At 44.1% G+C, this 72,089-nt stretch overlaps 1 protein-coding gene and 1 long non-coding RNA gene across 4 annotated transcripts in view; both read left to right on the top strand.

The window, feature by feature from the left end:
• PLXNB2 (plexin B2) overlaps positions 1–17,605 on the top strand; it is a 347,353-nt gene extending 329,748 nt beyond the window's left edge. For all 3 annotated transcript variants that reach the window (XM_082242442.1, XM_082242444.1, XM_082242443.1), the window contains exons 32-38: positions 2,028–2,182; positions 4,000–4,160; positions 5,443–5,590; positions 6,941–7,005; positions 9,637–9,712; positions 11,330–11,404; positions 15,119–17,605. In XM_082242442.1, the coding sequence (XP_082098568.1) occupies positions 2,028–2,182; positions 4,000–4,160; positions 5,443–5,590; positions 6,941–7,005; positions 9,637–9,712; positions 11,330–11,404; positions 15,119–15,223 (785 nt within the window). In that variant the 3' untranslated portion in view covers positions 15,224–17,605. The remainder of the gene's footprint in view (positions 1–2,027; positions 2,183–3,999; positions 4,161–5,442; positions 5,591–6,940; positions 7,006–9,636; positions 9,713–11,329; positions 11,405–15,118) is intronic.
• A 41,424-nt stretch (positions 17,606–59,029) lies between these two features.
• LOC309542590 lies at positions 59,030–62,375 on the top strand. The gene is made up of 2 exons (XR_014224304.1): positions 59,030–59,248; positions 61,886–62,375. It is a non-coding gene; the product is annotated as an uncharacterized lncRNA (long non-coding RNA).
• The last annotated feature ends 9,714 nt before the right edge of the window (positions 62,376–72,089 follow it).

Genomic DNA, 72,089 nt, shown 5'->3' with positions numbered 1-72,089 from the left:
ACTTTTTAAAGTTGGTTTCCACTAATAATATACAAAGAGAATGGGTTTACATTTATTTCCAAAAAATGTGGAACGATGTCCAAATCCTTTAGAAATAGTTTGTTTTCTTTCTTTCTTTCTTTCTTTCTTTCTTTCTTTCTTTCTTTCTTTCTTTCTTTTCTAGACAGTGATGTGTTAATTGATTATAAAGTCTAGAGAATTAAGTGCAGTAAAATTTCACATTGCCAAATGACATGATGGAATGAATGGGAGTTTCACAAATGTGCAACTCCTGTAGCATTCCTGTTCTTTTCAGTGGGACTTGGAAAGAAATTAGTTTGATTTATCCCTATTTTTTATTTTTATTTTTCATCTCAGTTCACAAATAAAGATTGGTTAGTCTGGACTTTCATCGAATTCCTTCTCCTGCCAATGCTCTTTATTACATTGGCAGTAATAAGCAAGTATTTTGTGTAGCACTTTAGGGTGCTCAGAATGTACATTATGTTGATAGCCTATATCTTTGTAAGGAAGATTGGTATTATCACCATGTGAGAGAAAGCAGCTTTTCTAATGCCGTCTGATACGAGATTTGAAGAGGAAACTTAGCTGGCATCTCCATCACACCAGCTCCCCGTAATCCAGTAGCAGTCAGTGAGGTGGCCCAGATGGGTCATTGGTGTTTACCGTTGGAGTGTTGTGGGTACAGGGCCATCTTACCCATAGGCGCTAGGGGTGTGGGGCACCCGGGCGCTGGGGCTCTCAGGGGCACCAGGCCAAGAGTCCAAGGCCTGAGAGTTGAGTCTGCGGAAGAGCCGCTGGCGGAGGAAGAGGAGTGCGGGAGGAGCCCCTGGCAGTGTGATCCTGGTGGGGCACCATCACGGCTGCCCCCCTGCCTGCGCTGGGCGCCATGCCCCCAGGACATGTGCCACGGCCCTACGTGATGAGTCAGCGTCATGAAATTTGGGGAACTGCCTCGTTGGTCTATAGCCAGCTCGTATAAAGAGGTACAGTTGACTTAAGAAGACTGCTTTATGATGTTGCAAGACTGCAACTGGAATAAAGCCCTACTTAAAATACAGCTTGACTCCCGAGTGCTTCATGTGGGGCTTCTGTACATCACTACAATGAGCCGCTCAGTGTGGTGTGTCACTGCAGGAATGTTGGACTGCCTCTACCACCACATACCGCACAGCGCTGCCCTCCCCATGCTTCTCCGCAACAGGCCAACATCTCAACCTCCCTGGAAATGGTTAAAATTTGAAAGCATGCCTCGTAGGGAAAAGAGAGTGAGGGAAAACACACCCAAGAAGGGAAAGTTCTGACACGCTAAAATAGAATTTAGAGTTATGTAGCATTCTGATGCACACATGGGACAAGCAAGTAGAGACACTTTTTACATCATATACAGTGGTACATCGGGTTAAGAACTTAATTCGTTCTGGAGGTCTGTTCTTAACTTGAAACTGTTCTTAACCTGAAGCACCACTTTAGCTAATGGGGCCTCCCGCTGCTGCTGCCACGCCGCTGCTGTGTGATTTATGTTCTCATCCTGAAGCAAAGTTCTTAATCCAAGGTACTATTTCTGGGTTAGCGGAGTCTGTAACCTGAAGCGTCTGTAACCCGAGGTACCACTGTACATAGATATTGCTGAATGTGCCACACTCCAAATCCCATTAGATAAATGGACAATTCCTTATTGTTGCTGGGAATAGGAAGCTCCCGCTCATTTAGAAGCCTGTACAGGAGTTGCAATTCTGCCCCGAAGCTCTAGTAGACTGCACTTGTGTTTTAAAGCATTGTTTTTTATAAGACCTGTTTTTTTCAAATAAGACCTGAGCAAGTGCGTTGAAGAAAAGCATCAGCACTTTTGTTAGTTTGGCCCCTTCATGTTTATGAAATGCAAATAATATTAATTACAGGCAACTAAATATGCAGATTAGTCACAGTCCTCTGGCACATGATTCATGGCACGGCAATCGGCGCACGGCCAGTGGATTTAATTTTAATGTGATTGTTTTGAAATGTGTCACTTTTGCTATTTTCAGGGCGTGCGTTGTTGGAAGAGGAGAATAAGATCTGGCATCTAGTTCGGCCGGCAGATGAAGTTGATGAAGGCAAATCAAAAAGAGGAAGCATGAAAGAGAAGGAGAGAACCAAAGCTATTACAGAAATCTACCTGACAAGACTCCTCTCTGTGAAGGTAAGATTGAGACATCAAGTTAAAATTGCCATCCTCTCTAGAAGGTACTCGTAATTCGGGGTGTTAAGTGTGTAAATAGTAACTTACTGTGTGGAATCCTTCTTTAGGGCTCAGATTTAATTTAAAAACAATAGCTTTCTCTTGTGTTTATGAGTCTGTATTTTTAGTTACGTAAATAATACATTTTGTGTTTATTGTCAAGGACATTAGAGGTGGAAACCCAGGATTGACTTCACAAATTGGCCAGCACATACAACGGTTGAAACGTGACAATTCCTGAGGCACCTCAGAGCTAGATAGCTTATTGTGCTTTGATTTTTCACAGAATGAGGAAGTCACAATATTTCCCAAATAGTTTCTGTGATGTATAAATATTTGCATAACATGTATCAGCCACTGTTCTGTTTGCCTGCACTGACACTACGCCTCTCCCCTTTCATGCCCCTGTCAGTGGCTGTGCTTCTCCTTCTAACACTAAGTGGCCTGCTAGCTTGTGAGCTTAGAGAAGTTAAACGCAATAAAGTGTGTGGTGAGCTCAGTGCTGTTCTGTGTTAAACTCAAAGCATAACAAAACCAACTTGACATTTAATTTGCATTTCTGCCTCTAGTAGCCTTAAATGTGAGCTGTCCATATTGACTTCCACTGTTGCCACCATCCGAAAACATCTGGCTGGTGGGGAAATGTATTCTGCAGATTGTGTGAACTTCCTTAAAGCAAAGTTGTGTGGAATTAATGAAACCTAAAAACACAAGAGCCCTGATCGATTAGAGCAGACTCTTCTCTAGTCCAGCAACCTGTTCTTATGGGGGCCAGCCAGATTCCTATTATTATTATTATTATTATTATTATTATTATTATTATTATTACAGTTGTACCTCAGGTTAAGAACTTAATTCGTTCTGGAGGTCTGTTCTTAACCTGAAACTGTTCTTAACCTGAAGTACCACTTTAGGTAATGTGGCCTCCTGCTGCACCTGCGCCGCTGCCATGCAATTTCTGTTCTCATCCTGAAGCGAAGTTCTTAACTTGAGGTACTGTTTCTGGGTTAGTGGAGTCTGTAACCTGAAGCATATGTAACCTGAGGTACCATTGTATTTTAATTTGCATATTGTCTTCGTTTGAAGACCTCAGGGCGGTTCACAGCATAAAGATACAAAATAAAAAACAAAATGCATAATTAAAAACAAGAACAAAACAAACCCATAACCCACCCTTCCCATAAACACATTTATATCCTGTGGCAAGCAGGTTGGAATCTTGCATGCTCTGCATAAGGTTAAAATCCAAAAGTAGTTTCCTCATGTTAAGCCACGAACGAGAGACTATAAATGCAAGGCTTTATTATAATTAGGCTACTAAATCACAAAAGTCCATGCCAGTAATTACCAGAATGTATCTGGGAAGCATAATTATAAGTGCATTACTCCGCCATCAGTTCCCTCCTATACTTGTCTATCTATTTCAGAGTTGGGCTTTTTGCATTCCCTGAGCAACAATACTGAAATCCCCACCTCTTTAAAACAGAGTAGAGAATTGTGTTTCCGGAGCTCCCTGGACCATTTCTTATGGCTGTTCATTTCATGATGTTCATAAGAGCATTTACTACCCATTTAGAGATGAAAAATGCTGCACTTCAAGCTATTGTGATTCCTTGGTCACTTGGGACAGGGGCCTCTACAGTTGACTATAAATCAGTTTAGAAAGCATTCTTGTAAATTTGAAATAATATCCTTGAAAATGCTACACTTGCACTATAACCTGAATTTTTAATGCATGTCTGTATGTTTTCTTCCACCCACCCTTAATTCTTCTTCAGGGTACACTTCAGCAGTTTGTAGATAACTTTTTTCACAGCGTACTTGACTCAAAGCATGTTGTGCCGCCAGCTGTGAAATATTTCTTTGATTTTCTTGATGAGCAAGCGGAAAAGCATGATATCAAAGATGACGATACTATCCACATCTGGAAAACGAACAGGTATGAACTTTCAGGGTTCATGGGGAGAAGTGGCTGAAGAAGGCGATACATTCGTTCACTAGCAACATTGCTTTTTATTGCTGTAAGCCAGGGCTCTCTCTTTACCAGATGTGGAAGGGAAAGTGTGGCATTTCACTCAGAGCTCTCAGCAGAAGCTGTGTGTGTGTGTGCATACCTGCCAACATTTCTCTGGTGAAAATAGGAATGTCCTATTCTATTATTTTTTAATAATAATAATAATACCCTGTACATCTTACTGTGTTGCCCCAGCCACTCTGTGTGGTTTCCAACATATATAAAGGTAAAAGGACCCCTGACCATTAGGTCCAGTCGTGGCCAACTCTGGGGTTGCGGCGCTCATCTCCCTCTATAGGCCGAGGGAGCCGGCGTACAGCTTCCGGTTCATGTGGCGAACCAGAGCAGCATACGGAAACACCGTTTACCTTCCTGCTGGAGCAGTACCTATTTATCTACTTGTACTTTGACATGCTTTAGAACTGCTAGGTTGGCAGGAGCAGGGACCGAGCAACAGGAGCACACCCCATCGCTGGGATTCCAACCGCCGGCCTTCTGATCGGCAAGTCCTAGGCTCTGTGGTTTAACCCACAGCACCATCCACGTCCCTAACCAACATATAGAGAAACATAATAAAACAGTAAACAGTAAAAAAAAAAACCTTCCCTATACAAGGCTGCCTGGGTGTCTTCTAAAGGCTGTATAGTTACTTATCACATAACTCCATACCCTCCAACATTTCTCTGATGAAAATAGGAACATCCTAAGGAAAAGTGGGACATTCCAGGATCAAATCAGAAACCAGGACAGCTTCTGTAAATATGAGACTGTCCCTGGAAAATGAGACACTCTGTCTGTCTGTATCTATCTGTCTATAATAGATGGTTCCTGGATCATAACCACTGTTTCAAGCAGAACTAAGTAGTGCCAACCTTATTGTTGCATAGGAATTGCCACAAAGGAATACAGCTTTGCTAAATACTCATTCTTGGGGTTCTGGGGCACGTAGCAGTGGGACTGCTGTCTGTGTCTTTTAGACTAAACCTCTCAAATTGTTTTTGGGTAGCTTTTTTGTTTTCTAATATAGCATGCAGAAGCACACTGTGGATACTGATTCACTTAGCGGCTTAAGCATATAATCAAACTGAAAATAATGTTGCAGCAATTTTAAGCAGAGCAATCTATTTTGCTTGCCAGGGCCTCATTTTCTACACTTTAACTTCACTCCTTAATAAGGGCCTGCATTATTTCTTTGCTTGCTTCACAGCTTGCCGCTTAGGTTCTGGGTAAACATACTGAAAAACCCCCACTTCATCTTCGATGTTCATGTTCACGAAGTAGTGGATGCTTCCTTGTCAGTCATTGCACAGACTTTCATGGATGCTTGCACAAGAACAGAGCACAAATTAAGCAGGGTAAGTGTTTTACATTCTGCTCTGTGTCTGCGCGCGAGAGAGAACGTTTTAAGTACATTATGATAGACAAAGCAGTAATCATAGAAGATAGCGCATAGATCAGTTCATTTTGCCTTTGCTTGTAAGGATGATTATATTGTTTTGAAGCTTCAGCGAAAGTTCAATGTTTAATCTCTAGTGACACATTCAAAAGAGTTGTTTTCTATTGCTTTTAGAATAACAGCTGATTACTGTTTGCAACTTATTTTTTATCTATTAAAGGTGCAAGTTGGTTTTTGAAACTTAATGGATGTATCTCCTATCATCCTGTTCACAGCACTATATCCACAAGGCTGGCCCGCCATGGTACCAGCCAGAGGGGCACATTGTGGCCTGTTTGGCCAATGAGGCAGACCCTTGAGGTGCTTTGCATCCGGGGCATGGGGACAAGGCAATGTCAGAGCCCTATTTCAAGGCTAGTTGGCCTTCTCCCCACACCCTCTTATTCTCTTTGCAGTCCCTGCCCTCCCAATCTATGGTAAAGGTAAAGGGACCCCTGACCATTTGATTCAGTCATGACCGACTCTGGGGTTGGGGCGCTCATCTCACTTTATTGGCTGAGGGAGCCGGTGTACAGCTTCCGGGTCATGTGACCAGCATGACTAAGCCGCTTCTGGCAAACCAGAGCAGCACTGGAAATGCCGTTTACCTTCCCACCAGAGCAATACCTATTTATCTACTTGTACTTTGATGTGCTTTCAAACTGCTAGGTTGGCAGGAGCAGGAACTGAGCAACGGGAGCTCACCCCGTCGCGGGGATTTGAAACGCCGACCTTCTGATTGGCAAGCCCTAGGCTCTGTGGCTTAACCCACAGTGCCACCCGCTACTTAGAACTAAAATGTTAGTTAGTAAACTTGAGCTCTAATTGTTTCCAGTTAAGTTGGTGATCTGACTGCTCATCAAAAACGTGCTGTATTTCAGCCTGGAGACCTACCCCCCTTTAGGCATGTTTCAGGGTCCTGGACTGACCCGAAGGCTTATTCTCTGGGCTCTAGGGATAGAAGCTGCCCTTGAAGCTAAACAGCTTCATTGGCCTGGAGCTATGAGATCTCAGGGGGAGAGGCATAGGCCTTCCTACCAACTTTCATGCTGTGGCCTGAGATTGGGATGCCATCTGGACATCCATGACTCTGGTTCCTTTAGTCTTTTAGCTTCGCATATAACAAAACCGACATATACCCACAGTCTGCTTTCCAAATGTTTACGGTAGCACACACACTTTATTTACATGAGTGCATTTTCTACAAATTAATCTCTAACACACCAACTGCACTTGAACACTCAGCTCTGTGTATATCATCTTTTCCCAGGATTCTCCGAGTAATAAGTTACTCTATGCAAAAGAGATCTCGACGTATAAGAAGATGGTGGAAGAGTAAGTAAAGAATTATTGTACCAGGGCTTTTGTCACCGGGAAAACAATTCCATTTCATCATCATTTCAGAATATGTTCATTAAAAAATATTTCATGTATTAAACCGACAGGGTGGAAAATGAAGTGGTAAACATAGTGGTAACATCTCATTGGACAAAGGAGGAATGTAGGTTCTGTCAATAACCTTCACAATGGCCTTTTCCAGCCTGGTTTCTATGAACGATTGCAGGTTCGATCCCTATACGGGACCAGCTACATATTCCTGCAATGCAGGGAGTTGGACTAGATGATCCTTAGGGTCCCTTCCAACCTGATCCTATGTGACTACAACTCTCATCATCCATGCTGGTTGGGACAGATGGGACTTGCAGTCCAAAACATCTGGAGGGAAGATTGCTATATAGTGAGAGTTCCAAGAGGAGTAAGTCTAAGGGCAAAGACAGGCATAGAATTCACACATTCCCTGCATTTCCCCCCAGCAAAGTTAAGAATGTACGTAGAAAATGGTACACTGGAAATAAAAATCTGCTTGAATTTTTCAAGACACATCTGTGAAATGATGCACAAAATCCAGTTCACCCTAGATTAATCAAATGGCTCCACACACTCTTATTGGGCTTGATAACCACCCATTATTGCCTGCTATCCAGATGTGAAATCAAATATTGCAACAGCTTTATATGTAGTTTCAAAACAGGTATCTGTTTAATCAGACTGAACGAAATTAGGCATAAATGTGTCAGGCTTTCTCCAAGTTAATGAACATGTTAAATGATTTTTAAACCTTTGAATCTGGGGTTAATTTCGTGGCTTTTGATCTTTAATTTTTCAGACTAGTCTCCCCCCCCCTCCCTTTCCAAATGTGGTTTTTATAATGTCCTATCCAGTGAACTGCATTACAGAAGTTGAAGAAAGAATGTTGAGAAGTATTTCACAAGTGCCAAATGTCCTGTAGCACCTTAAAGGATTAACAACTTTTTTGTGGCATGACTTTTCAAAGGCTAGAGTATAGGTCTCTGGTGACATTTTTCAAGCTTGATTATTGGAGCTGTCTGTTATACTTCAGCTTGCAAAAGCTATATACTTTGGTGTATTTTAAAATTCAGTATTAATGATGAAAGCAGATTTGGGGGATGGGTGTTTGCAAGATCCTTCATTTAGAAGTCTGTTAAAAAGGGAGATGAAAATATACACTCGATTCCAGTTGTAACACTTCCTAAATTCCAACTATTTCTGACTATAAAGTTTAATTCCTCGCCCAATACGTCTAACACTGCAATGTTATGCACAGCTACATGGGACTAAATTCCATTTAATTCAGTAGAAGCATTTGTGGGATCAGACTGTAAGAAACACTGAACATTTGCTTGGCTATGCTTCTTTTGCCAGCCTTGGCAGTTCTCAAAAATGAGGCGGGTAATCCCCATAGTTCAGTATACTTGTCGAACATGACAGAATTTGGGCAGCAGTGCAGAAGCAACCATGTTTATTGAGGCGCTACCTAATCTGTTCAAATGCCCACAGAAAGTTTTGCTGGTTTGTGCTAAGTTATGCAGTGTGTTCTTCCTTTCGCTCATGGGTTGTTGAAATCAATGGTAGCAGCGCTTTGATGGATTAAGCCAATTGTGTGTATAAGCAAAGAAGAAACAAGAGATGCAGATCAGATCATTTCATAAGGAAATTTGCAATTTCTTGAGCACCTCTGTTGTAGTTGTAGATGTTGTAGTTACCGTATTTTTCGCCCTATAAGACGCACTTTTTCCCCTCCAAAAATGAAGGGGAAATGTGTGTGCGTCTTATGGGGCGGATGCAGACTCCTTGGCTTCAGCGATAGCAACGCAAAGCCTCCGAAGCCTGCGCTCCGGAGGCTTCGTGTTGCTTCCGCTGAAGCCAGGAGAGTCTGCTCTTTGAGGCTGGCGGTGGGTGAAAGCAGCGCTTCCCCCATCACATGGGGGGCAGCGGGAAGGCGTGCGACGCCTTGCCGCTATTCTCCAACCCGGCTTCGAGGCTGGCAGTGGGGAAAGCAGCGCTTCCCTCATCGGCAGCCCCAGAGGATGGGGGGGCAGCAGGAAGGTGCGTGACACCTTCCCGCTACTCTCCAACCCTCCTTTGGGCTTTTGGGGGAGATGGGGGAATTCCCTCACCTCCCGCAAAAGCAGGCAAAAGCCGTGCGCTCTTTAAAGGGGCTCCGCGGCTTTTCTAGGAGGTGGGGGAATTCCCCCAGCTCCTAGAAAAGCCCACAGGAGCCGCGCACCCTTTAAAGAGCGCACCGCTCTTGGGGGCTTTTCCCCGAGGAGGGAGAAGGGACTGGCCGCTTCAGTCCCTTCTCCCTCCTGGTCGAAAAGCCCGCAGGAGTCACGTGGGGCTCCTGTGGGCTTTTGCGGGAGGTGGGGGAATTCCGCCACCTCCCGCAAAAGCAGGGAGAAGGTCTTGGAGTAGCGCACAGGCTGCGTATTTTTTTCCCTGATTCCCCCCCCCCCTGAAAACTAGGTGCGTCCTATGGGCCGGTGCGTCCTATAGGGCGAAAAATACGGTATTAGAAAAATAAAATTACTACGAAGCATAAATGCATTTTTAAAATGATGAACTGCATCAACTAAAAATTGTTGTTTTGGTTGATTTTTTTTCTAGTTATTACAAAGGTATTCGCCAAATGGTACAAGTGAGTGACCAGGACATGAATACACATTTAGCAGAGATTTCCAGGGTAAGTATCAAATTGGAATTCTTACTTTGGGAATACAGTGGAACCTCGTGTTATGGATGGGATCCGTTCCGGAGGCCCATCCGTAACATGGAACTGACGCAAGCTGAAGCGCTGCGTCTGCGCACATGCGCGGCTTGATTTAGCGCTTCTGCGTGAGCGGGGAGACCCGGAAGTAACCCATTCTGCTACTTCCGGGTTGCTGCAGGATGCAGCTCGAAAACACCTAACCTGAAGCAGACGCAACATGAGGTATGACTGTAGAGGCATGAAGCTCTGGCATTTGTCATTTTGTGCTCACGTCCAATTAGAACTTCTGCCTGTCCAGTGGAATCTTTTGAATTATTTTCCCCCATACAATTATGATATATTGCGTTGCTTGTGAATTATTGATTTTAAAGGATGCTCAAGCATTCTTTTAAGGTGATTCCCTCCCCCCCCCCCATGTCAACAAAAGCGATAGGATTTCTAATAGCTTAGTTGAATAAAACGGCACAGAGGAAAAAAGGCTCATGGGGAAAGAAGCCACAGCCATAGTTTCAAATTGGCTTCATTCAGGGAATTTACATGTGGCACGTCCTCAAGATTAATTTAAAATTTAGTTTGTGTGGATGAAACTCACAAGGGACTTGTCTAAATGTCTTCTCATGTTTTTTATTGGTTTGGATGGCCTTAACAGGGCATCAGCCATATTTACAGGGGGATAGGGCTATTCATCATGATGGCACTATGCCTCTAAATTCCAGCTGCTGGTGACTATCAGCAGGGAGAAGGCTATTGTCCTCACCACTTGCTTGTGGGCTTTCCAAATGTTGGCCACTAGATGTTGGTGGACTTGATTCTACAGTACAGTGGTGCCCCGCAAGACGAATGCCTCGCGAGACGAAAAACTCGCAAAACGAAAGGTTTTTTCGTTTTTGAGTTGCCTCGCAAGACGAATTTCCCTATGGGCTTGCTTCGCAAAATGAAGCTTGCCCCGCAAGCTCCGGGGACAGCGCTTCTTCCCGTTGTCCCCAGACCTCTTTTGAAGCAAGGGGCGGCAGGGAGAAGCGATCTTCTCCCCGCAGCCCCTTGCTTCAAAAGAGGGGACAGAGCGGCACGTCCCCTCTGTCCCCAGACGGTCTCCATAGGAACGCATTGATTGATTTTCAATGCATTCCTATGGGAAACCGTGCTTCGCAAGACGAAAAACTCGCAAGAAGAAAAAACTTGCGGAACGAATTAAATTCGTCTTGCGAGGCACCACTGTACTTAACCAGATGAAGTTGGTGTTCTTTGGATCATTTGCACGCATGACCTCTGTAAGCATCTGGAGTCAACCTGTTCCAGACTAAGGCTACTGCTTACCCCTTTCTATGATGAGGAAAGCAGCATGGTTGGCTGTAACAAATCCAGCAGGAGACCTTAACGGGGGTGGGGGTGGGGGGGTTGTTCCTGAAAATTGTCAGTTTCACTTCCTCACCGAGCCAGACAGCTATTAAAAGATTTGCGTACCAGTGCTGGGATATGGAAAAGGGATTTACATCGTGTCTGGTGCTCCTATATATATTTCATTGGAGTTCTTATGCAGCCAGGACGGTGCCCTGACGCATTCCTTTTTCTTCTTGTTTTGTTTAATAGGCACACACAGACTCATTAAATACCCTTGTGGCTTTACACCAGCTCTACCAGTATACTAACAAATACTATGATGAGGTAAGTTTCCACTGTCAGAATGGCTTTATTATGATGTAAAAGGGCCACCGCAGCAAGGAAAAAGAGCCAACAGGCTAATAGACTTTGGGCTCATGATTTCCTAGCTTACCTGGTGCTTGGCTTTTACAGGCGCTGTATTTCTGATACGTGGGGGTTGGAGGGGCAGGTTGGTGCTGACATCTTTGGAGTTTGCTTAGAAGAATCCAAAATACTGGTGGTGCTGATAACAAATGTTAGCCAAATTAGTGAGGTAGGAGAGCTGGATGGGAAATCACATCTGGCAACCAATAGTACTTGGGTAAAGGTACTCCTGACCGTTAGGTCCAGTCACGGACGACTCTGGGGTTGCATGCTCATCTTGCTCTATAGGCCGAGGCAGCCGGCGTTTGTCCACAGACAGCTTCTGGGTCTTGACTAAGCCACTTCTGGCGAACCAGAGCAGCACACGGAAACACTGTTTACCTTGCCACCGGAGCGGTACCTATTTATCTACTTGCATTTTGATGTGCTTTCGAACTGCTAGGTTGGCAGGAGCTGGGACCGAGCAACGGGAGCTCACCGCCAACCTTCCAATCGGCAAGCTCTAGGTTCTGTGGTTTAGACCACAGTGCCACCCGCGTCCCTTTCAGTACTTGGGTAGATGAGTCTAAAAAGCCCGGGGCACAATTTTTCACAGCCCTCTGGTGGCTCATTTACCAGAAGTAATGTACTTGGCATTATCTCTGGAAGTCTGTACCCAATTCTAACCCAACTAGGCCTCCTCCTAGAGCAAAATATACATAGGAGGCTTAGTTTGGTCAGAATTGAGTATACACTTCCAGAGATAATACTAAATGCATTACTTCTGGAAATGAGCCACCATAGTTGTTAGAGGTCCATGAAACTTAGTGTCCCAGGCTTTTTAGACTCTTCTACCCATCTGAAACCAGAGGGGTCCATTGGTTGCCAGATGTGAAATATATTGCCATTATTTTCACGTCTCCCACCCCACTACTAAGGCTCGGCGATGTTGAAAACTCAACATCACCGAGCTTTACCACCAGCCAAACATCGTGGTTTGGTGATAAACTGTGATGTTGAAAGAAGCTGCATCGGCCCCAGCCTGCGGCTGAGCTGGGGAGGGCCGGAAAGGCTCGTGCCCCCCAACTTAGCAAGCCGGTGTCCGTGCAGCTCGTGCGTGAGCAACAGAGACCTGGGGCTCCTTGTGAGGGGAGGGCGAGAGGGCTGCTCTGCCTCAGCTGAGCCAGCCCCGAGGTCCCTGCTGGTTGCGCACAAGCGACAGGGTCCTTTGCGAGGCTCCCTCCACCACTGTTGGCATGGGGAGTGAGCGAGCTTATTCTCCTCCCCGCCCCCTTGAAGACAGACCACACTGCGCTAGCCAAATGCATGGAGCCTGTCGGGTTCCATGCATTTGACTGTCTTTGCCCGTGCAGGCCCGTCGCCTCTTTCCTCCTGGAGTGAACGACCCCAGGAGGAAAGAGGCATCCTTCTGCCGGCTTGTGTGAACCAGAGGCAAGGTGGGGGTTCCTTTAAACTTCTCCATTGAGGGGCATGCAGCCACACCCACCTCAATGGAAAAGTGTGATGGAGCGGGGCTGGGGAGTGGGAGCCCTTTAACAGAAGCACCACCCTGCCGCTAGCTCGTGGGGTCTGGGGCTTTGCAAAACTGCTTGGCTGAGGCAAGGGCCATGGCACACTCCTCAGCCAAGCAGTTTAAAGAAGCGGGAGGGAGGAACAAGCTGTATCACGCCTTGTCTATGCAATTTCCTTCTCCCTCCGCTCTGGTAAGAGAGCAGAGCGTGGGTTTACCAGTGGCATATCGCTGGTGAAACCGCGGCCACTCCCTCTGCCTCCAGCTCCCGGCTGCAGTTTGTTTCTCCCTCAGCGTGCTGGGCACTGGAGGCAGAGGGACTCAGGAGTGGCTGCGGTTTCACCAGCGATATACCACTGAGTGAAGCTGTCATCGCTGCCTGGCCCGCATACCGGTCCCTGGACAATATATTGATAAATCACCCAGGCCTACCCACAACTACTGTATTTTTCGCTCTATAAGACGCTCTTTTTCCCTCCTAAAAAGTAAGGGGGGATGTGTGTGCGTCTTAGGGAGCGAATGCAGGCTGTGCAGCGATCCCTCTTGCTGTTCTGACTTTGCTTCATTGGAGAGGCGCTGCGCAGCTTTCCCTCTCTGCGCAGTGCCCCTTCAGTGAAGCGGTAGGAGAAACTGAGTCCCTTCCATTTCTCCTCCTGCTTTGCTGAAGAGGCGCTGTGCAGAGAGGGAGAGAATTTTTTTTCTTGTTCTCCTCTAAAACTAGGTGCGTCTTATGGTCAAGTGCATCTTATAGAGCGAAAAATACGGTATTTATCTCTTGAAAGATCTTGGGCAGGGGTCAGCAACCTTTTTCAGCTGTGGGCCACTCCACCGTCCCTCAGACCATGTGGTGGGCCGGACTATATTTTGAAGGAGGGGAAATGAATGAATTCCTATGCCCCACAAATAACCCAGAGATGCATTTTAAATAAAAGGACACATTCTACTCATGTAAAAATACATTGATTCCTTGACCGTCTGTGGGCAGGATTGAGAAGGCGAATGGGCCGCTTCCGGGCCTTAGGTTACCCACCCCTGATCTCGGGACTATTAGTCAAAGGGAGAGAAGCTGGCTTACTGTGCTGAGCTTCATACTGGGCGCCATGATGTTGCAACCGTTGGCTACACCTGTAGCAGCCTTCAGAGCCTCTTTAAAGAGCTTGTCCACTTTCACGATAGTTGTCGCTTCCTCTTCTGCCAAGAAAATATAGGCAGGGGCACACCTGTCAGTGAAACAACAAAATCAATTGTCAGTAGGACAAACTAGCTACCATCAGACAACAAAAGTTCAGTATCCACAAGTTATGGAGCATTCCTTATTTCTGCCACGCTTTTTAAAAATTTATTGGCTAGTAATGGTGCTCATCTTTGAATACAGTGGCACCTCTGGTTGCAAACGGGATCCGTTCCAGAGCCCCGTTCGCAACATGAGCAGAACGCAACCTACGTCTGCGTGTTCGCAGGTCGAAATTTGCTGCTTCTGCGCATGATGTCATTTTGAGTGTCTGCGCATGCGCGAGCGGCGAAACCTAGAAGTAACCGTTTCCAGTACTTCCAGTACTTGCGGGACGCAACCTGAAAAGATTTAACCTGAAGCAAAAGTAACAAGAGGTATGACTATAGGTAATTAGAGACAGACAAGGGTTTGCATTACACAAGGCATTCTTAAAAAAAAAAAAAGGGGAAATGGCTTGGTTCACTTCCCAACCAATCTGAATGAACCCCCCCCCCATCACACACACACAATCTGCCCTTGTGTCAACAATCAAGAGTTGCTTGCATTTAGATGGTAGCTTCAGGCAGCCAGGACAGAGCTCTCCTGGCAGTGGGAAGCATTTGAGGGTTATGCAGGCTGCCAGGCAAAGTACCCACCACCCACAGAGGAGATGACTCTGCAATGGCAGGCCTTCCCCCTCTCTAGTCATTTTTGCCTCTTTAATCTCTCCGCTATTCTGTCTTAGTAAAGCAACGTGGCTTCTGATCTACACTTTGAAATAATACCCTTCAAAATCCATGAGATTTTCTTCCGCGTAATATATAGCTGAACAGGCCTATGGCTGTGAAAACTAAAACTGAAGCTGTGTGTCTTGCCTGAATCCTGATTTTTCTTCTTCTTCTTCTTCTAGATCATAAATGCACTGGAAGAGGACCCAGCTGCTCAAAAAATGCAGCTTGCTTTTCGATTACAACAGATAGCAGCTGCTTTAGAGAATAAAGTAACTGACCTTTAATTTGAAAGCTGCAATAAAGAAGACTGATCTGGATGTGTAAATTCATTCTTCCTAATAAGGAAATAGTGTTCTATTTTTTAATGTGTAATTACAACTTTAAATGAAAAACAAAAGATTTTGGTTTTTTTATAGCAAAGCTGTAATGTAAAGAGTTTTTACTGTAAATTATGCTTCTAATTAAAATCCTGTGTTGTGTGTAAATGAATTTTCAGTGGGAAATGAGGGAAGTCCTCTGGGGTGGGGGAGGGTAAAGTTATAGCTCATTTAATCAAATAGTACAATCTTGAAGCATCAGCATTTTTAGAATTCATTACGCTAGTTAAATTCACTACCTATAGCATTCTTTATACTTTTTAAGCAATATGTGTACTAGAAAAGTAATAGCATATTGGAAAAATAAATGCAATATCCCTCTTTTAATTTCAGTAATTGGAAATAGATTTTCTTCTTATTCTTTTTTTAAAAAAAATAAATAAATCCAGTTGTCCTGTGTTCTGCTCATAATGAGTAGAACGAAAGCCACATTTGCTATGACTTTTTTCTGTTTAAGACATTGCAGTGGGTTTGGTACTATACATCTTTACATATCTGAAAACCAAGTGCTAAAAACAGTGGTTGTGACTGTTTCCCTCCTACTCACTTTGCCAGGGTCAAAGTGGACAATACTGTAGATTATTTGGGATGGACTGATCCTTTAACTAGGAAGGTGCATGTATGTCCCCCTAAGAGCATAAATCTTAACCATGATGTATGAGTACTTTTGCATGGTATTCAGTGTGCAGAGCATGCAAGGTACCCAATGTCCTCAGAGCGCCAAGATTACCAGGTACTTCCAAATAACTAGTGCACCGCTGGCAAAGCAACAGCTGGGAATGAACAGTGGTTTTGTCTAGGTTTCAGCAAAGTGATTGTTCGCACTTGCTGACACTGTTGCTGCCACATGAATTCTGAATCACACACTGAGGGAAAATACCCTGGGAAGAGCGTGTGTTCAGCCAAAGCAAAGCCGGTTTTTGGCTGCATAGAAGTGCAATTTTATGCTTTTGTTGTGGGGGAAGCAAGAGAATGGTAACATATCATGATTATCCAAGACCCAGAAACATCTGGATCTGGCAAGTTTGTAGACTTCCCTACAGAGTTGCAAGACTATCTCTTCTCATCCCTGATGGAAAGTACCGGTGGCAAATTATAATTTGATTCAGAAATCGTGGCAAATAAAATTGGCCTTTTCTTTTCTTTTTTAAATGATAGTTTTATTACATATGCTAATGTGCCTTACTTGTACTAATTATATGGATCTGAATGGTTTTGTAAAGAGAATCGTATCAAAAATATTTATGTGTGGTTTGATGACATTTTTGTGAGAAAATTGACCAGCAGAATGCCTGTAATTAGCTTATTGCCAATAGTGTGCTGTTTGACATGATTCAAATATGTATATCTTTTGTTGGAATGGTTCATAGGATTTTTTAAAAACAAATCTTCACACTATCCAAGGGAGATTGTTATTTGGTTTTTGTCTGTGTGTGTTTTTAAAAGGGGGGGGGTTGGAATCTGTGTTGTTAATGTAAAATACTCATTGTAAGGAAATCCTGTGCCCCGTCTAATCTAAACACCACTTGAGCCTTGGAATGCTGCAATGGATGGAATAATCATCATTAACTTAGCTATGGAAATTAAAGTAACTCGTCAAAGATGTATTGTGTGTTTACAATATTAGTCAGCTTCCAGGCCATTTGATAAAGCTTGGTACGTTATCTTAAATTGCTATGTTGCACAAAAAAAAGCAAAGCAATCTTTGTTAGATTCATTTTTCACCATACTTCTGGGGCAGTTCATGTAGCACTGCCATCAAAACGCTCATTATCTTTTTGGTGTTGCTCTGGTGTTTTCTGTCCTGTGACACCTTAAACCTGCTTGGCTCCTAACACAGTAACAGACTTTCAGTTTGCTACCTCTCTCCCTGTACTGGAGTTATCCAAATTTGTTGCCTTCATGTTCATCGTCAGATGTATCGGTAAGTCTCTTCCTGATTTCTTTGGAGCAAGCCACTAGCAATGTGATTCTCATGGCTACTGTGGAAGTCAGCCGTGAATTCCGATAGAAGTTAAAAAAAGGGAGGCAGTAACAGGGTGTCACTTTTCATATCTTTCCTTTTATGTTAAACATTTGCTTTCATCTATATGCGCTTCCTCAGCACACCTGGAATGTAAGGAACTCTGAATAGTTTTACCTAAGAATTCTGTGTCAAATTATGCCTCTATACTTGCCTTCTGTCTGATCAGCAAAGGTATCCAAACTTGCTAATCTGTTTTATCTTGTCATTATTTGTAAATCCTGTGAATTGTAAATCAAATACAATCTTTTTTCCACAAAGTGTAATATCTGAATTGTCTAAGTATGTTCTTCAGACATTTTAAGACTGAACTGAGTGGACCTGGGAGTACAGTGTATCGTGGGTTTGTTTTTTTCCAGAAGTCTTCCCCTTTTGTTTAAAAGTTAAAGGGTAGCTATATGTTTATTCTACTTGGTTCCAGTTATATTGCTGTGCACTGTTACCTGCTTTGAGGACATTAGTTGCTTTTAAAAAGTAGAATAAAATTGTAAAGAAATAAGTAAATTTAGGGGACTGCCCAAGACAGGTAACATCTGGCCAACTCTTTGGGAAATCACTCTTATTCATTTGTAAAGCAAACAGTCACCACCATCATTTTGTCTATTTGCCACTACTCCACAATGGTGCACAAAGCGGTTCACAGCATATCAAATGAATAATAATAAATGCAAAAATTAAAAAAGTAGTAAGGACAGATAATCAGAATGTCAATAAATAAATAAACCCATATAAAAACAATGCAAACACAGTGGTACCTCGGGTTAAGTACTTAATTCGTTCCGGGGGTTCGGTCTTAACCTGAAACTGTTTTTAAGCTGAAGCACCACTTTAGCTAGTGGGGCCTCCTGCTGCTGCCGCACCACCGGAGCACGATTTCTGTTCTCATCCTGAAGCAAAGTTATTAACCCGAGGTACTATTTCTGGGTTAGTGGAGTCTGTAACCCGAAGTGTATGTAACCTGAAGCATATGTAACCTGAGGTACCACTGTAAGCTAACCTGCCTTAACAGCTTAAAAATCAACAGAAGAGAGAAGAATATCCAAACGAGGAAATAAAATGGCAACATAAAACATTTGGGGATTGTCACTACAGTTGTACCTTGGAAGTCGAACGGAATCTGTTCCGGAAGTCTGTTTGACTTTCAAAACATTCAGAAACCAAGGTGCGGCTTCTGGTTGGCTGCAGGAAGCTCCTGCAGCCAATCAGAAACTGCGGAAGGCCCGTCGGATGTTCGGGTTCTAAAGAACATTCGCAAACCCCAACACTCACTTCTGGGTTTGCAGCACTCGGGAGCCAAAACGTCCGAGTACCAAGGCATTTGGGATCCAAGATACGACTGTATTCCCAAAGGAAGCTCATCACAATTAACTTTCCTACATTGTATGGTGGCCTGATCTCCCAGCTTACACCAGGGTCTCCTATCTCAATCACTTCCCAATCTCTCGCCTGGGGAGGTCAAAATAGCTAGTCCTCCTTCAAGCTCCACATACCTTCACAGTTCAGAAGCTACAGAAGATCTGAATAGATTAGAATGGGACCCCTTTATTATACATAAATCATTGCTGCTCCACAGAGAAAAACAGTGTATTTATTGACTGCAAGCCCCCTTTGCAATAATAGCAGGAGACCAGTGAAGGACAAACAGCCTGACAAAAGCAAGCAACGGACTGATCATGCTCAAGCACATTCCAGAAGTAACATGAATCTTATAATCCTGATGCTCCTTAGGTGTACATTAGATTAGGGTTACCAGATGTCCCTGTTTCCCGGGGACAGTCCCAGGATTTGCGAATAAGTCCCCGGACAAATTCCATCCCTGGAATGTCCCTGGATTTCATCTAATGTCCCCGGGAAACACAGCGGCAGCAGTCTCAGCAGCCCGGAGCAGTTGGCTCTGGCTGGCTTCAGGAGCTGCTCAGACGTCCCCATATGATGGTTGTGCAGGGGCTCTAAGACCTGCCTCCACCTTCCCTAACCCCACAGCAAAGCTGTAAAGGGAAGCTTCATGCTGCCTATCAGAGCTTGTGTGCAAGCAGGAGGGGCAGGGATCTCTGAGATAGGCAACGGGAAGCCTCCCTTCCCAGCTGAGGGATCCCTGACCCCTCCTGCTTGCACGCAAGTAGGAATGGAATTGGGGCTGCTCTGATGGGAAGGGAGGCACCGCACTGCCCAAGCCTCACCGCTGCCTCTGCTCTTGGCCCTCCTTCTCCGCCTTCCATGCCTGACCCACCGCACACCACTTCCCCACCACCACCACCGAAGAACCAACAACTCAGGGGCTGCCCAGGCTCATGGAGAAAGGAGACAGAAGTCTCGAAGGAAGGGGAAACATGGCAGTTGAGGTCAAGGCAGCGGCCGCCCCTCTGCCACTGCTGAAGCATCAACGTCCCGAATGGGCAGTAATTAATTAATTGATTCCTGAAAACCAGTTACCGGTAACTGATGCAGCCGTGAGATTAGCATGGGGGGAGGCGGAGAGAGAGCTCAGCTTCACAGAGGTAGCAGCAAGGAAAGATCCAGAAAGTCCAGTAGAAAGGAGAATTATTAGTCTGTCTGAAATCCCAGTTCTAGATTTGGGGCTTTAGTACAAATAGCTGAAAATTCATATTAGGACCCTGCCTATACAGTGGTGCCTCGCAAGACGAAAAGAATCCGTTCTGTGATTCTCTTCGTCTAGTGGTTTTTTTGTCTTGCGAAGCAAGCCCATTGACGGATTAGCGCTATTAGCGGCTTTTAGTGGCTTATCAGCTTATCGGATCAGCTGATAAGCGGCTTAGTAGCTTAGAAAAAGGGGGGAGGAAAAAAACCCCGCAGGAACTCGCAAGACATTTTCGTCTTTCGAAGCAAGCCCATAGGAGATTCGTTTTGTGAAGCACCTCCAAAACGGAAAACTCTTTCGTCTAGCGAGTTTTCCGTCTTGCAAGGCATTCGTCTTGCGGGGCACCACTGTATTAGGCCAGCTGAAATGCCCCCAAATAGTGTGCAAGCTTTTGAGTTCTTCAGAACTCTTAAATCAGATAGTAAAGGTAAAAAAAGGACCCCTGGATGGTTAAGTCCATCAAAGGCGACTATGGGGTTGCAGCGCTCGCTATCAGGCCGAGGGAGCCAGCATTTGTCCACAGACAGCTTTCTGGGTCATGCAGCCAGCATGACTAAACTGCTTCTGGCACAACGGAAACACCATGATGGAAACTAGAGCGCACAGAAATGCCGTTTACCTTCCTGCCGCAGTGGTACCTATTTATCTGATTGCACTGGTGTGCTTCCAAACTACTAGGTTGGCAGGAGCAGGGACCGAGCAATGGGAGCTCACCCTGTTGTACAGATTCGAACCACTGACCTTCTAATCGGCAAGCCCAAGAGGCTCAGTGGTTTAGACCACAGCGCCACCCATGTCCCTAAATCAAAACAAAGTAAGGACAGGGTGTTGGTAGGAGGCAAATGAGGAAGGGTGGGAGAAGACTGAGAAACTAGGTAGGCTTTTATATGAATGTGAGTTGGAATTTATTGATATGAACAATGCATTCAGTACACTGCCTCAAGTTTACTGTCTTTACCAATTTGAAAAAAGAAACAAGAATAAATAACAGCATTCACTTGGTTTTTTGGTGCCCTTAATTTCCGTCTGTCCCTCCTAAAGGTAAATGACAATCAATAATTCAAAAATAAGAGCAATTGGAACTTGCAATCCTCTGAAATAAGGATGCTGCTAAGTTTGACCTGTACAGTGATCTTGAATGAGAGGGCAACTATATTCCCAAATGAGAGGAATGTGTGTCAGTTGCTGTCCTGCCTACGCATAGCCAGGCACTGCTGACTTCAAAATGGCCAATCTTAAAGGGGAAAGAGGGGGTGGGGTGGAAAGCCCAGTAGCGCTTAACAGAATTAAATGGCTCAGCTAACATCTTTCTATACAATCTGTGGGAGAAATTGCTTTTTGAATCAGAAGTTTTTCTTTAAAGAAAATAAACCTCAAAAGTACTTATCGGAAGAAGGAGAGAGTTGAATCGTTGGTTAGGCAAGAGTACGGTAATAGTTCCTTTTCTAAAAAGCTTTATATGGCTTGGTTTTGATGAGGGGAGGGCAATACCTCCAAGCCACACGCTGCGCTTCCAAAATCCCCTTTTCGCTCTTCTAATTCCGAACAATGTTTTGGTCTAATTTAATTCTTCTCGAAATTGAATGTTGAGCAAAATGGTTCTCTTCCCCCCCTCCCTTTCCCTTTCCCCCCTTCTTTCTTTTCAAATCTAGTGTGTAACAAGAAAGAAGTGAAAGAGGGAGAAAAGTGTTCCTTTGATACTCTTAATCTTTTCTCTCCTGTGGCTTGGCCTTATTCAGCACAAGATCACACTTGCGGCGGTTATGTGGCCTGAGTGCCAGTCCCTGGGATATTAAAAAATATGTGTTTTCCTGCAGCTGCGTCTAGGCTTGTGGTGGCCGCAGCGGCATTGCCAGTTGCAAAGCTGCCTCGAGGGTCTTTCTTGGAATCTCATTGTAAATAGGTCTTGGCCGGTTCTCTTGCTCCTCTCCTGCTGTTAGATTGTGCTCTGATTTGCACCTTTATGAATCTGGAGCACCTGCTGTACAAAGAAGCATTCTCTTCCTGAATCAAAGCTGATGTGTGTAGCCTGATGCCAGAGAAAAGAGGCAATTTTGACCTTTATGGGCAATAATAATAATATACCGGGGCGGGAGGGGAGGGTGTTAGTAAAGCAGCACTAGCAGAAATATATGTCAGCGGTGCAATAGACTATCCTCACACAACCCAGAAGGGGGGAAGTAGCCTTGGTGCCAGGGCAGGCGGGCAGCAATTGTGTGAGTGTTAAAGGGAATGGAAGCTGAGCGATTAAAGTGCATAAGTGCATTGCAATTGGTCATTGTGCACATTCCCCAGGCCTCATGGAGAATGCACACATACATGAAGAGGGAATTGCATGTTTCCTGGAGAATGTGCATATCTTGATTGAACTTTTGTGTGTTCTCCTGCCGTGATGCATAATTCCCATCGTGATTTGGGATCTGTGCATATTTCAACTGCATTGCATTATGCACAATCTGCAGCAGGTCTTGGGGAATGTCTATATTTCAGGGAAATGTTGTACATTCTCCAGCCATTATGCACAATCCCCAGTGGGCTTTGGGGGGGTGCATATCTCAACTGCATTTTGTACATGTATTTTATACATTGCCATTCTTTGATAATCTCCAAGAAACCTCCTTTTTTTTCTTCCACAAATTCAGGAGTAGGTATAATCTGTGTTCCCCCTAGGTTGCTTCTGGCTCCCTGCCTAATCTTACATGACTAACAACATACCAACCAGCTGAGCAACAGGAAGAAAGTGTGAAGATCTGTTTTTTCCCCCTTCAGTCCAGTTCCTCTAGCCCCACACCCACTGCTGGCAGAATACTTCCATAAGAATTCAACTGTTGGTGGAAAAAATGCTGCCCACTCCTGCTGTCATTGCTGCAGTATTCTGAAGGCTCTAGAAATGAATGTTTTCAGGAAACACAAGCAATTTATGTAGCCAAAAGCCTGGGCAGAGAACATCAGTGGATGGCACAGTTAAGAGCAACCTTGTCCCTATCCTGAAGATCCTATTGTTTTCCCACAAGTCTGTCTAAATGTGCTTAAGCAAAGGGATGGGGGTGGTGCTGTGGTCTAAACCACTGAGCCTCTTGGGCTTGCCAACTGGAAGGTCAGCAGTTTGAATCCCCACAACGGGGTGAGCTCCTGTTGCTCTGTCCCAGCTCCTGCCAACCTAGCAGTTTGAAAGCACGCCAGTGCAAGTAAATAAATAGGTACCACTGCGGCAGGAAGGTAAACGGAATTTCTGTGCACTCTAGTTTCCATCATGGTGTTTCCATTGTGCCAGAAGCAGTTTAGTCATGCTGGCCGCATGACCCGGAAAGCTGTCTGTGGACAAATGCTGGCTCCCTCGGCCTGATAGCGAGCACTGGAACCCCATAGTCGCCTTTGAATGGACTTAACTATTTGGGGGCATTTCAGCTGGCCTAATATAGGCAGGGTCCTAATATGAATTTTCAGCTATTTGTACTAAAGCCCCAAATCTAGAACTGGGATTTCAGACAAACTAATAAGGATTCTCCATGGTGTCCCGTTGTGCCAGAAGCGGTTTAGTCCTGCTGGCCACATGACCCTGAAAGTTGTCTGTGGACAAACACCAGCTCCCTCAGCCTGAAAGCGAGATGAGCGCCACAACCCCATAGTCACCTTTGACTGGACTTAAATGTCCAGGGGGTCCTTTACCTTTACCGTTTTAAGCAAAGCCAATATTGTGAAAGTACAATGCCAGTGCAGGCAGAGTTAGTGCAGAGTTAGTGCAAAGCGCTATCCATCAGGACACCATAATCTAGTCTAGCAAGCCACTACAAAACAAGGGGTTTCAGTACACATGCACCCACCACTAGTGAGCAGGGCTTACAGCCCTGCATGAACTTGCAAAACAAGGAACTATAACAAAGAGATTTGAGCCTTGGTTTTTCTTTTGTCCCTGCTTTTGTTTCACTGTTGTCTCGTTGAGACAACTAATGGCTAGGTTATGAGGTCCTTGGACATCGATACCATAGGTTGCCCCTTAAAATTCTGCTTGGTTTTACGGTGGGGAAAAAAGGAGTAGGTCTGATTCTTTGGGATTGTACTTGTTTTCCCCTTTTCTTGGAATCCTGATTTTCATCACCAGCCTTTTGGCTTGCGCTTACAAAGGTCAGCAATCCTGCTTTGTTATACTTGGCAAATTGCGGGCTGTGGCTGAATCCCTCATTCTTTCCAGGGCTTTTATCTCAGTGTTACAGAAATGACTGCTTAATAGTGACAAGTGACTGTGTGCTTGCCCTCCTTTCTGCATTTAACAGAGAAGTGCATTAGCCTGTGATTTTTCTCTGTCTTTCATGAAGCCTCTGCTTTGTTCTATCAAGCAGATTAGCTGCAGCAGCATCCAGTAATTATGTAAGTGACACTGCAGCCTTTAACCAAGGTTGTGGCTTTATGGATGCAAAACAACAGTACCTTTGTAGGGCTGTGCACTGAACATGATGAGCATTTCTCATTTTCAAGTCCCATTGTAATGAATGGGGCATAGCAGGGTATGCATGTGCCTATTCATTTAAGTGGGAGACAGATTCACAAAGACTGTGATCTGTATGTGGAATGTGTCATATTTTAGAAGGGCCTCTTAAAGAGGGAGGCAAGCATGTTATGATTAGAAAGCTTGCAGCAGTTTGCCTTTTCGACCTTCTGCTCTATAGATTAAATTAGGGTGATGATGCAGAATCCAATTGCCTCCTGTTTATTGCTCTGTTTCTGTTTGTCTCATCACTGGCAGACAGAAAGGTGCTTTGATTATGCCTGCTTTAATTACTTCCTTTAACTATCAGGTTTTATAAAAGGCCAAAGCTCAATGGCAGAGCTTTGTACGCAAAAGGTTACTAGTTAAATCTTCAGCATCTCTGGACACAGATAGGAAATATTCCTGCCTCCAACACCATATTGCCACTCCCAGTCAGTGCCAAGCTAGACAGGCCAATGCCTGATGCAATATAAGGCAACTTCCTATATACTTATTGTTATGTACTGATGTTCTCACCCTGGGCCAGCAGGGGGATACTGTAGATAGTTATGCAAATGAAGGATCGAAAGTGACGTTCTGTGATTGGATAGTTTGTATGCAAATAAAGGATCGAAAAGTGACGTTCTGTGATTGGATAGTTTTAGAAAGTTGCAACAGTTACAATTGTTCTGGAGCTCTATATAAGCAGGCTGACTGAGCTCCTCAGTCAGTTCTGTTCCAGCTTACAAATAAAGAGCTGCTTTGGAAGAATCGCTGTGTCATCTGATATGTTCGCCCACAACTTAACTCTTATCATATGAATTCAATTTTCACTATTTAGATTTGGCATGGTCTCATATGCTCTGTCTCAAAAAGTAAGTTCATAAAGAAGTATGGGCAGCCTGTGCACTTTTTGAATTAGCCACTGCAGGACATTTTGTTATGGACCAAATTCAGAATTGTAAACTTAGATGCCAATTAGCAGAGTTTGTGTCAGACTCAGAGTTAAGCACCAGTTCAAATATTGATTGATTCAGCTGTACAATTACCAGATGCAATGGAGCAGAGGACCCTTCTATTATTAATAGTGGAGTCAGAAAAAGTGATGTCAGCAAGTAAGGTTTGTTAAGTTATGGGATTTGAGAACTTCCACACATAGCATCCCTGTGTAGATGCCATCAGGCTGACAACTGCTGCCTCTTTGCAGCTTTCAAATATCCTCAATTTAAAACACACACACACACACACACAAATCTTAATGGAATCACCATCATACAGACTGGCTGAGAAGTCCAAGAGATTGAGAAGGGGTAAGGACAAAGATCTAAGAACTAAGATCATGGCCACTGGGCCCATCACCTCCTGGCAAATAGAATGGGAAGAAATGGAGGCAGTGAGAGATTTTATTTTCTTGGGCTCCATGATCACTGCAGATGGTGACAGCAGTCACGAAATTAAAAGACGCCTGCTTCTTGGGGGAAAAGCAATGATAAACCTAGACAGCATCTTAAAAAGCAGAGACATCACCTTGCCAACAAAGGTCTGTATAGTTAAAGCTATGGTTTTCCCAATAGTGATGTATGGAAGTGAGAGCTGAACCATAAAGAAGGCTGATCGCCAAAGAATTCATGCTTTTGAATTATGGTGCTGGAGGAGACTCTTGAAAGTCCCATGGACTGCGAGAAGATCAAACCTATCCATTCTGAAGGAAATCAACCCTGAGTGCTCACTGGAAGGACAGATCGTGAAGCTGAGGTTCCAATACTTTGGCCACCTCTTGAGAGGAAAATACTCCCTGGAAAAGACCCTGATGTTGGGAGAGATTGAGGGCACAAGGAGAAGGGGACGACAGAGGACGAGATGGTTGGACAGTGTTCTCGAAGCTACAAACATGAGTTTGACCAAACTGTGGGAGGCAGTGGAAGACAGGGGTGCCTGGCGTGCTCTGGTCCATGGGGTCACAAAGAGTCGGACACGACTAAACAACAACAAGGACAAAGATGGGCCAGTGTAAATATTTCTGAAGCAACTGCTTTTAGCAGAATTACACCTTTTATCCTGTGACAAGCCACCTCAGACTTGGATTGACTGACTAGTCAAAAAATGTCTCAACCTGAACAAGTCAAGAAACCCAGTTTGCTTGGGGTGAAAGCCATCATAACAGCACCTTGCCTCAGATTGTACAACTTACACTATGCAGCCATGAAACGGTGGATTCTGCTGAACCCTGCATATTCCTGGGAAATTGTGGCACTGCTCTCCACGTTCTCAGCATTTTAAACTTCCCACTCTGCCCTGCCAAGTGAAGCTTCAGGCGGCAACTTGTTCAGACATGCCTTGAAACACCCTCACCCTGTCCCAAAGTGCACGCTTCCTGCAATATCGTTTGATGTCTGTCATCAACATTTCCATTCCACTGAATGACAAGTACAGCCAGCCGGCCAACCGCAAAAGCAAACGAGGGCTATGAGGGGAAAGTTATTTAAGGGAATCTAAAGGAATTCTCGTTAAGCAGCATCAGATAAATGAAAGAGGAGAGGTTTTAATTAAAAACAACCTCGGTGTCTGGACAGGGGGAAATGCAAAAGCCACAATAATTGAACAGAGCGATATATCTGTGTGTGCAGGGAGTGACAGGAAAAAGCACAAGTATATTTAAAATGGCCCTTCTGAGATTAGAATCGCCTAGAATCTGCCGGCAGAGCACTTTAAATCGTTTTCGATCAGACCTGGGCACCACATGTACATTTCTGTTTTGTCTACTAAGCATAATTAGGTGGTTCCCAGTTTTCTTCCCTGGGGAATCCACCAACAGTACTTCCTTTGTTTAGGAACCCACCTAGCTGCTGCACTCCTCGACCTGAACATTTTCTGCCATTAGCTCTTTGTAACCTACTGACCTTAACATCAAACTGGGGGGGGGGGGAATGGCCAAGGACTGACTGCACTATGACAGTGAAGTTTGCAAATGCCGCTGCTTTGCTTTTCTATAGAAAAATACACTGCTAGTTCTTGGAATATTTTCTGTTGCTAAATTCAGGGGAGTGGGGTGACCACAGCCCCAGTTATGTGAAATGTCTGCCCCCATAAATCTCATTACCTTTGTGATCATACAGCATCAAATGCCACCCGGTGCTAGGTGCCACCCCTGAGAAGGCCCCACTTTCTCTCTCGCTCCCACCCATCACACTTCAGATGGCAAGGGAACATAGACAGAGTTCCATAGAAGAACAGAGCTCTCTCGGGTTTATTCAGGGACAGGCAATTCTGAGGATATGCCGGCCCCAGGTCATTTAGGGTCAAAGCCAGTACCTTGAATAGAGTCCAGAAATAAACTGGTAACCAATAAAGCTAGCAAAAGATTGGAATAATGTGCTCTGATCTCCAGAAAACTCCAGAAAACTCCAGAAAACACATCCTGGACCAACTCTATCAGAATTCTTGAAGCCACGTTTTCCTCCCTTTCTCCTAATAGGAAAACTCAGAGGCATTTAGTGACACTGCATTTTGGAAAGATTCAGGTCAGGGGAAAAAAGGGGAAGTCATATGATGCATAAACTACAGAATTCACTCCCACAAGTAGTAGCGATGGCCAGTACTTTTTTTCTGGGGGTACACAGGGGTACGCATACCCCTAAACATGTTGTGAATCTAATGAGAGAAGAAACTTTTTTTTTTAAGTTTCTTCTCTAGCACAGTAAATCGTCAATTCCATTGTCAGCCCTGATGGCAGCCTCATTTCCTGTCACCGTGTTTCTTGAGTCTCAGATGGAAGCGAGCGTTTAATGTGTGAAGTAGGAGTTGGAATCGAGCACTATGATTGGTCAGTATTTATTTATTTTCCCTGATTCAAACTATAAAATGGTGATTTTCCTGAGTCAAAATGAGAGTACCCCTAAACATTTTTTTAGGGTGGAAAAAAGCACTGGTGATGGCCACCAACTTGGGTTGGATTTAAGAGAAGATCAGACAAGTTCACTGAGGATAAAGCTATCAGTAGCTACTTTTCTATATTCATCCCCCCTGACTATGTTATTCTTCCACTGTCAAAGGCAATATGCCTCTGAGTACCAGTTGCTGCAGATCACAAGTGAGGAGAGTGTCATTCAGTTCAGGTACTGTTTGTGGGCCTTTGCTGTGATCCAGTGGGGCTGAAGTTTCTAGAATATTTCCCAGGAAAACCCCATGGCTGCCGTTCTCAACATGAAAAGAATGCAACCTGCATCTGTGCACGCGAAGGTTGCAATTCGCCGCTTCTGCGCATGACATCATTTTGCGCTTCTGTGCATGCGCGAGCGGCAAAACCTGGAAGTAACTCTTTCCGGTACTTCCGGGTCGCCATGGGACGTAACCTGAAAGAACATAACATGAAGCGGACATAACATGAGGGATGACTGTACAGAGTGTGTCACAGTAACCCAAACTGATGATGACTCAGCCACATATGCCTGCTTGGACTACTGCAATGGGCTCTACGTGGGGCTACCTTTGAAGGTGACCCGGAAACTACAGTTAATCCAGAATGCGGCAGCTAGACTGGTGACTGGGGGCGGCCGCCGAGACCACATAACACCAGTCTTGAAAGACCTACATTGGCTCCCAGTACGTTTCCGAGCACAATTCAAAGTGTTGGTGTTAACCTTTAAAGCCCTAAACGGCCTCGGCCCAGTATACCTGAAGGAGTGTCTCCACCCCCATCGTTCTGCCCGGATGCTGAGGTCCAGCGCCGAGGGCCTTCTGGCGGTTCCCTCATTGCAAGAAGCAAAGCTACAGGGAACCAGGCAGAGGGCCTTCTCAGTCGTGGCACCCGCCCTGCGGAACATCCTCCCATCAGATGTCAAAGAGAAACAACTACCTGACATTCAAAAGACATCTTCTGGAAAGTTTTTAATGTGTGACATCTTAGTGTATTTTTGGTTTTTGTGGAAGCCTCCCAGAGTGGCTGGGGTACAAATAATAAATGATGATGATGATGATGATGAACTAGGCCCAGTTTCTCCAGATAAAGATGCAACTGGTTCAGATGGAGTTGATCAAAGGTGTTCCTTATCAACATCCCCACCTGGCAACCTAAGAACGTGCTCACCTGGGGCACCCAAGCTGCAAACCTGCTTTCGGGGAGCACAGCCCTATCAAAAACAGGTTTGACACCTCTCCCAGCATCAACAGCCGAGCCAGCTAACGGTATCTCTGTCTTATATGGATTAATTGAGTAATTATCCCGTTTTATGTGGTGCCCCCTACCTGTTTGATATTCTGTGGACGCCTGGTATTAATGCGACTCTATTGCATGCATGACAGTTCCCATTAATTTCAGTGGAAGAAACAGAACTCTGTGAGCCAATGAATACAGACACAGATGGACATGAAATCAGTGGGGAAAGCACTATAAGATGGTAAAGCACCAGTATGAACTCGAGGCATCACACTTAGAAGTAGCTGGGTTAAGGCCTTCCTCTTACATAGTCTTTGCATATGTAAGTCGGGTCCACCAATCCCTATCAGTGATTTGTTAGCCTAATTCTGTGAGCTTAAATTGTGTGTTTGAAAGTGGACCATATTATGTAATGCAATTCACGATGTGTGTAATAATATAGGACTCTTTCATTATCATTTCCCATAAGCGGTTTAGTTTTCTTTTTGTTTTCAGCTGCAGAAGATTAATCTTAGATGAAACATGCTAATCTTTAAAAATTAGCGGTACGGCTGGGTTTCTCAACAAATGTTAGCTGAAGTGCTCGTGATTAGGATCTCTTTGCCGCAAACAGTATTTATTGCAGTACAGCTGTAAGGAATCTACAATATGATGATTGAAATGTAGGAATGTTCTATTAAGTACAAAATCATTTCTGGCAGGGCTTTAATCTGCTTCCTAATGAAATGTTGATATACGGAAATGTGGGACACGGGTTTTAATTTGAAATATTATTTGACAGAATCTAATTTAGAAGTGACTATTTTAATACCAGAAGTATTGTGATAATGTAACCCTGTGGCTTAATCCAAGTCATGGGTCAGTGGTAGAAGAAATTGTCTTGCTGGAAGGCAGTACCAGCTCACTTGAATAACCAGGAAGGGCAGGAATCTACGGAGCAAGCCATCTTGCCCACATCCTCAGCTTCAGCTGAACAACCAACACAAAAGACTGGGGGGGGGAGCCCCAACAGCATACAAATCAATATGGCTAACCTGACCCAACAACCTACCTTGCTGTACACCCATACAAACAAGCCACATTGCAACCAGCTGAACACAACCAACCAAGCTCTGGACCCCCTAATCAGTTTGTGTGTGTGTGTGTGTGTGTGTGTGTATATACGCACAAAGGACTTATCCACATGATGCTGACACAAATCCCTACACTAACACTGTGCAACAGAACGAAATAATAACACCATGCATCTCTCTCCCCTCTCTTTTCCCTGAATCACAAGATGTCAGTGACAAAATTGTCTCTCACTACGTGTAAACAAACTGTGAAGAAGACTCTATGAATTGAAAGTGGAGAAAGGTACTCCCCCCCATTTATCTGCTTGTTTTGTAGTACAATTATATATATATATATATATATATATATATATATATATATATATATATAAAATACTAATTTAAAAAAGTACATTGGGGGTGAGGGAATCTCAAGTTCTAAGACTTCTAATATTCAAGAGCTGTTGAGCTGTAAACGCAGGGTCAGGAATCCAGCTATTCCTCCTACCAGAGAACTTCCCAACAAAAATGAATCTGGCCCTCAAAGGGACGTGTGGCCCTTTTGGTGTCAGTCCTCCTGGATTGATCCACTACTTGCACCAGGCCCCCCCACAAAGCACCAAAACCCTGGAAATAGCATTTCAATCTATGGGTGGACTTCCTTCCAGTGACACTCAGGGTGCTGGTGTGATGTGGTGTTCCAGACCCTCCAATTGTCCCTGTTTTCCAGGGACAGTCCTAGAATTACAGAAGCTGTCCTGGTTTTTTATTGGATCCTGCAACGTCCCACTTTTCCTCAGGATGTCCCTATTTTCATTGGAGAGATGTTGGATGGTCTGGCTAGGACATCCCTGCTTTCAGGGATGTGACACCCGAGTTATGTGACACCTGAGCTAAGTAACTATAAGTAACTATACAACCTTTAGAATACATCAATGTCTAATGTTTTATTATGTTTGTGTATGTGCTGAAAGGTGCCTGGAATGGTGGATCTACACACAGGGGGGAAACACTAATAAATAAGACAGATATTAGATCAGGCTTCCTCAACCTCGGCCATCCAGATGTTTTGAGACTACAATTCCCATCATCCTTGACCACTGGTCATGCTAGCTAGGGATCATGGGAGTTGTAGGCCAAAAACATTTGGAGGGCCAGGGTTGAAGAAGCCTGAATTAGATCGTTATAACAACAACATATTAACAATTTCCTGCTCTCTGGCGCCCTCTGGTGTTGTATGTTCATAGTGCATTCAAATAGTTGTTTCTTTACTAATGTAGCCGAGTGCCCAGTCAGATGGGTACAAATAATAAAATTATTATTAATAATAATAATATGGAATAGGACGTCCCTATTTTCATCAGAGAAGTGTTGGAGTGAGTGTGTTTCTGGCTGGCTCTTCATCCATAGTGGCAATAGGAAGCATGATGGAATGATGTTACGTAAAAGGGCTTTAGCTTCCTTCCTACTACAGTGGTACCTCGGGTTAAGTACTTAATTCGTTCTGGAGGTCCGTTCTTAACCTGAAACTGTTCTTAACCTGAAGCACCACTTTAGCTAATGGGGCCTCCCGCTGCCGCTGCGCCGATGGAGCACAATTTCTGTTCTCATCCTGAAGCAAAGTTCTTAACACGAGGTACTATTTCTGGGTCAGCGGAGTCTGTAACCTGAAGCGTATGTAACCCAAGGTACCACTGTATTTCCCAATCCCCATAGCAAAATGTCTATGTATTTTTCCCGCTGACTGTGGAAACCACCCAGGCAGTATTGCAAACCCAATGCAGCAAGCTGACTTGCCTTGTGAAGCAACCTCCTGGATGATGGTATGTCTTCTGGCCAGCTCCTTGTCTGTGGCAGAAGGATGACCCATAGCAAGAAGATGTTACACAACAGCTCTTCCAGCTGTGCCTGCCACTACAGCTGTTCTTCCTCCTCTTCTAGGAAGCTGTTCTTTCTGCTAAGGTTCCAGTACCTCCTTCCCTTTGCTGATCCTGTGCATATAAAAGAATCACTTTTTAAAGACTGCCTGTATTTAGGTTTTTTCAGTGTTCTGTTAATTTGCAGCACAGGGCCCACATCTTGCGATGCAGAATTTCCTGGGAAATTGGGCTGGTTCAGATCCTTTCCCTGCCATGAACCTCATTGGGTGAGCTTGGGCCAGTCACTGCCTCTCAACCTAACCTACCGCGTAGCCAGGGGGACAGGAGGGCAGCTGCCACCCCCCAAATCAAGTAAATAATCAGAATATTTGGAACTTAAATGCTCGCTGAGGTCACTTGGATGACGTGGCACACTCTAGCAACACAACCTGACTGAGCAATAGGCGTGGCTTCCACAAACTGACCTATCACATTGCAGGTAAAGGTAAAGGGACCCCTGACTATTAGGTCCAGTCGTGACCAACTCTGGGGTTGCAGTGCTCATCTCTTTCTATAGGCCGAGGGAGCAGGCGTACAGCTTCCGGGTCATGTGGCCAGCATGACTAAGCCACTTCTGCCGAACCAGAGCAGCGCATAGAAACACCGTTTACCTTCCCACCGGAGTGAACCAGAGCAGCTCATGGAAACGCCGTTTACCTTCCCACCGGAGCGGTACCTATTTATCTACTTGCGCTTTGATGTGCTTTCGAACTGCTAGGCTGGCAGGAGCAGGGACCGAGCAATGGGAGCTCACTCTGTCACAGGGATTCGAACCGCCGACCTTCTGATCGGCAAGTCCTAGGCTCTGTGGTTTAACCCACAGCGCCACCCGCGTCCCTACATTGCAGGTAGTTCGGTCCTAAATCCTAGCTATGCCCATGCCTCATAGGGTTTTTGTGAAGATGAAATGAGAAGGGGAGCAGAACCACGTACACCCCCCTGAGTTCTTCGGAAGAAAAAGGTGGTATATAAATGCAATAAATAGAAACAGAAATAAATTTCTGGCCACAAGTCTGAAGAGAATCTGATGTTCCCTTTTCACCGGTGTGCATTTTACATTTGCATTACAGGCCAATTTAAGCCGGCCGCATGTAAAAACCCCAAAGTGGATCATTTCCAAACATCACCATTGGCATTTTGGACAATCATCGCTGAAAGCTCCAAATTGTTGTGTTGGGCTGTTGGGCGGTTGTCTTACCCGCCGAGCTGAAGGATTTGCAAGCCTGAAACACGCCGGAGCTGGTTACAGCTGCTCTTTCAGCCCCATTTATTTTAATAAAAGTGAAAATGCTTTCCAAGCCATCAGTCTGGTGCTTTTGCTGAGCATTAAATTCACGCGCAAAATGTGAAGTAACCATATTAAGTCGGCAGTCACCTGCTTGAGATTTCCAAAACCGCCTAAGTGCCATAGATGGATTTTATTATGGGAGGGAGGGAATTAGATTTCTCTGGAACTTAAATGAATTCAATCCACTCTAGGAACTGAAACAAACAGCTTTAGCCGGTTATTACATTAACTTAGCAGGCAACATATGAATTGCCGGTGTAAGGAAGTACCCAGGAATGTAGCGACAGTGCTTTACCCACGGAGTAATATAATGAATATAACTTGTGTTTGAAAACAGATGCTGCCTAAATAGAGTTGATATCCTCATTCCTTCCATTTTCCTTGATAGACTATTCTTACTATTTCAGATATATCCCATGAAGCTCCTTTATGTTCTCTGAAAATGGCACCCATTTCAAGGGTGGGCTGGGGGAGGCATCCGGTATATTTCATACAGGCTGCAGCAAAACACATTTCAGCAGCAAAGCTGCTTTTTACCAAATTCATGTGACCCTTACTTGACTCATTTGAAAAAAAGAAAACCTTGGTCTGCATAAATAGCATGCATTTAAAGCACATTGCTTCCTCAAATAACCTGGGAACTGGGTTAGAAGCTGAGATACGAAAGCTAGGAGCTAAATGGTACCTTTAACCTAGGTTACGGGCGCAACAATGGAATGTCTAGGCACACTTTTTGCATAACAAGAATACAAAGCTGAAAATGAATGAACTGCAGCTAAAATCTTATATTCATTTTTTGCAAGAAACCAGAGGCCTTTCTCTTGGGTATGGTCGGCCAACTGGTGCCAAAGAAGGACAGAACATTCTTTATGTATGCTACAACAGCAGCAAAAATACTCATCGCAAAGTATTGGAAGTTACAAGAACTACCCACCTTGGAAGAATGGCAGATGAAGGTGATAGACAGGGACGCGGACTTATAAAAAATATTGGGGGGGCCCGGGAAAGCTCGTGAAATGTAAATAAGCTCATGAATATGCAAATAAGCTCATGAATATGCAAATAAAGTGGCGCCGCCCCCTCGTGAGCGAATAGGGGAGAGCGTGCTGCTGCCTATTAATCAGCTCCGGAACAGCTGATATGCGGGAAACCTGGGGCTAGAGGCAGGAGCCCCCTGCCCCTGGGGATTCCCTAATCTCGCGGGGGACGGCCGGGGCTCTCCGGCTAGGGCGCACGGCTGGCTGGCTGGCTGGCGGGGGGGCGGCGGCGCTCTGCTGGAAGGGCGCCTGAGATTATTGGGGGGGGCTGAGCCCCCCCAAAAAATTTTTTTGAGGGGGCTCAAGCCCCCTCAAGCCCCATGGAGTCGGCGCCTATGGTGATAGACTACATGGGACTGGCAGAGATGACTGGCAGAATCCGAGACCAGGGAAGAGAGACAGCGGAAGAAGACTGGAAGAAATTTAAGGACTATCTTAGGAAACATTATAAAATTATTGAATGTTAGAATAACGTTGGTTTAGAAATTATGCGGTTTCTGGCTGTAATGATTAAGTAAAAAGAAAAGAAAGGTTAAAAATTTAATTGGACAATAAGGGAGAGGATTTGCTGAATTAATAATTGGAAATTGGAATACAGAAAGGGGAGGTATGAGGAAATCGGGGAAGTAAGTGACAAGAAAATAAGGGATTAAAATTATACTTGTTTTTGTTTTATTTGTTTGTTTGTATTATTGTTTTGTCTTGCTTTTATATAATCTTTGAAACTTTAATAAAAATCTTTTAAATATATATATATATATATATTAATTTTTTGCATGATCTAGTCCTCATCTGAAGACTGCAAAAAAACAACAACAACACCAAAGCCATGCTTCCGCTGCCTGCCCCCCTAATATTCTTAAGAGGGTCTCTTCTCCAGTCTTCAGAGAGTGGCTGGAAGCGGGGAGGCAGAAAAAGGTCCTCCTTTCCTTCCACTCTGCAGTTTTAATCTGAAATCTTAGGTGCAGTCCTGCGCCCAGAGCCCAGAAACTGCTTGCGCTAATGAAATTCCTTGTCACAAAACGCGCCTAGAACAATGGGAGTTTTGAACGCTGCCTGGGAAATGTCATTTACCCCTCGAAGAGCTATAATTTCAAGCACCCTTAATGAACTAAAATTCTTAGGATTCATGGGGAGGGGTAATGCGCTTTAAATGTGCTTTAAACATGCCTACTCTCAGATGAAAGTAGGGACAACCTATTGCATGTCGAGGTCCCCAAGCCACCCCCCTAAATAAATCACAATTCACACAGAAATTCACACACCATACCGTCACCCCTCCCCACATGCTCCCAGGGCTTGAACGGCCCTAGTCCCTTGCCAGGGATATGGACAAAAGCATGGCAAACCCCTGGATTCCTTTAACGGAATTCCCTTGCAGCAGCAGCATTGGAGGGGCAGGCACAGCCAACCCTTACCCCTCCACCAACCAAATCTTAACCAATGCCTAACCACAACCTTACAAGTTGTGACGTTTTGCTACGCAGTAGGCAAAAACCAAATGGCACCAGCTAATCTGCCAAATGGACAAAATTCCTACCAGGCCCCTGCCCCAATGGCAGACGACCCCATGACAGGCATAGCAAGGCCAAACGCAACAGCCCTAAATTAGGGAGGGTGGGTGGGTGATCCGATGCACGCAGCAAAAGCTGTGTGCCAATAATATATAACCTTCGGGCCAACCCTCTAAATGGTAACATCAAAATCTCCCCAACAACCCAAATTGGCCCAATCACAGTCATGACCATCCAAATGGTCCCGCCCAGTAACCAAGGGGGGGTATCCTGTTAGACCCCACCGCAACACATGCTCTCCATGAAGAACACGCTTTCTACATCAAGAAGATTCTTCCGTGTTTGATCTCGCTGCACACATAGATGTCATATTCTACATCCATCACCTTGAGTCAACTATAACCTTGATACACATAGAGACCTCTAAGCTCAGCTAACTAGCCAGGCTAGAGGCCTTATGCCTTATCTTGTGCTAGGAGCATCTTAAGAAGGTTGTAAACAACCTTCTTAAGGGTCTACATTTGACAAGAGAGAGTCCTTTGTTTCCTTGCCTAATGAATAGGTCAGTGTTTCCCAACCTTTTTTGGGCAAAGGCACACTTGTTTCATGAAAAAAATCTCGAGGCACACCACCATTACAGCCCCGTGACGTCAGCGCGCAGCGTCACGCCGGGAGGGACATGAATTGCTAGCAAATTACATAATCACCTCCTTGAGGGCTGGCTCATCTTCTCCGAAGGCAGAACCCCATTAATTAACAGCACAGACTCACACCATAGCCAAGACGAGGGGGGAAAACCTCAGTCATGCACAGTCATGCACATGTGGGGGCTAAATGAGGACGAAGACCGGGCAGAGAGCAGGGTTCAAATCACCCCACCTGGCCAGGACAATCCCTGGGTGCTCCCTTGGGCCACTCGCCTGACCCACCTCGCAGGGCTGTTGTTGCGAGGATAACACAGGGAGAACCACGCGCCCCCCCGGGAGCTCCTTGGAGGAGAAAGCGGGCGATGAATGCAATGCACGAAATATATGAGAGGCGACCAGGTTTTGCAGGTGAGGGGCCCCCGCCAGCCTCCGCTTCCAACACCCGCCGCAACGACGCCGAAGTTTCCCCCCGGGCTCAGCTCGGGGAGCAGCGCTGCTCCCCCCCCGGCTCCCCTTCGCCCTCCCGGCTCTCTCTGCCGCCCACTGGGGACCCCCCTCACCTGCCAAGTCCGGAGCGCTGGTGGAAGTTGCATGCATGCATGCAGGGCGCCGCATTGCCATTGCATTGCACTGCACTCCATGCAATGCCTGCATGCATGCATTGCCTTGCACGCACGCCTAGGGGTCTCCCCGCGGTCCGATGCGTCTCCTCTGGCGCGGATGCAGCGTTGCAAAAATAAAAAGCCCCCGACGCAGCCCTACCTGGGGGGCAGCCTCCGCCGCTCCGCCTCCGCGGGGATCCCCGGGCTCCATCCTGCCGCCCGATCTCCGCGGGGGTGCAGGCAGGCTGCGCGGGGTCTGCGCGGAAGAGCCCCTGCCCGCCCGGCCGCCGCCGCTGCGCTCATTCCATGGCCGGGAGAAGAGCGCTTCAAACAAAACGCCCGGCCCGCCAGGCCACGCTGGGAAACGTAGTTCGTGCACCCCGCGCGGGCACGGAGCCCAAGGGCGAGGGGACTACGGATCCCGGCAGCCCCCGTGCCGGGGACGGAGGGGGAGAGGCCGGGTGCAGGGATGGAGGGATGGGTGGGCGAGCGAGTGAGTGAGTGGCAGCCGCCAAGCCTTGGCCGAGAGCCAGGAAGGGCCTCCCCGGAGGAGGAGGAGGGAGGCGCAGAGCGGGAGGGAGGGAGGGAACCCCAGGGGTCATCTAGTGACGGCGCCCCAATCGAAAATTTGACTTTAAAAAAAAAATCTTTCGAATTTTTTAATTTTTCCTGCGGCACACCAGGCAACATCTCGCGGCACACTAGTGTGCCGCGGAACAGTGGTTGGGAAACACTGGAATAGGTAATGAAGGAAAGACCATACATGGTATAATTAGTATTGTGTTGTAACTTTAGATTGGGGGAAGTTTGTATTGCTTTAACAGATAACAGCTATGTATATAAAGCAGGCCCCACCCTTTTGGGCTTTGCTCAGCTTTTGGAGAGTGATCCCACGGAGCCTTTATTGCTAGCAATAAACACCCTTTTGTTATTCCTCAAAGCTGCTGGAGTTTTTCCTTTCAGCTCAGTCGTTTATTTTGCAACATTTCACTCTCTGTCGAACCTACCTCGCAGGACTGTTGTAAAGGAAAAAAAGGTGTGAGGGAAGGGATTGTGTACAACACCACATATAAATGGAATGAAATAAGAGTTTAGAGGGAAGCTGCCTTGAGTCCTTGTCAAGGAAAAAGGCAAGTGATGGTGGTGGTGGTGGTGGTGGTGGTGATGATGATAATAATAGAAACTGTGAAAATGATCAGGAACATACCAGAGAGTAAATCCTATTAAACTCAGTGGGGCATAGTTCTGAGTCATTCTCAAGGGTGGCACCTCAGTTATGGAACAGCATTCCCAGAGAGACTTCCCTGGCCTGACACTCTGCAAGGCACTCTGCAAGCCTAGTCGATCAGGGCCTCCAGATGTTGCTGAGGGGGCGCAGAGCCTGGCCCAGCAAGGCATGGGGTGAAATCCACCCCAGCGCCTAGCCAACCAGGGTAGTCTGGCACTGCTGACTTGCATCTAGTAAATACAGTATTTTTCGCTCCATAAGACAAACTTTTTTCCTCCTAAAAAGTAAGAGGAAATGTCTGTGCGTCTTATGGAGCGAATGTGTGGTCCCTTTGGTTGGCAACAAAGGGCTGTATAGTTAAAGCCATGGTTTTCCCAGTAGTGATGTATGGAAGTGAGAGCTGGACCATAAAGAAGGCTGAGCGCCGAAGAATTGATGCTTTTGAATTATGGTGCTGGAGGAGACTCTTGAGAATCCCATGGACTGCAAGAAGATCAAACCTATCCATTCTTAAGGAAATCAGCCCTGAGTGCTCACTGGAAGGACAGATCCTGAAGCTGAGGCTCCAATACTTTGGCCACCTCATGAGAAGAGAGGACTCCCTGGAAAAGACCCTGATGTTGGTAAAGATTGAGGGTACAAGGAGAAGGGGACAACAGAGGACAAGATGGTTGGACAGTGTTCTCGAAGCTACAAACATGAGTCTGACCAAACTACGGGAGGCAGTGAAAGACAGGAGTGCCTGGCGTGCTCTGGTCCATGGGGTCACGAAGAGTCGGACACGACTAAACGACTAAACAACAACAAGTGTGGTCCCTGGAGCCGAATTGCCCAGGGGCAAAAGAGGGAAGGGGGTGTTGAAACGAAGCCGCTGAGCAGCTGATCGGCAAGCGATCAGGAGGGAGATAAGAGACGCTAGCGATAAAGGAGGCTGCCTGGGAAGGGGGAGGTAAAAGCACATGGATCCTCAAGATTTTCGCATTGGGTCACCCCAAATTCACCATCAGATCACATAGCATGTTTGTGGCCGCAGCATGAACCACAAAAATAATACATCCACTGTTTCGTTCATAATTTTTTTTTCTTGTTTTCCTTCTCTAAAAACTAGCTTCATCTTATGGTCAGGTGCGTCAGCAAAAAATACGGTAGCTGTCTATGCAGAAGGTCGCACTGAGTTCAGTGGGTCTTCCTCCCAGGTAAGGTTGGGGGGGTGTTATGTATTAAGATTAGCTGCAGTTCTCACTCAGGGCCACCAGTATGCAAATGAAGGATTGAGTACTGTTGCTCACTGATTGGTTAGCTAGTTGTGAGTTGTTACTATTACAAGTTACAGTGGTGCCTCGCAAGACGAAATTAATTCGTTCCGCAAGTTTTTTCTTCTTGCAAGTTTTTCGTCTTGCGATGCACGGTTTCCCATAGGAATGCATTGAAAATCAATTAATGCGTTCCTAGGGAAACCGCCTTCAGACCAGGTCCGGGGACAGTCTGTCCCCCGACCTCTTCTGAAGGCTGGGGGGGGACAAGGGCTTTTCTTCCTACCGCCAGCCTTCAGAAGGCTGTTCTGAAGGCTGGGGGTGGGAAGAAAAGCCCTTCTCCCCACCTCCCGCCCCGCAAGCTCCGGGGACAGGAGGGCTTTGCTGCCGACCGCCAGCATTTTAAAAGCCCCCGCTGTCCCGGGGCGATTTTAAAATGCTGGTGGGTGGCTTCGCTGCCGCCCGCCAGCATTTTAAGATCGCCCGGGACAGCAGAGAGGTCTCCGCTGCCCCGGGAAGGCAGGCGGGGGGAGCAAAGACTTTTGCCCCCCGCCGGCCTTCAGAAGAGGTCCTGGACCTCTTCTGAAGGCGGACGGGGGGCGAAAGTCTTTCCCCCCCCCACCTGCCTTCAAAAGCCGTCAGGGACAGCGGAGAAAGACGCTGCCTTTCTCCGCTCTCCCGGGAAGGCAGGCAGGGGGGAGCAAAGACTTTCGCCCCCCGCCGGCCTTCAGAAGAGGTCCAGGACCTCTTCTGAAGGCCGGCGGGGGGTGAAAGTCTTTGCTCCCCCCGCCTGTCTTCAAAAGCCGTCCGCGATAGCGGGAAGCGCTTCCCTGCTATGCCGGACTGCTTTTAAAATGCTGGCGGTGGGGAGCAAAGCCTTTCGGCCCCCGCCGGCCTTCCTGGACCTCTTCTGAAGGCCGGAGGGGGGGAAAGGCTTTGCTCCCCACCACCAGCATTTAAAAGAGGTCCCCGAAGATTTCCCTATGGGCTTTCGTCTTGCGAAGCAAGCCCATAGGGAAATTCGTCTTGCGAAGCGCCTCCAAAACAGAAAACCCTTTCGTCTTGCGGATTTTCCGTCTTGCGAGGCATTCGTCTTGCGGGGTACCACTGTACTTAGTATTATATAAAGCAGCCAGTTAGGCTGCATTCAGTCTGACTTCAGGAGCAGTTCTAACTGCTGTAATATAGAGCTATGAATCCCTCAGAGCTGTGTCCTTCGTCCATCTTTCCCACTATTTAACAGGGGGCTATATCTAGGCAGCCAGATGACAAGATCTTTTTGCAGCAGGTCAGTGATGATCACTTGCTCTTAAAAATTCTCCCATATACTGTACACCTTTCGGACTCTAGGTTTCCCCCTCTGTGTCAAATAACTAGGGTCAAATAAGTGCTCCATGATTTTATGTTTTTATGTTTCAACAGTATTTCTCTGTGTTCCTATCATTTTATGTAATTTTATTTCCTATAAATTATATGAATTATAAATAAAACATGTTCTATTTACAATCAAAACATTTAAATAGCTACCTTTCTGCTAGGAGGACAGGCGGCAGGGGCATAGCCAGGATTTTTGTTAGGGGGCAGAATCTCAATGATTTGGCAGTTTAAGTAATTTTTACTGGAGGACAAGAGTTAATTTTTGGAGCTGAAGTGTCACCCCCCCTGGACCCGGGAGTGATCCGCGAGAAAGCCTGTTGGAGAGATATTGAAGAGCTTGACAGCTGTCAAACTAGCTGTCAAGACGGAAAAAGCGATCTTTGTTTTTTGTCTCTGCTTGATATATTTGTTACAATTTGGTTATATTTTGTTGAAAACAAGGAAGAACCGATACAAACTAACTTTTGGATTTTAACTGGATGGAATACTAAGTAACCAAAATCCCTCTAGAGGGGGTTTTGGGACATTACAAGAATGGCTGATGGAGGGAAAACTCAAGCTAAATTGGACAGAATTTTCTTTCTCTTGGGAAAGTTACAAGGCCAAATTGATGTTTTGGCTACTAACGTTGCAACCCTGGACTTAACAGTAAATAAGTGCATTGAATTTGATAAGGACTTGATCCAGGAAGTTCATGCAGCTGGACAAGAGGAGAAAGTTTAGAACTTTGAGTGTGTGGAGAAAGAGACATATGTTGTTTCTGAGGAAAGGGAAGGAGGAGGTGTGGTGTTGCAGATGACAAAGGAGAGCCAGAGTCCTGACATGATGGCTACAAAGGAAAATAAGAATTGGATGATGAAAACCTGGTCCAAATTGGAGACTGAAGAATGGAGAGATCTCTGTATGTGGAGATCTGGAGATCTAAGGATTACAAATTTGATCAAGGTGAAAGCTGGAGCTTTGGGGACATTTGGATTTTAAAGGAGTAAGAAACAAGATTTGGGCTCCACTTTTAAGTATGGTGGTCTCGCTGGAGGAAGCATTGTCCCCATTGGATTAGAGCATCTCCGAGATCTGGTGTTTAATATTAAGGACTATCAAAAAATCCGGCAGAGAGGAACTGAGAGACAATTAAGGGCCTCGGATGTGAGATCTCCAGGCTGATAGCAGACTAAGACTGATGGACATTTGTTGGGGATTGAAACCGGGAAAGGGGATGGGGTGGGGTTTGGGGATCCAAAGGGTGTATAAATATAATTTGTCTTTTTCTTTTATTCTGTTTTGATATCAGTATGAAAAGTGGGGAATTCGTGGAAAGGAATTTGGGTCGACTTTAGAAAAAAGGTTTTAAGAATGAGTACTGAGGTATAAATTTTGAGGTTTATAAGGTAAAATTGGTTTTTTAAAATGAATTAAATATAAAAAGCTTAAAAACTGGGGATAAGAACTTGTTGAATTTACAATTCGAATGGGAATATAAGAAGGGGAGGTGTGGGGAAGTCAGGGAAAGATGTTATAGAAAATAAGGATTGCAAATTGTATATGTTTTTAATTTTTCTTTTTGTTTTTTCTTTTTGGCTTTTTAAAATGGAAAATTCCTAATAAATATTTATTTTAAAAAATTATATTGATGTTTATTTATTTTTACTTATTGGGGGGCAGCTGCCCCCCTGCCCTCCCTAGGCTACGCCCATGCGGGGGCCAAGGAAGGAAACAAGGTTGGAAGGGGGCCACGGTCGGAAAAAAGGCTGAGGAACACTGAACTAGATAATCCTTGGGGTCCCTTTCTATGATCCCTTCAGAACTTTAAATGTGTTTAAATAGCTACGGTTAATTCATTTTACAGACTATGCATGATCTACATGCAGGAAAGTAAGGAGTGTGTGAGCAGTTTTCCTGCCAGAGGCTGTTCCCCCGGCAAGCTCTGGTCAGCTTAGAATCATAGAATCATAGAGTTGGAAGAGACCACAAGGGCCATCGAGTCCAACCCCCTGCCAAGCAGGAAACACCACCAGAGCACTCCTGACATATGGTTGTCAAGCCTCTGCTTAAAGACCTCCAAAGTAGGAGACTCCACCACACTCCTTGGCAGCAAATTCCACTGTCGAACAGCTCTTACTGTCAGGAAGTTCTTCCTAATGTTTAGGTGGAATCTTCTTTCTTGTAGTTTGGATCCATTGCTCCGTGTCCGCTTCTCTGGAGCAGCAGAAAACATCCTTTCTCCCTCCCCTATATGACATCCTTTTATATATTTGAACATGGCTATCATATCACCCCTTAACCTCCTCTTCTCCAGGCTAAACATGCCCAGCTCCCTTAGCCGTTCCTCATAAGGCATCGTTTCCAGGCCTTGGACCATTTTGGTTGCCCTCCTCTGGACACGTTCCAGTTTGTCAGTGTCCTTCTTGAACTGTGGTGCCCAGAACTGGACACAGTACTCCAGGTGAGGTCTGACCAGAGCAGAATACAGTGGCACTATTACTTCTCTTGATCTAGTTTGGCTGCATTCGGACTGTAATGGAAGGACAGCTTCTACTTCAGACTCGCAAAAAGCATTTATTCACCTTACAAGGAACCTAAAATGACTACAAAATTATCATTTCCTAAAATGAGTAATAATAATAATAATAATAATAATAATAATAATAATAATAATAAAGATTGAAAGGAATCTTGTTGAAGCTTACTCGGGAGTAAATTTATATGTAAAAACTTCCACAGAACCAAGAAGAGCGTGAATGGCAAAAAGCCTCAAAGGAAGAAAAATAATTTTTTTAAGGAAACCAGAGGGTCTTGGCTCACCTTATGGAAATGCAGTCTTTTAATGATCCTGTGATGAAATAAATCCAATTCAAAACCTGACCTCAGATAGACAATTGTTGCACATGGATGTTCTACTTTTGACAAACAATTTACTTTCACTGGAAGAGAGGCTCATTTTCCCTTTGGTCATACGGTCATAATATTTCTTAGGATTCCTTTGTATTCAAATAATATATTGCGTACTTGTGTGTATGTACAAAAACACGCATGGGGTGTGTGTGCCAAACTGGGTCTTTGACCCAGGTGACCAGGGCCAGATTTAGGTTTGATGAGGCCCTAAGCTACTGAAGGCAATGTCCAGCTGTCCTTTGTCAACAACAAATTGTCGCTGTTCTTTGTGTTGAATATATGCCATATGATAATTTATGGACCTAATAGGTATCTAAAGCCATTTGCACATAACAAATAGGAGCCAACACAACACAAAACACTGTTGTTATGTGTAAGTTTTATTTTGTTTTTTATCTTATATTTTGGAAATGTACATTCAGTTGTTGTTTTTCCTTTACATTTTTTGGGGGGGCCAAGGGATGCATATAGTTAAAGCTATGGTTTTCCCAGTAGTGATGTATGGAAGTGAGAGCTGGACCACAAAGAAGGCTGAGCACCGAAGAATTGATGCTTTTGAATTATTGTGCTGGAGGAGACTCTTGAGAGTCCCATGGACTGCAAGAAGAACAAACCTATCCATTCTGAAGGAAATCAGCCCTGAGTGCTCACTGGAAGGACAGATCCTGAAGCTGAGGCTCCAATACTTTGGCCACCTCATGAGAAGAGAAGACTCCCTGGAAAAGACCCTGATGTTGGGAAAGATGGAGAGCACAAGGTGAAGGGGACGACAGAGGACGAGATGGTTGGACAGTGTTCTCGAAGCTACCAGCATGAGTTTGACCAAACTGCGGGAGGCAGTGGAAGACAGGAGTGCCTGGCGTGCTCTGGTCCATGGGGTCACGAAGAGTCGGACACGACTAAACGACTAAACAACAACAACAAAGAGAGTGGGGCCTTAAGCTATAGCTTGTTTAGCTTATAGGTAAATCCGGCACTGCGGGTGACAGAAAGCCTAGTTTCACCCCTGATGTTACTGCTTTCTTTTCCAGAAGGAACACATTTCTGTGCTGCTCTTACTGTTTCCTACTGTATATTTAATACTGCATTATTCATAAGAAGGGGAGAACAGGAGGGGAAAGGATTTGTAATGGCTACTACATCTGCTTGTCTATTCCAGCCCTGCTTATAGATCTTCACATAAGCCCGGGGGTGTCTGTCTGATAAGCAATAATGTCTGATAATGCAAACATATATTGGTTTTACACCACCACAGGTTATAGGGCTTCTCCAGACAACTTGTTTATTTAGCATTTATTCTGATTTCTTTGCACAAAATTTACAAGGTGGTTAGACTATGGCTGGTCTTTATTGAACATTCATTCTGGTTTGTTTATGGGGCAGTTAGATGACAATGAACATTTGTTCTTCATTCATCCTAGTTCGTTTGCAGGGTATTTTACCTGCCTTCCCATAAATGTAGTTCCTTGTCACTTTCCAAACCATTAAAAAAAATATTCTTTTACTTTCAAATGTAATTTTGTTGAGCAGGTTAACAGAGCACTTCAGTTGTCTCAACATAAAGCTCCATTATGTATTCAAAACCCTCTTACAAAATAGTGACAGTCTGAAGGCACCCACAACCTCAACAAACATAGCTCAACAACCCCAAGAATCCTGGGAATTGTAGTTTGATAAGGGTGCTGGCAATTCTAAGTTACAAAAGTGAAATTCCTAGCCTTGTCTGGCAAAGGGAACGACTGGCAAAGCAGCTCAAACATACACACGCCCTGAAAATGCAGTTTCCTGCCTTACATCACTTTTTAATCACGTGCTACTAGTCTTGCAAGAAGAGTTTTCAGAAGATAAATTGAATAAACATCCCAACCAAAGGGGTTTTGTGTGTGTGTGTGTGTGTGTGTGTGTGTGTGTGTGTGTTAGGAGCCAATTCCAAACACAGCCAATTTCACCCTAAAATGTGCTCACGTGGAAAGAGCTTGAGCGACCCCGCAGGAGACTGAACTCACCTCATTTGTTATGATATATGATCTTTGGGGGTATGGAATATAAAAAAGCAAAATATTTCTCCATCTGCCTCTCCTGCATTTATCTTTTTAGCATTGCCTAATATCCCGACTTTATGATCACAAATACAGTTCTCCGGAGCCTGGAATATTATTCCCTCACCCCACCCCACAGGGTTTTCCTGCTATCCTGCGGGGGGAAATCCCAGTGTCATGAACTGGCAGGACTGGGACACACCTGGGCAAGCAGGGGATGGGGAAGGAGAGGTTGGTGTGGAAACTACCGTACTCACGAGATGACGAGAGAATGGGGGATCTCTGCACAGGAACCAGAGCAGCAAGACTCCTGTCTCCACAAATACTCTGAGGCATTTGAGAGTGGTGTTCAAAGAGACAGAGGCAGTCAAGGGCCCTTAGGCCAGCTCCCAAGTTTGCCAGGTGGGGCTCGCTATCTCTGAGAGGAAAGGTGTGACTCCTCAGCTTGCAGCAGGTGAGGCTCACCTGCCTCATCAAGTCCAGGTGCTGCAATCAGCATGCAAAGTGTAAAAGGGCAGCAGAGCTGGGGTAGCTGGGTCTGCTCAGCTGCCCATGCACTAGGATCTCAGCAGGACTGGGCTTTGGTTTGGACTTTCGACATGTGCATTGGCCCCAGACTGGGGACTTGACCCACCCCCTGGTAGGCCAGGGGTTCAGGACACCCACTGAGACTTGCAGGGGTCACTGTGGTGATACTGTGCCTGCCACTATCTCCTACGGCACCTGCAAAAAGCCTCAGGAAAATATCCTCTCGAAAATTCACAAGGCACAGATAGATGGTGTTGTAAGAATTCTAAGGTCTCAAATATAAAATAAATGTTCATAAATGTACAAGGCAAAGACATAAGTATATAAACCATATGTCTGAAATAATACAGGAGAGCAATCCTGAAGCCATTTTGACTCTCCCAAATTGATCTCAAATATTTCTCAGCAAGAAGAAATGAAAAGGGAAAGCCTTTTGCTTACCTGCCTTAAGGGCGTATTTGTGTATGAATAGGGTGAGCCTTTGACCTGGTTTCAAAGTATTTACCATCACAAAAGAATGGCCAGGCTGCCCAGGCAAAGCAGTCAGTGACCATTAATAGATATCCTGGCAAACAGGATTTCTGCTGTAGACCGCACCCCCCCCCCCTTCTGTGATGTATGTATGATGTTTTGGGAGGTGGTCTTGGGCTATAGGTGGGCAATTTCAAAAATCTATATAAGGGCTTGCACCCCATTGTTCTGGGTCCCTCCTGCGTGTGGCAGCAAGACCCTGTTGCAACGGTTTTGTTATGTATTGAAGTTCTCACCCTGGCCACCAGGGGTATTGTGTATATAGTTTTCACTCAGGTCCACGTCAGTTAATTTAGGCGGGAAACCCTGGGTTGTTGTTGTTACAATGTTGACAGCTGGCTGCCTATAAAAGCAGGCTGGCTGAGCTGTTCAGTTCAGTTCAGTTCAGTTCAAGCTTACTTATAAAGAACTACTTGAAGAAATCTCTGTGTCATCTGCTATGTCCACCCACTACATAATAAGATTAATAAAGATCAGGCTTACTAGCCGCTTTGCTTCCTCAATATTCTCTGGTTGGCCTCTGTTATTTTCTCCTACCAATAGGGTACCCACTTGAGGACTCTATACGGGCTCTTGGATAAGGGGAAAGGAGGAGGGTTCGTTTCTTATAACAACGGTTTGCACTTTCTGTGCAGGTCCATATTCCCACAGGATGAGACTCCCATCCTCCTTTCCAGTCAAAAGAGAGGGGTGCAAAGAGCTTCTGTCTGTGAGAGAGTGTGGCAGTTGCTGCCTTCCCCACCTCACTGTTGAAGCAGTTTATAGGGGATGGCATGCCCTCACCATTTTGTGGCCATGCCTTTCTGCTCTGGCAGCCATTTTGTGCTACACCGCTCCCCGGCAGCCATTTTGTGTGTTGCCATATTCCCGTGGCAGCCATTTTGTGCCCTTAGCGTGTTTTCAACATTACAGATGTGCCTTGTGGAAAGGTTCCTAATGGTTATGATATTGTTAGTATATCATAGAACTGTAAAGTTGGAAGGGACCGCAAGGATTATCTAGCCCAACCCGCTGCAATACAAGATCCTGTTGCCCAACATAGGACTCGAACCCACAACCCTCAGATTTAGAGTCTCATGCTTTACTCATTGAGCTACGTGATGTAGTTTAATGGTACTTGTAAGCTTCCTTCAAAGGAACTATATTCTGAAAAGTGGGATATAAATAATTATAATACATTTATTTATTTTTAAAGCTAATAAAATAAACAGTGACCCACTTCAGATTGCAGGGGGTTGGACTAGATGACCATTGGGCTCCCTTCCAACTCTACAGCTCTATGCCTCTGATTCTATGAAATGAATGAGCTTGTAATGCACCAGACCTAAATCCACAAGGATGTTTCGCTGTACAACCTGTGCAATGTCCACGTAGAGCGCAATCCTATGTATGTCTCCTCAGAAGTAAGTGCCATTGAGTTCAATAGCAATTACTCTCAGGTAATTGTGTAGGATTGGTGGTCATCATTGCCTGCGAGGGCATCACAGCTCAGGGAGGTTATCTTTCTAAGATAATTTGCATTTCAGTCCCAAGCATGACTTAAACATTCCTGCTGGGGCTCAAAACCGTTCTCTTGAATCCAGTGCAGTCAATCCAAAGGATATATTTCGTCTTAGCGAGCTGTCATTTTCCATGAGGTTATGAAAATGGCTCTATTGCCTGTGAGAAGAATATCAGAAAATAGCCAGAAGTTAGCCAGGCAGAAGCTTTAAACTTTCTGTGTGTTCTCCGAGTGTTTCCATAGCAAAATCAATATAAGCTGCTTTACTGTCAGTTCCATTTCTTTGACAGGCATTTCAGAGGGGTAAGGAAGCAGGTGGAACCTGCCACAAAATTTTGCAGCATGGTGCCCTCTTCCATGACACTCCATTGCGGTCTCCCTCCCACCTGTTTTCCATTCCTGTTTTCCTTAACAGTCCATGGCTACTGAGCGTGCTGAGTTCCTCAGTGGGCTATTTCAGAGTTCTCCCCACCCATAGGTGGTTTTTGCCCCCCTCCTAAAAAAAAATATTTTTTTCTACTTCTGTAGATCATGGACTTCCTCAGAGTTTCCTGACATCTCTCTCTTGTGGGAAAGAGCTTTGGAAACAGAAGGGATGAAGAAGGGTTCTGGATTATGTGGGAGAAGAAAGGGAGGGATGGAAGACAAGGAGAATCGTTCTCTTCCAGAATAATATAGATGGAAACCGTGCTAAAAAGTTTTAGGGCTTGTGTTATGTACTGAGTTGAATAGGATCCAAACTGAAGCAGTCTGATTGGTCCTAGAACAATATGATCCAAATTGCAGCAGTCTGATTGGTCCTAGAACAATAGGATTCAGAATGCAGCAGTCTGATTGGTCCTAGAACAATGCAGCAGTATGATTGGTTGGCAGGAACCACCCAACCATGCTCCAGATATAAGTGAATCCACAACCTGATTGGCTTAAAGTAGAATTCCAGAATTAGCCAATCATGTGCAGCCCATTGTGTAAATAATGTATATAAAGCAGATACTTTGAGGGGACATTCATTCATTCCTCCTCACCACTATGAGCTGAATAAAGAGCATGAAATCACTTTGCGACTCTGAGTATATTTCAGCTTGGTTTTCAAATGGAAATGACTCGTACCCTGCTAAATGTGTCCTAAATGCAGACCTAAATGTGTCACACAACTTGAAGCACACCCAAACCATTCTGGTCTTAGTAGGATGCCCAATTTCCTTCTGAAATGCTCTCTCAATCTTCTGTCAGGAGTCTGAGGGAAATGGAAAGTTGTACTTGATAATGGGTATCAGCGTGACAATGGCCCTGTTATTTAGCTCCCAGGACTGTCTCTGTTAACAGCCATACTTCTTGGCTACATCTGTCTCAACTGCAATTTGGCTCTTGCCCTCCCACAAGTGTCCCCACTTTCTACATGGTCATCAAAACAATGATTTTTTCTTTTGGTCAGAATAAATATATATAGTCAGAACTAGTACTTGAATTTTCTGGTTTTCCTCTTCCTATCCTGTTCTTTTTTTCCTTTTGCCCATGCATGCCCATTAGATTATAAACCTATAATCTAATGCAACAATACTCCCTCTAGTGGATTTTGGGACTTACAAATTCCTGAGAACTAACTTTGTTTTGACTCTCTGTGGTTTGGTTATTTACTTTGAGGCCTGTCCTTCCCATGGAACATTTGACAATTTGACCTTGAATCCAAAGACAGGTGGGGAATGAGCGGCCCTCCAAAAACAAGAGCTGCGTCGAAAGCAGGGAAAGGCCAACTTGTACAAACAACCTTGACTTCCCAGTCTCGCAGATCTTCGGTCCCTGCGGTTCTACAGGGAGCTGTACCTTCAACAACAGCCCCATTTAAGGAAGCAGATCAACCAACGACTGAGGGTATGGCAGCAGGGGGATCTGGTACCCTTCTAGAGGAAATGCTACAACAATTTGCAATCTTGAATAAGAAGGTTGACGACCAAACAGCAAAAATTGACTTAGCCACATCTTCAATTACTAAACTATCTGAACAGGTGGCTAAGCATTCACAAGACATTGGGAATTTAAAAGACGCTACATCTGAGAATCGGAAATTGGCCGAGGCTGCGAATGAAAAAGCAGGTCAAGCAATCCAGAAAGTGGATGAATTGAAAGGAGAGGTAAGGCCGCTACACAAACATATCAGCGACCAGCAGGCCTACCTGTCTATGGTGGAATTGAGAAACAGGGAAAATAATTTAAGATTACGCTCTATCCCAGAGATTGAGAAAGAGGACTTGACCGGCTTTCTGACAGCAGAATTCTCTAAATTCTGGGGTATAAAGGAAGATACAGATTTTAAAATAACAACTGCATTCAGACTGGGAAGAGTCGCCAGGAAAGACAGGCCTAGAGATTGCTTGATCATCTTAAGGACCAAGCAGGAGAGAGACAAACTACTTGACCTACATTTCAATAAAGCACTTGAGATCCAGGACAGAAGAGCACAAATCTACAAGGATATCCCTAAACAACTACTGGATCTCAGATCTAACTATACTGATCTAGCTGGACTCCTGAGAAGCAACGGAATACCTTACAGGTGGGAGTTTCCACAAGGTTTATCATTCAACTACACAGGAAAGAAGATTAAAATCAAAACGAAAGAGGATAGCCAGAAGTTTCTACACGACCACGGAGAAGACCTGCAGAAATGAGTAGCAGTTCCTTGGCCTCCACCTGAGTCTGGAAAAGAGCCAGCACCCTCGGATTTGGACAAGAAAGAAGACGCCCCATAAAGAGCAACAACAGATTGATACAGGATGTCTCTACAGCTGTATAGTTGGAATATTAATGGCGCAAATTCCCCGGAAAAACGCAAAAGGATTTTTCATATTTTGAAGAAGGAACATTTGGATATAATTTGTCTGCAAGAAACTCACGTGACTAGGCTTCATAGGAAAGTGTTAATAAACAAAAGACTAGGCCAAGAATTTATTTCATCAGATAGAGTTAAAAAGAGAGGAGTGGTGATCTACGCAAAAGAGAATCTATCACCAAAATTTTTGTTTAAAGATGAACAAGGAAGAATCCTGGCAATTGAAATACAAATCCAAGGAGAAAAAGTTTTGATACTAGGAATTTACGCACCAAATGAGGGGAAATCAGAATTCTACAAGAAGCTTCATGAGACATTACTGGACTATCTGGACTACTCTAACATCATTATGATGGGAGACATGAATGGGGTGGTCTCTACCTATATGGATAAGTCACAGAACCAGAACCTGACCAAGGATGGAAGACTACCAAAAACTTTTTTCGAACTAACTGACAATATGGATTTGATTGATCTATGGAGGACGAGAAACCCCTTAGGTAAAGAAGGAACTTTCTTCTCTGAGGCCCACCTGTCATGGACAAGAATCGATCAAATTTGGACAACTAGAGGGCTGGCACCTAAGACCACAAGAGTAGAAATCTGCCCAAAGACCTGCTCCGACCACAACGCTCTGAAAATGGAAATGAGATTTACCACAGCCGACTCCTTCAGATGGAAAATGAATGACAACCTGCTGAGAGATCAAGAGATTGTAAAGAAGGCCCAAAAAGCTTTAAAGGACTACTTTGAAATCAACCTCAACACCTCGGTGGAAAAAAGAATAATCTGGGACGCAAGTAAAGCTGTTATGAGAGGGTTTCTGATACAACAAAACACGATCAAGAAAAAATTTTGGAATGGGAAAAAGGATAAGATATTAGAGAAGATAAGAGATGGAGAGAAAAAACTAAGATTGAATCCAAAATCAAAAGAGACTTTAAGAGAAATTAAATTCCACCAGTCACAATATATGAAATTGATTAACCAAGAAGTGGAATGGAAAATCAAACAAATGAAACAAAGATCTTTTGAATCTGCGAATAAATGCGGGAAACTGCTAGCTTGGCAGCTGAAAAAGAGACAAAAACTAAATTATGTTACCAACTTAGAAGTTGAAGGAAAAAATATTCAGAAACCGGGAGAAATTAGAAAGTGCTTCCAGAAATACTTTAAAAAATTGTACACCCAAGGGCCTGAGGAAGTGACTGAGATAGAACAATTCTTGAAAGACAATGGCCTACCAGAACTATCTCAAGAGAAGAGATCAATCTTGAATTGTAAAATAACGCAACAGGAAATAGAGGTTGCCATTCAGAACATGCAGCTAGGCAAATCTCCAGGCCCTGATGGACTTACCTCCAAGTACTACAGGATGTTAAAGGACTACTTGATACAACCATTAATGGAGGTTTGCAACCAGATTATGGGGGGAGGGAGGGCACCAGAAACGTGGAAAGAAGCATTCATCACACTGATACCTAAAGTGGAAACTGAAAAGACTCAACTTAAGAACTACCGTCCCATCTCACTCCTAAACGTGGATTACAAAATATTTGCAGATATTTTGGCAAACAGACTTAAAAAAGTATTAAATGAAGTAATTCATAAGGACCAAGCAGGTTTTCTCCCAGGTAGACATTTGTTTGATAACACTAGGAATATTATCGATATTCTGGAACTTTTACAAACAAATATTAACACTAAAGCAGTGCTAATTTTTATTGATGCGGAGAAGGCCTTTGACAACATTTCTTGGAAATTTATGAAGAAAAACTTGGAAGGGATGGGAGTGGGAAGGGGGTTTGAGAACGGAATAGAAGCAATCTATTCAGAACAAAAAGCTAAGTTGATAGTGAACAACGTGGTGACAGAAGAACTTCAGATAGAAAAAGGAACAAGTCAGGGGTGCCCCCTTTCTCCTTTATTGTTTATTTCAGTCCTGGAGGTTTTGCTGAACATGATAAGGAAGGATCGGCAGGTACAAGGAATACGGGTCGGAGCGAAACAATATAAACTGAAAGCATTTGCAAATGACTTGGTTTTAACATTACAGGAGCCAGAATCTAGTACAAAAAGAGTTTTGGAATTGATTCAGAAATTTGGTCGGGTGGCGGGTTTTAAGTTGAACAAACAAAAAACTAAGGTGTTAGGGAAAAATTTGACAGCCACTAAAACAGAGGGGTTTCAGAAGGAAACAGAACTAAATATTGTTAAAAAAGTGAAATACCTGGGGGTCAATCTCTCTTCCAAGAACTTGAATTTATTTAAAGATAATTATGAGAAATGTTGGTCAGAAGTTAAAAAAGATCTAGAAATTTGGTCAAGACTGAAATTGTCCTTGTTGGGTCGAATTGCAGCTATAAAAATGAACGTTTTGCCAAAAATGTTGTTTTTGTTTCAAGCCTTGCAGATTGTGGACAGAGTGGAATGTTTTGGAAAGTGGCAGAAGGATATTTCTAAATTTGTCTGGCAGGGCAAAAAGCCCCGAATAAAGTTTAAAATATTAACAGATGCAAAGGAGAGAGGGGGGTTTGCCCTGCCAGACTTAAGGTTATATTATGAAGCTGCGGCCTTCTGCTGGATGAAAGATTGGATTCTGTTAGAAAACACTGATGTCCTGGATCTGGAAGGCTTCAATAATTCGCTAGGTTGGCATGCGTATTTGTGGTATGACAAGGCAAAAACATATGGAATGTTTAAAAACCATATTGTCAGAAAAGCAATATTTATGGTCTGGAAAAAATACAAAGACTTATTAGAAAGCAAAACTCCGAGGTGGGTATCACCAATAGAGGCCAAGGCTCGGAAAAAACCTAATATGGAGGCCGGTTGGCCGAAATATTGGGAAATAATAGAAAACATTGGAGACAACTGGAGGTTGCAGAGCTTTGAAAAATTAAAGGGTAAGGTGCAAGATTGGCTTCATTATGCCCAAATTAATGAGGTTTTCAAGCTAGATACAAAAACAGGATTCCAGGTGGAAAAATCGAAACTTGAGACAGAACTGTTAGAACCAAAGACCAAGCTATTATCGAGAATGTATAACTTGCTGCTTAAATGGAACACTCAGGATGAGACAGTTAAATCAGCCATGATAAAATGGGCTCAGGACATTAGTTATAACATTATGTCTGAGGACTGGGAAAGGTTATGGACCACCGGTATGAAGTTTACGGCATGTAATGCCTTGAAAGAAAACATTATGAAAATGGTATACAGGTGGTACATGACCCCAGTCAAGCTTGCTAAGATTTACCATTTGTCCGATAATAAATGTTGGAAATGTAAGGAGGCTGAAGGGACATTCTTTCATCTTTGGTGGACCTGCCCAAGAGTGAAGGCCTTCTGGGAAATGATTTATAACGAGTTAAAAAAGGTGTTTAAATACACCTTCCCTAAGAAACCGGAGGCATTCCTCCTGGGCATTGTCGGCCAGAAGGTGCTAAAGAAGGATAGAGCTTTTTTCATGTATGCCACCACTGCAGCAAGGATACTTATCGCTAAGCATTGGAAGACTCAAGATTTGCCCACACTGGAGGACTGGCAGGCGCAATTGATGAGCTACATGGAACTAGCTGAGATGACTGCCAGGATCCGAGATCTGGGAGAAGAAGCAATGGAAGAGGACTGGAAAAAATTTAAGGACTATCTGCAAAAGTATTATAAGCTATATGAACTTTGAGATGCCGTATGACTTGGAAGGTTAGCCCCAGCAACGAGAGTGGATTATATAAGAAATTGGATATTATTCATGAAAGAATCAAAGTTTAAATGGGTAAAAATGATAATATGCTATATTTTTAGAATAAATGGAAAATAAGGGATTTAAACTTAAATTGCAATTGAAAGTACAAAGAAACACATGAAACAAGGGTATAACTTGCTGATAATTTTATTGTTAAGAATGCACTTGGCGGGAGATGTGGGGAAGTTCGATAGAAATCTGAAATAAGTTGTTGAAATGGTTTGGATTTTCTGTCCTTTCTTCTTTTCTATTTTCTATGTTTCTTCTTTTTTCTGTTTTATTTGTAATTGGAAAAAACGCAATAAAAAATTATTATATAAAAAAAAAAAGATTATAAACCTATGGGCGAGGCCTAGATTGGTATTTTTTAATGTATGCGGTACCTGGAAATTTTAAGCACTTTATAAATAACTACTGCTACTAGTAAAGTTTATAAAGCAAGCTGTCCATTTCCATAGATGATTGAAATATACTCAGAGTCCTGTAGTGATTTCATGCTCTATATTGCAGCTTGTAAAACAGTGATTGAATTGCCCTCCAAACCTCAGACTTTTATATACATTATTTACACAATGAGTCCCGTCTGATTGGCTGATTTTGCCCTCCTGGGGCCTGATTGGTCTTTTCCTGCAGGCCAATCAGTTGTTGCATTCTACGATCCTACCGGACTAATAAGCTGATTAACTTCCTCCTGGAGCCTGATTGGTCTTTTCCTGCAAGCCAATCACTTGTTGCATTCTAGGATCCTACTTGCCTATTGTTCTAGGATCCAAGCTTAGTACATAACAATGATAAAGGGGCTCCAGTTAACTGATGGAAAGAGAGAAATTCTATATTCCTAGCCTCTCTCCGTCATTCATTCCTAAGCATCCTTATGAAGGCTTAACTCCCAGGGCATAGATCTGGCCTGAAAGCTCATGAGGTTGCTACCTTCCTGAAGCTAAACTGTATCTGCATGGGTGGCTGACAGAGGGAAACCACATGTACAGTGGTACCTCGGGTTAAGAACTTAATTCGTTCCGGAGGTCCGTTCTTAACCTGAGGTACCACTTTAGCTAATGGGGCCTGCCGCTGCATTGCCGCCGCACAATTTCTGTTCTCATCCTGAAGCAAAGTTCTTAACCCGAGGTACTATTTCTGGGTTAGCGGAGTCTGTAACCTGAAGCATTTGTAACCTGAAGCGTCTATAACCCGAGGTACCACTGTATACTGCTTAAGGTTCCATGCCACCATCTACACTATGCATTTAAAGCAGTATCATACCACTTTAAATAGTCATGGCTTCCCCCAAAGAATCTGTGATCTGTAGTTTATTAAGGGTGCTGAGAGTTGATAGGAGACCCCTAGCTGCAATTCCTAGAGCTCCCTTTGAAGAGGGATTGACTCTGGGAACTATAGCTCCATGAAGGAGAAGTTTTAGTCAGACTTTTCACAATGTAATAATAATGATGATGATGATGATGATGATGATAATAATAATAATAATTAATAATAATAAAATAAATAAATCTAATCTGGACAAAGAATTATTTTTGAAAGAGAGGAAGAGAGAAAAGAGCTAAAAGAAGCCTCTCTCACTGATATATATCCTAATTTTTTATCCCGTACAGAGAAGGATACACCCTCCCTCCCATCTCTCACTTGGGAGCATTTCATGGGAAGAGGGCTTCGGCATAAGGTTACCAAACGTCCCCGTTTCCCGGGGACAGTCCCCGGATTTACAAATCACTCCCCATACAAAATCAATCGAAGTTGTAAAGTGTCCCCAGATTCATTGAAAAAAAATCTGGTAACCTTACTTCAGCAGCTTTTAATGAGCTACAGTTTCCAGGATTTGAGGGCGGGGAGCCATGATTGTTTAAAGCAGCATGACACTGCTTTAAATTTATAATGCTATTGGGGTCAATGGCAGAAGAAAAGCAGGATCAGGCATGCCAAATCTAGGGGGTGGAGGCATTTCCTGGCCCTTCAATATTTGTTTGTGTACTGAAGTTCTCACCCTGGGCCAGCAGGGGGATACTGCAGGTAGTTATGCAAATAAGAGATCGAAAGTGACGTTCAGTGATTGGATAGTTTTAGGAAATTGTTACAGTTACGTTGTACTGGAGCTCTATATAAGCAGGCTGACTGAACCCTTCAGTTCAGTTCTGTTCTGGCCTGTGAATAAACAAGAGCTGTTTGAAGAATCGCTGTGTCGTCTGATATGTTCACCCACAACTTAACAGTTTAAAGGGGTCCCAGCCCCATATTGAGGGGGCCTGGCATAATGTTGCATGAGCCAGCACCAGCCTGCACAGTACCTCCTGGCACTGCAGAAGAAATGGCCTAGCAGAAGGCCATGCTTGGCAGGGGGTTGCTTGGCAGGGGGTTGGACTCAATGGCCCTTGTGGTCTCTTCCAACTCTATGATTCTATGATTCTAAGAAATGGAGAAAGAAAGATCAATCAGGCCCCGAGAAAGTTGCAGTTCTGTGTCTAATCCTGGAAAAGACTTAAGCAAGACTTTGCCATCTGCATGCAAGCTGCAGGTAGCCAGCCATATTTTTTGCCTATAGCAGTAGACATTTTCCATGGCTACTTTCATCCCCACTGGTAGTTCTGCTGCTGTGCTGTACTGCGTTGAGCTCTGGTTTGGCTTAGCATGTCTTCCGAATCCAGGCTTGTGGTTTAGCTCTCCTGAACAAACCACAAGTCTGCAAATTCTGGTTAGGTTAGGCTGGATTTGGAGTTCTTGTGCTTTTGGGGGGGGGCGTGTTACGTTAAAAAAAACGTGATGGGAAAATGCATTGGGAAGTTAACAGCCGCTTGACATGACATCATAGAACCTCCCTGCGAACACATCAGAACAAATGCTTTGTAGAGGTTGTGTAATTCCCTGCCAACTTTGTGCAAATAATTCAGTATGAATTCTCAATAAAATGGTTGTATGAAGCAACCCACAACAACAAAAATTGGTTAGCTTACAGCTGTGCCACAGCACCTGCTAGTGGCTAAAGGGTGAAAATGCATGCATCTTTAGTTGAGATAGCTTTACTCTGTTGCAAACTCAACATTCAAATTGGCATTAAAGGGCCTACAGCGGCAATTTCCATGTGTATATTAGCAGCTGTAACTGTATCACATGGTATCTGCTTGTGCCAGTTAGTTAATTCACCTTGTTAGCGAGGCCTGAAATCCCTACAGGGAAGTTGAGGGGAATAATCTTTCCCAAGTCTCGTTTCCGAGTATGTTTATTTAAAGAATCGGTGGTTTTCACAGGGAAAGTTTTTGACAGTTAAAGAGGAGAGGAAAAGACTGTTTACCCAAGGACAAAATATGCAATTTCATTCCAGAATGCTCCCATCTACCTTAGCTGAGGTTTCCCTCACGGTGCAAGCTATCCATAGCTTGAAATTTTCAAACTGGACTCTTGCCAGCGAGTTAATATTTAAAACTGCCTGAGGGGAGATTTCAAGCTTTTTTGACAGTTTCAGTAATGGAGAAACCATCCACTCGCAGGGTTACAGGGTGGCCTTGCTCATTTCCTGCAAAGATTCTTGCTTTCTCCAAAGAGCACTCATTCGCCAGAAGGAAATGAAGAGAAAAAGAGGAAAGGAACCTTGGAGGAACATAGGAATCGGGTAGCTTATTAAGACCCAACATGTTTGGAGCTAGGAGACTCTTCCTCAGGGGCACCTGAACCAATTTCTTCAGAGGAGCTAGGTAAAAAGTCTAACTCTAGCCTCTAACATGTACAGTGATGATCTCAGCTAATAATATAATAATGATTATTTATTATTTATACCCTGCCCATCTGGCTGGGTTTCCCAGCAGAATATTAAAAACATGGTAAAATATCAAACATTAAAAACTTCCTTAAACAGGGCTGCCTTCAGATGTCTTCTAAAAGTCGGATTGTTGTTTACTTCCTTGACATCTGATGGGAGGGTATTCCACAGTGAGGGCACCACTACCGAGAAGGCCCTCTGCCTGGTTCCCTATAAGCTCACTTTTCGCAGAAAGTCCTTGGAGCTGGACCTCAGTGTCTGGGCTGAACGATGGAGGTGGAGATGCTCCTTCAGGTATACTGGGCCGAGGCCGTTTAGGGCTTTAAAGGTCAGCGCCAACACTTTGAATTGTGCTCAGAAACGTACTGGGAGCCAATGTAGGTCTTTCAGGACCGGTGTTATATGGTCCCAGCAGCCACTCCCAGTCACCAGTCTAGCTGCCGCATTCTGGATTAGTTGTAGTTTCCGAGTCACCTTCAAAGGTAGCCCCACGTAGAGCACATTGCAGTAGTCCAAGCGGGAGATAACTAGAGCATGTTACTGGACTATCACCCCCATCAGTCCAAGGCCACATGGCTCACTGCTGATAAGAGTTGTAGTCTACTAATATTTGGAGGGCACTATCCCTGCCCTACACAGTGTTGGCTCCAGGTGTTGGAGAGCCCTTGGTGTGATGTTCTCTGTGTCCCCCTCTCCACTGAATGGTCCATCTCCCTCAATCTTTCCACCACCCATTCACTTGCTTCTCTCTCTTGGCTCTATTAAGTAGGAACCAATGTGCCACCTCTCAGAGGGCAAAGTCAACGTGTACTGGGGTTGCTGCTCATTTTCCTCACTACTCATTCACTCGCACCAGGTTGGTTAACAAGCAGCAGTGGCAAGAAAGAAAAGCCAATGTATAAGGAGGATCCCCAGAGATTGGTGGTGGGGCCTTCACTAGACGAGCAAATGGGCCAATCTATCCATTTCCAGTCTTAAATTCAGTTCTCACTTCAGTTTGAGATATTATTTTAAAACGTCCTCAGGAATATTCACCAGCATTTTAATTTCTCCCAGTGTGGTATCACATGGATATTTCAGTATCAGATTGGGAACTTTGTAAGGCAAAACATATTAAGGAATAAACAACTAGAAACCCAACAAGATTTTGAAATATATATTTTATTATTAGACTGAGAAGAAAATGAAAAAGGATGACTATCCAGGCTGTATAAGCATTTAACAAAAGAGGACAAGGGGAACACAAATGGACTGAAAAGCATATGAGAAAAAGATTGGGGTATAAAAAGAATCAGTGGTAATGTAAATGGGATAAATGTCCATATATGGCTATTTCAGCAAAGCTCAGGGAGACTTCCCTCAAATTTATTCAAAAATGGTATCTGATACCTTTAAGGTTGTCACAAATGTTTAAGAATAATGCCTACACTTTCTGGAGAGGATGTTGAGAATGAGATCTGAAATAAAAATTACACCTGTTTCTGTGCCATTTCCCCTGATATATACATTTCTGCAAAGCATTTTTGCATATTGTTTTAATTCATATATGCATTTCAATGCATGCTTTACCTTAGTATATGCATTTTGTACCTATTACTTGACTGGAGAACCACACTGCAGAGTTTAGTGACGTGGAGGTTTCGAAGGATATCTGTGTTTGGCTTCGTGTATTGTTTCTGAAAGTGTGAATCAGGCAAGTTTTCGTTTAAATACAAACTGAATTGGATTTATCTCCCATTCCTACACCAGAGTAAGGGCCTCAGTAGATGCCCAGCAATGCTAGTTGCCACACACACGAACACATAGGCCATGTATGACTGTTTCTGACGAATGCATATATTCTAGTAAATTCATTCATTATTTGATGGGACCTGCCAACAACAACTGTTAGACTGGTTTTGTTCGGCGTCGTGCTGCAACTTTGCTTTCTCTCCGCATGAAGAAACGAGTTAGACGCCGAAGGATTAAAAAATCAAACTCAGTCCATCTCCCCCAATCCAATACTTCTCAAGGGTCTTCAAATAAGAGAGTGGAGCCGAAGATAACACATTCCTCTTCTCTACTTAACATTCCAAGAGTTTCAGGGCTTTTTAAAGAGCTCTTCTGGCATCTTTTGTTTATTATTTGTTCTGCCTTGACCTTTTCCAGTCTTTAGAAGGCAGGTCAGACCATGCTGGATGGACCAACTCAGCAGCCTTCTTCAGATCTTCCAAAAGCATGCCAGCTCAGTTTGCACTTCAGGGCAAAATTGCTCTGCCTTCAGCTTGTATAGTGTGGTTTTACATGTATGCATGCTGAAGTATCCTGTATTTTTCAGGGTGCCTCTTAATAGCTTGCTAGGTTGCCAGTGCTTATGCTCTTTTCGTATATCATTTGGATTAAAGGTGGAGATAGTGGACGCGATCCTGTTTCCCTTGTAGCAGGAAACACCCCCCCCCCATCATTCAGTTTGTACAAACTTCACTCACACTCGCACTCACACACTACATACGCTACACTTCTGTTATAAATTCATAGAAAATCAACCATACATCGGATTTGCACTGTTCCACTTTTATTTTACTCCATGAAGGAAGGACTACAAAGTGGGGAAGGTTTGATACAGGCCAGCCCAGCACATCCACAGGAGCCCTGCCCAGTTGCTATGCCAACCCTGATGGTCCTAGACAGAAGACAATCAAGATCACAAAGAACTTGCATATGGGAGCGGATTCAGCATGGACTGGAACAAAGGACAATGATCAGATCTTCCCTCAGGGGGCAGGAAACTGCGACTACCTTTTGTCTTCAGAAAATGACTCATGGGGAGGGGGAGAAGGGAACCAGCCAGGTGACAGGACACTCAGGTTACCACCACAACTCCTCCCTCAACCCCTCCTTTCTGTAATGTATGCATGATGTTTCTGGGGGTGGGCTTGACCTAGACGATGGGAATTTCAAAAGTTTTTATAAGGTCTTGCACACCATTTTTCTGTGTCTTTCCTCTCTCCTGCAAGTGAGGGGAACACCCTGTTGCAACAGTTCAATAAAGGCCAAGCCTACAGGCTGCTGTTTTGCTCCAAGCTATCCTGGTTGGTGTCTTTGTTTTTGTCCAAGGGAGCCCTCGGATTTTTCTGGTAACACCCTTTCCATGTATTAACCCTACATGTCTTTTGAGGGTGTAAACAGGGCTGATGGCACACACGGCGCATTCATTATGTAGTGTGCAATATATAATTTAGGGCATCTCCAGCTTGAACCTGCAGCCTGCTGAACTTTTTGCAACATTTTTTTCCACAGCAAAACACAGATTCCCCTTGCACAAAAACGTCTTTTTTATTATTTTGCTAGTACTGAGAGCCCTCTAGTGGCAGTCTTCCATTCTTGATCATTTTTAAAGGGGGTAGGAACTTGCTATATTTTTTCCATCCAGTTTTAGCCTCTTTGTTCAAAGGCACCAATGCACATTACAGCTTTATCGTCTCTCATTACATTCCAGTCTTGGGACCTTTTTTTGCCAAATGAAAAAAAACAAACTTTTTCACTCAGACCTTTGTGGGAGTTCGGTGGAATTGAGTCTGAGTGTTAAATAATTGGATTTGTTTGTGTCCTTTTTATTCTGCATACATGGTGGTTTTTGCTCATGATGGTATCGGGGCAGTTATATGGAGCCCCTCTTTCAATCCTGCTTCTGCCTACAAACGTTTCAGCTCGGACACACTGCTTCATTTCCAAACTGTGAATGTCCTGTAGCTTCCTGCCGAAATCCCGTAACTTTTCATACCTCAGATGTTTAGGGAGCGAAAGAGTGTTTCTACCTCTGTTGGGTGCCATTCCAGACAGCAGTAATGAGGCAACACTGGAAACTTGGTACGGTCTATCTGAGGCAACATCTTGAGAACATCAGGAGGAGGAGGTAAACACACTACCCAGCCTGTTCTGCAGCTGTCTGTACTCCTAGCTCCTGGGAACATAACCATTGGGGAAGCATTTCTAAGCAATAAAGCAATAAATGTTGTGTATACAGTGGTACCTCAGGTTACATACGCTTCAGGTTACATATGCTTCAGGTTACAGACTCTGCTAACCCAGAAATAGTGCTTCAGGTTAAGAACTTTGCTTCAGGATGAGAACAGAAATCGTGTTCCAGCAGCACGGCGGCAGCAGGAGGCCCCATTAGCTAAAGTGGTGTGTCAGGTTAAGAACAGTTTCAGGTTAACAACGGACCTCCAGAACGAATTAAGTACTTAACCTGAGGTACCACTGTACATTCCAGTATAAAACTGTTATGTATTGAAGTTCGCACCCTGGACACCAGGGGTATTGTGTATATAGTTTTCACTCAGGTCCATGTAAATTAATTTAGGTGGGAAACCCTGGGTTGTTGTTGCTACAATGCTGACAGCCGGCTGCCTATAAAAGCAGGCCGGCTGAGCTGTTTGCTGTTCAGTTCAGTTCCAGCTTACTTATAAAGAACTACTTCTTTGAGAAATCTCTGTGTTGTCTGCTATGTCCACCCACTACTTAATAAAAACCACACTAATAATAATAATAATAATCCCTCCCCAGCCGAAGCCGGGCTCAGAGCGCCTAACAACAATAAAAGTAACACAGCATTCTAAAATCAATTCATATTAAAATCAATTCAAAATCAAATTAATGGCAGCCTTTGGGCTAGAGTTCTGTGTGGATTACCAAAGGAGGGGTCAGACTGTGCCTTAGCCAAAGGCCTGGTGGAACAGCTCTGTCTTGCAGGCCCTGCGGAAAGATGTCAGATCTCGCAGGGCCCTAGTCTCTTGTGACAGAGCATTCCACCAGATCGGAGCCACACCCAAAAAAGCCCTGGCTCTGGTTGAGGCCAGCCTAACCTCCCTGTGGCCCGGGACCTCCAAGATATTTTTGTTTGAAGACCGTAAGGTCCTCCGTGGGACAAACCAGGAGAGGCGGGCCCGTAGGTACGAGGGTCCTAGGCACTATTATTGTGTCAGTGACATATTGACTCCCACAGAAACCAACCAGTCAAGAGGTGCTTTATACTGGTTTCAATTGTGACTTTTGCTGTTGTTGCTAGTGTTGTTTGTTGGACTATGGTTGTATTGTTTTGTCATTTTATGCTGTGACTTGACCTGGGATCATTAGCCAATGAAGGGTACAGTGGTACCTCGCAAGACGAATGCCTCGCAAGACAAAAAACTCGCTAGACGAAAGGTTTTTCCGTTTTTGATTTGCCTCGCAAGACGAATTTCACCTATGGGCTTGCTTCGCAAGACGAAAACGTCTCGCGACCTTGTTTCCTTTGTCTAAAAACAAAGACATGTTTTGTTTATAAAGTTAATTTATTTTCCCTTCAATTTTTGAACTGCTCTTTACAGTATGTGTGACTTTAAAGAGCAGTTAATAAACTGTTGTTGTACCAAATTTGGCTTTGTTTGGACTTTTTTTGACCATAGGAACGCATTAATTGATTTTCAATGCATTCCTATGGGATTTCGTGATTCGCAAGACGAAAAATTCGTTAGACGACAAAACTTGCGGAACGAATTAATTTCGTCTTGCGGGGCACCACTGTATTCTGTTGGTATCCATCTTGTCTCAAAAGACAATGGAGTGTGCCATTGGGGGTCAAACCGCTGGAGAATCACAGCACCTGCAGTGTCTACAGAAACTAGTAAAATGTGGTAGGTCAACCTGGCTGCATTTGGGGGGTCCTCCTGCCAGTGTGGTGTAGTGGTTAAGAGTGGTAGACTCGTAATCTGGTGAACCGGGTTCGCATCCCTGCTCCTCCACATGCAGCTGCTGGGTGACCTTGGGCTAGTCACACTTCTCTGAAGTCTCTCAGCCTCACTCACCTCACAGAGTGTATGTTGTGGAGGAGGAAGGGAAAGGAGATTGCCAACCGCTTTGAGACTCCTTAGGGTAGTGATAAAGCGGGATATCAAATCCAAAACTCTTCTTATTCTCTTCTTCTGCTGAGTAGGTCTCAGGACATCTGCCCTGAAGTCCTCTTCTAGCAGCACCACTGTGGAAAGTGAACAGCAAGAGCTGAGCTATGAGTGGTTGAGTTTTAACCTTGGTCCATCCTTGATGGTAGTTGTTGTTTGATCGTCTCAGGCTGGACCATTGGTTGAATAAACCAATAGTGCAATGGCTATAATTCTCTATAATTCTCTATAATGTATTCTATTAATGCAGAGCAGCTAAGGAAAAGTTGGACCTCAAATTGGTGCTCAAAGGCAGCAATTAATTTTATGAAAAACATCCAAGGTGCTTTGACAGCAGGGCACTAAAACAAATTACATATTAAAATTCCATTTAAAAATGAATAGTAATAATAAAAAACCTGACCTTCATATAAAGAATGGAAAACTGGGTATTCTGCATTAAATAAATGAATGATTTCTAGCACCACCTTAAGGCCCATGCCTTCCTTCACCTTTCAAGTATTTCCCTCCTGCTGCACTACTACATCCATACTTCTTGATGAAATTGATTATCTGAATCCTTTCCCATCTGGTTGCAGCCTAGCCTTGCAGCTGAAACAGCCTTGGTCAACCCTTGTCAATGGTTACAGAAGGAGAAAGATGGGCGGAATGCATCATCCTGTATCTATCAGCAAATTTTGATAGCATCAGTGGCAAATATTCTGTGTCCAGGGCAGCTGTCTATGAGCTCCATCGGGTACTCAGGCTGAGACCCTACCTGCCCACCGACTGTCTCGCCAGAGTGGTGCATGCTCTGGTTATCTCCCGCTTGGACTACTTCAACATACTTTACAAGGGGCTACTTTTAAAGGTGACCCGGAAACTACAACTAATCCAGAATGCGGCAGCTAGACTGGTGACTGGGAGTGGCCGCCAAGACCATATAACACCAGTCCTGAAAGACCTACGTTGGCTCCCAGTACGTTTCTGAGCACAATTCAAAGTGTTGGTGTTGACCTTTAAAGCCCTAAACGGCCTCGGCCCAGTATACCTGAAGGAGTATCTCCACCCCCATCATTCTGCCCGGACACTGAGGTCCAGCGCTGAGGGCCTTCTGGTGGTTCCCTCACTCTGAGAAGTGAGGTTACAGGGAACCAGGCAGAGAGCCTTCTTGGTAGTGGCGCCCGCCTTGTGGAACGCCCTACCATCAGATGTCCAGGAAATAAACAACTATTGGCTTTTAGAAGACATCTGAAAGCAGCCCTGTTTGGGGAAGTTTTTAATGTTTGATGTTTTATCGTGTTTTTAGTATTCTGTTGGAAGCGGCCCAGAGTGGCTGGGGAAACCCAGTCAGATGGGTGGGGTATAAATATTTATTTATTTATTTATTTATTTATTTATTTATTTATTTATTTATTTATTATTGGAATCCACAAGTTTCAGTCTTATCTCCCACATTACTTAATATCTACATATTAAGACATTATTAAGACATATTAAGACTATGCATATATTTTGGGTACTCTCAACACTTTATCTCCTCACTATCCAATCCTAAGTAGGCAGTAAAGGTTCCATAATGATGCTTGGGGCCAGTGAAAGGCCAGGTGTGGACACACAAAGTGAGGCCTAATCCAGATGTGGTAGGTGTACTGTTGGTTGGCGGAAGAGCTGATTGATCTAGGTTTACAACTTGCAAAGTGGCATCATTCAACTACTTTGGGTGGTGCTCTTGGATTTGGCGCTTTTCCTAGATAAGGGGTAGAAAACCTGTGATTCCAGATGTTGTTGGACTCCAACTTCCATCAGCACCAGCCAGCAAATCCAATAGTCAGAGATGATGAGATCTGTAGTCCAACAACATCTGGCAGGCCATAGGTTTCCCACTTATATCCTAGAGCAGGGTTACCCTGACAACTGGTCCTGCTAGCTAGGTATGATGGGAGTTGTAGTCCAAAAGCAGCCCAATTTGTTTCCCAGCCTAGTTTAAAGAGCTGGTCTGCTGAGCTTCATTTTTCCCACCCTGGATGGAGTCAGTCCCATACTGGAGAGGACTCTTCCCACAAGTGCATTCAGGCTTTAAGTTCCAGCAGAATCTAAAAAAAATTACTTGCAAAATGCTAGGCAAAATTGTGTACAAAAATGTATATATTGGGAGTATATTGAAAATGTGTATGGATTTCATGCAAACTATTTTCTTTTTACAATAATGAAAACTTACTTGGAAATTGGTTGAACCAAACCTAAGACTGAAAAAATTACAACCTAAGAGAAATCCAAATTGACAGATTTGTTCATCTATACAAGACACATTGGTTTTGCACTGCGAGGGTCTGAAGAAACAATAATGTATTTGAAGGCAGTATTTGTCCCAGAGTTCTCTCTATCGACAATCAGTCGTCCAAAGCCTGTGTGTAGCACAGGCCTTGGTCTCTCTTGGCACAGCCTAATTTCAGTCGCTTGATGGAGTACAAAACAAGTAAGATTTATTCTTTAGAATGTTTTCATTAGTGGATTTTTCAGCTTTCGGTTCCCTTAGTAAGCGACTTGGGCGTTGTGTGTTCCTCATTTCTCCAGGGCCCACAGAGGAAATGCCACAAATATATCTGTACGTTCAGCGGAATTATAATCAGTAAATCAGGAAACACAAACTCCTTAGTATGTCTGCCAACCTCCCGAAAGCGCTTTAGAAAATGAGTTACAAGTGCTGGCGTGTTAATAGCAGCCAGCCATTCCGGATCAATTGGCATGATCACAGGGTGACAAAAGAGGCTGTGAGGGATGGTAAGCCATTAAAATGGCAGGCCATTCCAAGGCCATGTTTTGGCCATAATTTCTGGTGCTTCCATCACTCACGCCCTCGTAGCACTTCACCCACCGCAGATGGATTTCCAGCGCTTTATATGTTTGGCACAGCACTTTATCCTCATTCTGGTGCAGGATCGCACCACCCATTCGAAGCACTCTTATGCGAGTTTCAAAGTCACGACTCTCCCCCTCACACCCAAGAATCCCGGAAGCTTCTAACATTGCTGAGCATGTTTAACAAACTGCAGTTCCCGTGATTCTTTGGGGGAAAGCCATGACTGTTAAAGTGGTATAAGAGGGCTTTAAATGTCTGGTGTGGATGAGACCCAGATCAGTTCATTATGCTGAACAGCTGAAGGGAGAGCTGGAGAAGGATTTCCTTGACCAGCAGTCTAATTGGGATTCGAACCCAATTTGTGGTTTCTGAGGCTTGTGTACACTCCATACCTTTAAAGCAGAACCCACAAGAATCCTGTGAACCCCACATATGAACACACACAAGGTTGGCAGCAGCATTTATTAAGTGTCTACAGGCCAAATGCAACCCTCCATGCCTTTCTCTCTGGCCTTTGGGACCTCATCTCCTCTTCCCAGGCTATGTCCCATTTACCCTCTACTTCTGCTTCACTGACTATGCAAAAGCATTTGACTGTGTTGACCACAGCAAACTATGGCAAGTTCTTAAAGAAATGGGAGTGCCTGATCACCTCAATCTGTCTCCTGAGAAATCTCTATGTGGGACAAGAAGCTACAGTTGGAACTGGATAGGGAACAACTGATTGGTTCAAAATTGGGAAAGGAGTATGACAAGGCTGTATATTGTCTCCCTGCTTATTTAACTTATATGCAGAATTCATCATGTGAAAGGCTGGGCTGGATGAATCCCAAGCCAGAATTAAGATTGCCGGAAGAAATATCAACAACCTCAGATATGCAGATGACACAATCTTGATGGCAGAAAGTGAGGAGGAATTAAAGAACCTTTTAATGAGGGTGAAAGAGGAGAGCGCAAAATATGGTCTGAAGCTCAACATCAAAAAAACGAAGATCATGGCCACTGGTCCCATCACCTCCTGGCAAATAGAAGGGGAAGAAATGGAGGCAGTGAGAGATTTTACTTTCTTGGGCTCCATGATCACTGCAGATGGTGACAGCAGCCACGAAATTAAAAGACACCTGCTTCTTGGGAGAAAAGCAATGACAAACCTAGACAGCATCTTAAAAAGCAGAGACATCACCTTGCCAACAAAGGTCTGTATAGTTAAAGCTATGGTTTTCCCAGTAGTGATGTATGGAAGGGAGAGCTGGACCATAAAGATGGCTGAGCGCTGAAGAATTGATGCTTTTGAATTATGGTGCTGGAGGAGACTCTTGAGGGTCCCATGGACTGCAAGAAGATCAAAGCTATCCATTCTGAAGGAAATCAGCCCTGAGTGCTCACGGGAAGGACAGATCCTGAAGCTGAGGCTCCAATACTTTGGCCACCTCATGAGAAGAGAAGACTCCCTGGAAAAGACCCTGATGTTGGGAAAGATGGAGGGCACAAGGAGAAGGGGACGACAGAGGATGAGATGGTTGCATGGTGTTCTTGAAGCTACCAGCATGAGTTTGACCAAACTGCGGGAGGCTGTGGAAGACAGAAGTGCCTGGCGTGCTCTGGTCCATGGGGTCACGAAGAGTCGGACACGACTAAATGACTAAACAACAACAAATTGTTGTTTATCTCTTTGACTTGACTTCAATTTTTCTATGGGATGGTGATGATGCAACTTTGCGAAGATCCCTCATCCTAGTGTTTGGTGGAGTGGAGGCGCCTGTCATAGGCAGATGGGTTTTTGTTGGAAGAGGTGACTGTCATTTGAGGTGTGAACATGTGGTATGCTGTGATCAGCTGTGATGCCTGTACTGATGACCACTTGGTGAAGCTTTTAGGCAGCCTAAATGAGGCATTTGCCAATAATGTGCAGATTCCAGAACGGACAAACGTCACTCTAAAACCTGATATTAAACTGGGATTCAGATAGGATAGCTTTATTACAAGAAAGTGTTTGTTTGGTTTAAAGAAGAAGAAACCCAAACCACAGCTCTTGGTTGTATTCATGAATTTACATATTAACATGCCTATTTATTCCATTTATTGTATAGTATATATTTTATGTTTATATAAATTTCTTTACCACCCTTAACGGGTGGTCTTCATAAAATGAAAATACAGAAATAATTAAAATACATATGCAGTGCAATTGAGGCTTGGTGTGTGTGTGTGTGTGTGTGTGTGTGTGTGTGTGTGAACAGCTGCATGAAAAGACAGATTCCCATAGATTGCTCTTTTAGAACATAGCATAAGGCCTCTTTCTGCCCTGCCATAGTACTAGGAAGTGTAGATTGGAGGGGGGGTATCAGAACAATTTCCACATGTTTCTGCATGATGTCAGGCTCTACAGTACATTTTTTAATGAAAAATAAAATCCAGTTTTCCTTAACTATTATGGACGTGTTTGGACAAGGGCTTCCAGGGTGGAGCTGGATACAGTGTGGAAATATCTGTAAAGGAAAATTGCCTAGATCAAAAGCTGGCAGCCCTGACAAAAGACTGATGATGGTGTAATAAGGCACAATAAGATAAAGAAGAAGGGGCCTTTTTTCTTTCTTTTTGGGAAGTCTGTGTAGATTAAGACAAAAAAGGCAAGAGCTAGTTTTGGATTGTGCAGTTAGGGTCTCTCTCATTTGTGAAAACTATATAACAGACTTCTAGATTAAACCTAGACCAAATCTCTCTACACCATAATGCATAAATGACAAACTGCCAAAAGCTGTTACAAAGGTTTTGCCCTCTCAAGAACTCTTTGAGTTCAGTTAGGTGAAAGACAAGAGACTGTTCCAGGGTTACCCAGCAGGTTTCATGGGTTTCATGGACAAATGGGCATTCTGCAGATAAAAATTTATTCTTCACGCCCAGATCTTCTTGTGAACTTGGAACCTGGTTGCATGGAAACAAGTTATGGACACAGTGGATCAGCTGAGGTCTGCTCTAGCAGGCCTCTGGTTCCAGTTTCATCCTTGATTTCAGGTGGTCCCCCCCACCAGCAATATTAAATATGGTGGAGAACAATACTGACACACATTACAGGGCTTGTTATAAGGATTGCAACTAGACAATGCACCTTGAACACTTGAAAGCACTGTACAGATGTTAAATGTTAATATTTGTTTATTTACAGTCATATGACACCCAATAGTTAAAGGTCTCTGAGTGACTTACAATAAAAGTTAAAAACAATACAGTGTAAATAAATCAACCATTAATTTTGGTTCAAGGAAGGACATTTTATCATAGTATATTATCTTAACCACAGTGCAAATATCTTAAGATAATTTAGATTTCTCTAAGGTTTTCTCTTTTTTAAGCTATACCACCAGAGCTCTCATTAGAAAAAGCAGCCATCAGATTGCATGGGGTTAATCTACAAACTTACGTTCCAAACAGGTAACACCAGTTACCTGAGAGTAAGCTCCACAGAGTTCTATAGAACTTACTACTGAGTAAACATGACTAGGATTGTGGTCTTGGACTACCTACCTCAGCCAAAGGTGTTTTAATTGGAAATAACCTAAAAGCATGAAAAACCTGGATGACCATTTTGTTTGGGATTCTGGGGACAGGTTAGGGAATAATAGCGGTCCAAAGTAAGCATATTGCTTCAGCCAACTGTGGATTTACTTGGTTTAAACTAAGCCCAGAGATATTTTCCATAGGAACAGAATATACTGTCGTTTTCTGATGGAAAAGGCTGTGTACTATCACAGTGTAATGCTTCCTATGATTTCTTTCTTCCAAGCTCCAGATGTGAAGCAATAGTCTCATCCACAGATAATCCCCATCTTTGATTCAGAGGAACTCCATAGGGAAATCTGTTTACAGGATCCCCCCTGGATGCAATTACTGTATGTGAATTCCAAAATTACGTAGTTGGAATTGTTCTGCGCAAAAAAAAAAGAATAAGTCATCTGTGACACTGGTGTGACTGAAGAGGAATGGGTGTGACTAGGAAAAAACTTACTCAAGAG

Source organism: Podarcis vaucheri (assembly GCF_965113315.1).
Source record: "Podarcis vaucheri genome assembly, contig: SUPER_10_unloc_1, whole genome shotgun sequence".
Classification (NCBI taxonomy): Eukaryota; Metazoa; Chordata; class Lepidosauria; order Squamata; family Lacertidae; genus Podarcis; species Podarcis vaucheri.
The sequence above is the reverse complement of the archived record's forward strand: the minus strand, read 5'-3'. Positions and strand labels throughout refer to the sequence as shown.